Raw genomic sequence first — 72,089 nt, forward strand, 5'->3', positions numbered from 1 at the left:
TCACAAAGCAGAATTAGATGAATTCAAGCGCAGAAGTTACTGATTTATAGGCATTAGGATTTAGGTCACTTATACATCTGCAATTACACACTGACTAAAAAGCATGTTTAGATTGATCAATAGTTTAAATCGACATTGAAACACACTAATAGATCGATCTATCTACAATTATGATAAGGAAACTAGGAAACACGCTAATAGATCGATCTATAGTTATCATAAGGAAACCACGAGTTCAAATTAATTGTAGTAAGTTATAAGCGATTTAGGTCATTAATAGGTAGATCTACAACTAGATACATAAATAGTCAACATCATCTAAGTAGTAATAATAATATAATAATAATTTATAATATAACATTTTCGTCTGATTTTGTGACGCATGTGTTGTACCATGTGCTTCTGTAGTTTGTACCTTTCATTTGTTGATATTTGCTGCCATGTGCTTAAGTGTTGCCACGTGTTCCGCTCTCCCATACACATAATTTGTTTTCACTTTTCCAACACAATTCTTCAAAATCGGTTCCTCTCTCTTCCCACTGAATCTCTGGTACTGTCACGTCGTCTTCTACCTCCGAACATCTGGTACCACCATCTTCAACTTCACTATTGTGACGGTTGTCTTCTACTGTATGCACACCTACTATTGTCGGGTTCCATTTGGAAACCCCAGGTAGCGGTTGTGTGATGGCGGCAGTGTTTTGTGACGCCGAGGGTCCGGTGGTGCCATTTCCGTTTGATTTGGGGGACAGTCGGAAGAGGGTGGCGATTCCGGCGATGGTTTCATCGGATTTGGCCGAAGAACTGTGATGGATTTACACCTGAGTTCTTTTAACCTTTGTTTTTTTACATAGAAAAAGAGGCATAACGAGGTGTTGCCAATCGTCTATGGTGGCGGTAGAGTTGCAACGCGATGAGGCAAACAAGCAATGTTTACACGCGATGATAAGTTTGTTGTCTGAATGAATCTCATTTGTTTTATTCTTATTCTTATTTCCGTTAATCTGTTAATTTTTTTAGCTAGAAATATACTTTGGTTTTCGGTCTTTGATTTAAATGTTATATACAGGGCTATGATGACAAACTTGAATTTGTCTATGGGTGTTTTAGAATAAAATTATGATAATCTACATCTTGACTTGGGATGGCAGGTTGGATGGAAGGCAACAAGCCAACAACCTGTTATCATGTTGAAAACTCATCCAAACACTCTTTGGACCATCTTGGATTAATGCCATATTTTACCTTTTGGTAATGTATCCAAAGATGAGCTTCATATTCTTTTGTGTGTTTGCAATAACATTCAAATCAAAGAAACAATAAGCAAGCCAAAGACGCAACCAAAATGCACAAGCAAACTAATTTTCCCAGTCCAGCAATGACTGCAAAAACACAAGTATCAGAAACAAGAAGTTCGACTGCGCAAGCAAAGCCATCCACGTAGTCAGTTCTATTTGTTTATGGTGGGGTTTATCTGTTTCAAGATGTAAAACCTATGACATTTTGGTTAAAGGTTGAGCCCATAGTGAATCTTTATGACATGGGTTATGAAGTTGTCATGTGACTCATTATTACAACTGCTAATATTATAACTTAAATGCAATTCACATAATCCAACGCAACAATAAACTATTTTGAGCTTATGGTTTGTTTGGTTTGACCAAATTCGTGTCGTTTTGTCTTCACTAGATATTAACTTTTGCTGAATTGAAATGACATATTTAGATGAAAAAAGCAAAAGATGCAATGAACAAAATGGGCACATAAGCACCTTTGATGATGACACAACCGAAGAGAAATGCTCTTGGCAAGGCAAGGCCATAAATTTTTTGTAAAGTACCCTTGCTTCTTATAACTACGTGGTAGTCTAAAACCCAAGTACATCACAAACAACAACCTAGGTATTGGATGTAAAATCTTTTGTATATTGCCCAACAACTATCAACATGTATGTCTCAAACGTGAAGCATATAAAAGCAACTATTTTGTGTCCAAACGTCAGGTTGGTAGACCAACTACGCCGCAACGCGACCGGTAAAGCCGGCTAGTTAGAATACAATTTCATGAGCATTAAATTACACATACATGAGCAATAAATCTAGAACACACTTAACTGAAACGTATGCAAGTTCATATAGAATGATGAATAAACACACTAAAAGATCGATCTACAGTTATCATAAGGAAAGTACGAGTTCAAATTCAGTGCAGCAAGTTATAGGCGATTTAGGTCACTAATAGGTAGATCTACAACTAGATACATTTATGAATAATGAGTCAGCATCATCTAAGTAGTAGTAATAAGCATACAGCTTCATGGGTATTATATTACACATACATGAGCAATAGATCTAGAACACATTGAACTGAAACGTACGCAAGTTCATGTAAAATGATGAATAACACAACAAATTGGAATCGAATCGTACGTACCTAAGTGAGTGAGATTGATAAGAGCTAGCATTTTGAAACTTCAACCTGATGATGAGAATATAGAAGAACGAGATTATATTAGATTTTACTTGAGAAGAAGAAGTATGCACCGACCAAAGAGAGAATTGTGTGGAATGGAAATGGGAGAGAGTGGTTATGTCAAGGAGCAAATGATGATTATTATTATATTATTATTAAGTGAAATGATATTTGAGCCAACGCGGGAAAACAATACCCCCACCCCCCTAATACACACCACACACGAATTTAGTCGTTTTCAGTTACCCGTGTTATTCTCTTCTCTGGAGATGTTCTGAGTTACTCAAACGCACATCACTTGGTTACATACTCGTCTGCAAGAATCTGGAGATGGTGTGAATAATCTATTACTAAATTTCTTTTCGTTTTTAACACCGTTTATTTAGTTCTTGAAAATATAAAGAATGGATCACGCCGAATGCGTAGTGGCTTGTGTGGATGCTAACAAATCCACGGTACGTGTACTTCTCTATCTTTAACCAGGGGTCTCTTAGATAGTAATTGCCTATTTAAACGTTTCACTACCCGAGTGATGAGATGCTGGCTAATGTATTGACCACCTTTACACTTTTTAAAAGTCGGGTAGGGATCACTTCTTACATATCACACAACCAAAGTTTAGCTATAGATGTTTACAATGTACAATCACACCAACTCATTTCTTGAACCTCCTGCTCTTGATCTTTTTTGTTTTTTTTTGTTTTCATGATTGGATGACTTATTGAGAATCACTTAAACATAATACATGTTATTATTTTTGAAATTTCAAGAGGAGTAAGGTTGGTCGAGGGTTGACTATGCCGATACCAATGGGACTCTCATTGTCGATTCATGGTCAAATCGTGTTATCCGTATTAGTCAGTCGATTCTCAAATTTCACTTTGTCTTTTAAAAAATAACTTCTTTGTGTTAAGTTCAAAACCATCATGTAATCTTTTTAATAATACAATAAAATCTCTATAAATTAATACTCAATAAATTAATAACATCGATAAAATTAATAATTTGTTGAATCCCACTGGACCGGTGCATAATTGGACCTCAATCAATAAAATAATAAGATACTAACTTTTTTGGAACCCTAGTGTGTATATATTGGTCTCAATGAAACTAAAAATTAATAATTACTAAATGATTTTAAATTCGAAGATTGCCTAAAAAATAAACTTTTCTAGTTTAAGAGTTATACTCAAATATTCCCACTTTTAACCCTACGCGATTGGAAGTGTGGGCATCACCCTAATAGATCTACCAATATTTTGTGTCATTATTAATTCGGTTAATAGTTATTTAACCAATTTGACCCATCTCACTTTTAACACGGTTTGTAAACCATCTCACTTTTAACACGGTTTGTAAACTAAAATGCTTTTAGAAACTTTAATAAAATCAGTAAAAGAATATGTTTTTCCCCCAAAAATATTTATAATAACATTCCATTAAAAACAAGAGGACTTTGGAGAAACTCACATTTGTCTTTGCACAATTTACACATACTAGGTGATACACAACCAGTTGATTCAATATCTTAACAACAGTCATCCAATGATAACGGGATTCCTATGTTTAATACCAAGTATATTAACACATAAACATATATACAAATGGAATCTTATCCTAACTTAATTATTTATCCTCACATGTCTTATTTATGATAATTTTAATAACTAAATTACAAACTTTTATTGTTTAAGAGAAATTGTAATTGAATCGAACGTTTCGAAATATTCTATCGCGTTCGGATTTTAAAACAGGTTTTTAACGAACTTAAGCTCAGATTTAGGACAAACGAAGCTTATCATCGCGTTCGGAACGTCGAAAAATGGTTCCGGGTAGAAGACGGGCTTCGGCCGCCATCGGACCACTGCGTCGGACCACCACGGCCACCGCATACCACCGTCGGCCGCCGGCCACTTGGCCGGAATCCTCTAGCCTCTCTCTACTCTCTCTCTCTCTCTCTCTAAAAATGCATAAATGTGTAGAAGAATGAAAAATATGTTGGGGTTGTCCGCTTATATAGGCGCGTTTTAAACGTGTTTTGCGATCGCGTTTCGGTCTTTCACTTTAACGGACCCGCTACTACAAGTGACGTTATGTTTTCCAATTATATTTCGTCAAAATATTTATCTTTTTCCTGACTTAAAGTTTCTCGCTAGTTTAATATTTTTGTTAATGAATTTTTTACGATCCTTACCCGGTGTCGGTTCCGTGTTACTCCAAACTTAATAAAACTAGTGTAGTTGTTTTCCCAAAAACAACTCATTCAAACTTAGGGCATCTATTTGATTTATTTTATCTAAATAATAAACCTCAAATACGGAGAATCAGAGATAATAGCAACTTTTACAAACTCATCGGTACATGTGCTTTAACGACCGTGTTTGAAAATATTAATTTGCATTTTCCCTCTTCGTTGTAACTTAGAATTGAGCCACGTTTTCGCCTGCGTTCTCGGTTTTTGATTCTCTAAAATATTCAAATGGATTCACCCGTGGATACCTTCTCGAAAGTCGGGTTGAATATTCACACGTTTAACCGAATACGTTCATTTCTCCGTTATTAATCACCGAAATTTCTTTATTCCGTCTCACTTCTCACGTGTTTTACAATGTATATATTCTCTTCATTCTTAGCTTAAAATACTACATTTAACTTATGGGTCTTAGTCTTCACTTATGGATTATAAATTCACGAATTTTTGGGCCCTAGGTCTGCGGTCTCATAGGAAGAAACCACTACGCTAACGTTATGACATAAGTTTCGCGTACCAACTGAAAGTCACGTATTCTTTGAAATGTCTGCTTAAGTTTCAATCGGAAGCGAGTCTACAACTTCATGATTATTTCAAGTCATGTTTCTCGTAATTTTTCACCTATTTGGCTTGAAGTTTAGACGCATCTCAGCACAGATAGCAAGATACATATATAAACAGACGTTTTATAAACTCATGAAGCAACCTAGATAGTGAGATTACTATTAAAAGGGACTAAAGGCTCAATCTTTTTAAACATACAACAAAGTAGATATATGCCTAGCTAATTTCTGACATATGTCATGAAAACTTGTACCTATGTCGTGGCAGCAACCGAATAGCTTGCACTTACGTCTCATGAACTTGATAAGTTGCAAAACGGACTTGCATGATTGATACCATGATTTGTTTTAATTCATTTGTCTCTTATGTTTAGATGGATTTTTTTGATTGATTAACTCAAACGAACAAGAACAACACTAAATATTACAGAATCGTATTGAAAGGGTTACAAGAAGGAATTCAATCACACAAGGTCTCAGTTGAGCCTATTACATATTGCAAACAAGATTTGTAACACAATGATTCTGAGTCGAATGCTTGATTTTGTTGGTAGCAACCAAGATGTGAAGTAATTCTGTTTATTCTTCTGTGTCTTCACAATAACCAAGGGTGAACATTTTATATTAATGCTGTGAGACATGTCCAGCTCATAGATAGCAATCAACACTCTAAATGAAAAGCTAACGGCTAAAAGTTTCCATATGTTAAGAGAGTACTTTTACATAAGATGAAATTTCAACACACACTTTAACTTAACTCATCTGAGCATGTATATAGCGTAACACTAGGCTATATTGGATATATCACATAAAAATTTGATTGGCTTCGTTGTTTTGTGTTCTTCATTAGATCCAAATAATCGAATATGGGATTTTCGGCGTCATTGCAATATAGCATCATCCGGTACATATTACCATCTGTGTATGATCCAAATTAATATATAATACTAGTAACATAAACAGAACATATCTTCTTGTAATTCTAGAATATAGCTAATAACCTTAATAAAAAGCATTTACAAATCTATTTGCCAATTTAACAATATTTCCCACATCTATATTATATTAATAAAATATAAACGAGTTACTTGCACATTCTTTAAAAAAGAGTAAATTTAAATTCACACATCAGTTGACACAGGTGAAAAAAACTATTAACGGAAAAGTGTAGATGCTTATGTAAAATTACGGTTCGTGTCCTTTTTTTAGTTTTCTTGCAGGCGGTGTCTTTAAACATTTTTTCCTACACGTTACGTCCTTTACACTAACTGGGTTAGAAAAACACAGTTAAATGACAACATGTGCATGACATGTGAGGGCATTTTGGTCTTTTCAACGAAGTGTGTAAATATACACACACTCTCTCTCTCTTCTTGTATTCTTCTCTCTCTAAACCACCACCACCACTACCAACCTCCTTCTCTCAGCCGTGACCACCACCAAACCAACCCCCTTTCCCGTCGTTGTCTACTTAGATTGAAGGCACAACCTCAATCGTTAAATTTCGTGGTGGTTCGAGATCTGCCCGGAGCTCGCCGGAAAATCATTGGTGGTTCGAGATCTGCCCGAATCTTGCCGGAAACAACCACCACCACCGTTAACATGATCAGATATAACCAGATCTGTTAGGTTAAGTGGGCTAATCATAACATCTTACCCGAATCTTGCCCGGATCTCAGATCTGTTAGGTTAAGTGGGGGATTTGCAGAGGTGGCGGTGGCGGCGGCGGTGCTGTGTTACTGTGGTGGTGGCATCCCGAATCTCGCCCGGATCTCATATCTGTTTAGGGTTTAGTTGTATTTAGAGAGAGACAGAGAGGTTCAAGAGAGAGTGAGGGAGAGAGAGAGAGAGAAGGGGGGATTTGCAGAGGTGGCGGCGGCGGCGCTGTGTTACTGTGGCGGTGGTTTTCCGGTGTAGAGAAAGAAAGAATAGAGAGTGTATGTAGTTGAGGTTGTGGTTTTGATTTTGGTTCTGGTTCGATTATGGTAATGATACAGAGTCATGGTGAAGGTGAAGGTGAAGGTGAAGGGTAGGTGGATGGTTGGAGATGAAATGCAGAAGAGATGAGAGAATGTGTGTTTTTAGTATGTGTGTGTGTGAGAGAGAGAGTATAAACTTTTTTGCAAGTACAGATGAAAGACAAAAATGCCCTCACATGCGCCTCACTTGAGGGTATTTAACTGAGTTTTTCTAACCTAGTTAGCGTAAAGGACATAACGTGTAGGAAAAAAATGTTTAAAGGCACCGTCTGCAAAGAAACTTAGAAAATAACACGAACCGTAATTTAGCTTTTTTTAAAGGACAAAATTTGTAATTCTGTCAACTAAATTAGTAAACTAAATAAAGTATCGATGATTAAACATATGTTGCGTATGCTTAATTTTTTTCCTCGAAAAGTGTAGATGCTTATGAGACCTCCAAAAAGGTAAAAGAAGTAAAAACAAATACAAAGTAGAAATGTATATACAACCCTTCAAATAGCCAACTGTATTATATATACAAGCTAGCAAACAACTTAAAAAGGAGAACTGTAATTATAATTCGTTAACTTAGAAGAAAATAAAAATTCAGACTAATCCACGTACAAATTTCATATAGAATAATTGATTGATAATATATATTTAAACTAGAATACACATATATATATATAATTATATCGAGTACATCGGGTATATCATCGGGTAAACAGGTCATGTTATGGGGTAATCGGGTATAATAATACAAATCCCAAACCCATGAAAAATTTCAAAGCTAATCCCAAACTCGTCTCAAACCCTACCGGGTCGGGTATCACTCGTCCCAATTGTGTCGGGTTTCAGGTTTTTCCATCGGGTTCTGTGACATTCGTCAAATTTGAGTCTCGCTTTTATATTCGTTTTATATTCATTTTATAACATGTCAATTTTCACGTTTTATGTTAATGAATTATACTTCGTATTTGAGGTTAAACTTGTAAATCCGAACCGGTATTATAACTCTAGCGTGTGCGAGGTCTGTCAAAAGTCCGTTAGTTTTAGTTTATAAGTTTGGTTAAATAAACCTTAGGGGACTAAAGTGTGATTTTTCCTTAAAACTATTCAAGAATTGATTTACTTACAACTAAATATCAAACATTTATAACTTGAGGGGCTAAAGTTAAATATTTATAAACCATCATAAATAAACCAACAAACCCTAACCCTACCTTATTATCTCTTTCAGCCGTCACCCACCTCCAGCCGATTTCCGGCCGCCGCCGCCTCCGGCCACGAACTCCGGCGAGTCCCGACGCACCACCACTAAACCACCACCATCCACTACATCACCACCATCTCAGCTACCTCCTCAACCCGACACCACCACCCCTCGTTTTTCCGGCAGCCCGTAGCCCCCTCCCCCTCGCTGCTCGTTTTTCCGGTGACTGGAAAACCGGCCACCGGTGTACCACTGTCTCTCTCGTCTCTCTCTTCGGACTCTCTCTCTCTCTCACGGACTCTCTGTATCTCTCTAACTCTCTTTCGGCTCTCTATCTCTCTCTCACTCTCCCTCTCGGTCTCTCTCTATCTCTCTCCTCTCTCTCTGTTTTGTTTTCGTCTTCGGCTCGGTTTCTTTCTCGGTATAGAGCCACAACTCGTAAACATATAAAAGGTAAATAATTTGGGATTTGGTATTGTTAATTTTCATATATCGATTTGTAGGAATAAGATTGTTAATAATTGGTTTGGTAGTATCGGTTATGTTTTTGGTCAAATACTTTGAAACGAATCGGGTTTGCGTTGTTGGTATGAATTGGGTAAAAGATGAACACCCGGGAAATGGATATAATAAGTTCTTGAGTTTAATTATTTTGGTTCGGTTTGGTTGGTACGTTTATTAAATTAGAGGTCTCAGATTCGGGTCATCCTAGATCGGTTTTTGGTATTGTTTCTTGTTATACTTAATAAATTTATTATTACTATTAGTGTTAACATAAATACGTAAAGATTATTATTATTATCATTATTATTAACTAGATTATATTATTATTATCATTATTATTATTATTATTATTAACTAGATTGTCATTATTTTAATTATTATTATTATTAACAAGATAATTATTAGTATTATCATTATTATTATTAACAAGATTATTAATATTATTATTATTACTATTATCTTTTAACAAAACTATTATTATTATCATTATTATTATAAATATTAAAGTTGTTATTAATATTATTAAAGATCATATTATTATCATCTTCATATTATTATCATTAATTATTAGCAAAAATATCATTATAGTTATATTATGAATTCGTTTAGAAATCAAACCGACATCGAGTATAATATCATTATTTACTATCAATATTATTAATTATTATTATTATTTTTATCAACAACATTTTAATTAATACTAAGATCTTTATTCTTTAACTATTATTATTAGTATTATTAATAATAGTTACGGTTATTATTTTTACGTCATATCTTACATGTCTATATATATATATGAAACATTTCTTTTTAAAATTATCATTATCATTATTATTATCATCATAAATAATATTATTATAAGCTTCATTATAAATTCATTTTCATAAAAACCGAACTCTTGATTTAAACTCGTCTTGTTTATTTTAATATTGGTTTAGCTATTTAAAAGCCCAATATAATAATATTTTATTATTAATTATGTACGAGTCCCTAATCATTAACAAACTAACCGGCAACCCGATTAACAACCGAACCGTCTCGTCCAATGTTTCAAATGTAGTTTCAACTAAAGTTCAAGTTCATTAATATGTTTTATTTATCCGTTTTCAATTAGCTTTCAAGTCGGATTCGTTCGTTTCGTTTACAAGCTTCCTTTTATGTCAATCACTTATTAGTTTCTCAATTCATCAATCGAGGTGAGTACTTTCATACCCTTTTTTCCATCTTTCGTTTTGGGGTGACATTTCATACTTATCAAACTAAATGCTTTAATTACTTGCATCTTAAACCCACAAACGTGATTGTATACCTTACTTGAATAATTGCTCGATTTGGTGTTCTATGCTTATTTGTCTATGTGTTTATCGCTTTTGGATGGTGGAACTATAAATCCTAGACCATTTGGCAACCCCTCATGGCAAGGTGTAGTTAACGTAATACAATTAACGATAACTATAAAATCCTAGACTACTTGGCAACCCCTTGTAGCTAGGTGGCGCTAACGTAAAACTATTAGCGATTGTCAATTTATCCAAGTTTATAGCTTTTATTTATTGTTTTGTATACAAGTTTTGTGGCTTTTTTATTACTATATACTTATATGCTTAAACTTATGAATTGTTCACCAACCTTTGTGTTGACAAACTTTATTTTATGAAATGTTACAGGTTTGACTTTTGTTGACTCGAGTACTTGACGGAAAACGTTACCAAGACTATTAGGGTATTAGTAAAACGAACAATATGAATGCTATTTGTTTATATGAGCGAGATGTATTGTTATTGATTTGTTGAAATAAAATGAGTTGAATAAATATTGTCACTTTATATAGTGTCTTGTGTATTTGTCCAATCACGTTGCACCCCGGCATGTTCCGCCGCCTTTGGTCGGGGTGTTACAGGTTCGGATTTCATTGTCATCCCTGGCCACATGTAGCTTCTCCATTGCGATAATAAATAATAACGCATCGCCTTGACGGACCCCTAATCATTACAAAAGGTTGCACTAATATCTCAAAAAAGTCAATTTAACCAACTCAAAAGTGGTAATCTACTATTATAATAAACAAAAATGTTTGTTGAACCACAAACCCCTTAGTTGGCTTAATAGTTTGTCAAGTGGCACTTTCATGTATTAATATATAATTTCTAATTAAATTTATTAATTTAAAACTAAAATTTAATTAAGATTTAAAACATTTCTTATATAGACTTATCATTATCCCATCCATTTTTAATCTAGCCTTATTGTGAATTACAACTAAGGGAGTTTGATTCATATTATAAAGTCATGTTCATCGCACCACCCCTTTTATTGATTATGATTGTCCAAATGACTTATTTACTCTTCTCACAAACCTGAAGTATATTGACTCTTGGTTTATATTTTGTTCCAAGTTGCGTGCAATAAATCCCCTTGGTCAATGACAAATTTGGATGTTACCATGATAAAAACATGATCAGAAACATTAGCGAGTTGGGTAGAAACCAATTGATCAGATTATTCTAGGTTATTTTGACAAAAAAAAACCTTATTTACAAGATCAAAAACATAAGCGGGTTGGGTAAAAGGTCAAAGTGACTAATTTCGCATGGACCGGTTGGAAACGGAACACTCCTTGTCCAGTATTTTGATTAGCAATATGGGTGTCACATATGAACAAAAACCTTATTATTTTGAAATCGAGCTGAAATGAATTTAGTCAATCTTTCTTTCCTTTTTTTTCGCTCTCTTACGATCTATTTGACTGATTATGAATGTACAAATTGAACTGAATGAATGAGACAAGTATTGGGTATTAAATCTTGGTTAGTTTAGTTATTTTTTGTTGTGAATTGCATGTAATAGTAGAAGCAATAATTGAGCATCAGATGATCTCATCAATGGTTAGGAAAACTAGCAATTAGTTCAAATAAAAAAAATTGTATACGATTTGTATATGCTTTGTTGCTATACAAAATATGGTTTGTTAATGTTTTAGTAAAACTATAGCAATTTATTTGTATATATAAAACTTGCAATTTATTTGTAATTTTAGTGATTTATGGACTTTTCATTTTCATTATTATATGTAATACGTAAGTTTAATCATATAACTAATTTAAAAAGATTTATCAATTATACCGTTTTTATTATCCAACTCGTGTAATACACAGGTTCCTAACCTAGTTATATATATATATATATAGAAAAAAAAAGCAAAGCTTGGTGCCCCAAAGGTTTTTAAAGCTATTATTTTGGCATTTTATATAATTACTTTCAATCATCACCCAATCTACATATTTTAATGGCTTAGGTTAACTTAACCAACTCTCTTGTTCAAGCTTGCCCAACCTTAAGTCTCTTAATTAACAACTTAATTTTATTTTTTTTTAGTTATCCCTCAATGTGTGTTATAATAGGTTTTATTATTAGTTTTTTTTCATGTATGTTTTATTTCTTTTTCTTTTTTTAATGGAATATTGGATTTTAATAATCCATATTAAATGGTATTGGGTGATAATAATCCCTATTCATTTTATCGCCACTGTCGGTCTCAAATTCAAAAAAGTTGGCCCAAATGGTCCCCCGTTAAATATGACTTAACGGCGTTATAGGTTTTTCTGAATTTCAAACCAATGTTTTAGGGCTTTTGATCGTGAGGAGGATACGAGTCGATTGGTGTAAAACTTAGTTCGAAACAGTGCTTCAAAATGACGAAGCAATGCTTCAATTCGGGTGTTTGAAATTACAATCAACCAAAATCAAGTCGTTTGGATCATTGTTTGGAGCTAAGTTTGATATCATTTGACTCGTATCTTCCTTCTGATTAATAACCCTAAAAAGTTAGTTTGAAATTCGGAAAAAAGTATAACGTCGTTAAGTCCTTTTTAACGGGGGACCATTGCAGGCCAACTTTTTTGAATTTGGGACCACTAGTGGCGACTAAATGAATAGGGATTATTGATGTGCTCAAAACAGTTAATTAAATATTAACTAAATTAACAAGTAATAAAAACTAGACTTAAGACTCAACTACACAAAACACCGGCAAGTGAACCGGTCAATTGTACTAAAGCTAAGTAGTAGGTCCGGAATATCGAACCCACAGGACTCTATAAATTACGTTAATTAACTAATTAGACTCGACTTACGACACGACTATTTATTATTAATGTTTAAAGGGGGATTTTTAAACTAATATTAAACTAAGAAAGTAAATAAACAAGTAAACGAGAAAACAAGCAATTAATCACGAGATCGAAACCAATCAGAAAAGGAATCTACCTAGGTAAGAATCCCATGTATCAAAAATCATCAAGCAATGGACAAATAACATAACTATGGAAACTGATTTCTAAACATATTCATCTAACAAAACCCTAAGGACCTTTGACTGAATCAAATGAAATCCCAAAGAACAATTATTAGATTATTAAGCAATCAGTTGAATTGATTTTGGCAAAGTTATCAAATAGGGTTAATTAATAGTATCTAAAGCAAGCAATCTTACGAAACACAAAACTCTAGATAACTTGATATACCAACATGACATCATGAACAAGGATCAACGCACTAAGCAAGAATATTGTCACAATCTATCCTAGCATGCAATTGACCAAGACACACGAACAACTCCTCACCTCACAGCTATTAGAATTTAGCAAAGCATTCAAAATCCTAACCAACTATCAACAAGCTTCTATGATCTAATAGGCCTATTCAACCATAATAATCAAAACACCAAGTAAAGATTAAACATGAACCCTAAGATCTAAAGAACACAATCAATAGAAAACAAGATCCATGTGAACCTATAATTAACAATCAATCAAGATAATAAACATTCATATGCATCATGAAAACAAAATCAAGTCTTTTACTACTAAATTAACAAACCATAATCAAAACATAAGTCCAAAGCAAAAATCAAGTCTCAAACATGTTCATCAAACCTAGGTAGACATGAAGTCTAGCCTAGCATAGTTATAATCAAAGACAAATAACTAAAACCAATAACAAAGATAGACATCATAAAGATTAATGAACAAAGGCAATGAAAAAGAACGAAAGAACCCGTCTTAATCGACCCTCGAACACGTGTATAAAAGCTTGATGATCTTCTTTGATTCCTAGCCTCAAAAGTACCTTCAACACCTTGGTTTCCTCTCAAAATCGGCTGCTAAAAACCCTCTATTCGTTTAGGTTTGCATCCATTATATAATAAACGACCTGGGCCTTAAAACTTGCAAAACGTGCTGACCAGGAGGCCTAGGCGCCCGCGACGGCAAACTGCCTTTTGCCTAGGCGCGGCGCGGCGCCCCTTTGGGGTGAATTTTCGTTTTTTGCCATTATTTCTTGTTTATTCATGTTAGGTCCCTTTCTTGAACTCCAAGTAACGATGAGAAACTTCTAGAACTTCTTTTCCTTGACTCCAAAGCCACCATCTACATGAAAACAAATCGAAAATCTAAGTGAATTAATCATGTAGTCATTGACGAGTAAAACGAATAAAACACGAACTTAACCTTCACATGATATGATAGAAAGAATTAAAGCTTAACACTCAAGACACCAAAAGATATAAAAGATGAAACACATATAAACTGACTCAAAAACCTTAATTAATAAAAGACTAACAACACTCGAACTAAAACGAACTCAAAATATTAAATAAACATAACTTTAAAAGGGATTCGAGATGTATAAATAGACGTATATCAATTATTATCGGCCAATACCATTCAATAGGGATTATTAAAATCCAAAATTCCTTTTTTTTGCTTAAAAATATGTGATAATCTAATAAAAATATTGTTTAGGTTTGGTTCTCGTACCCATAATGAACCTAAAAGATACTAATGGAATTTGCATCGACTAGCCATTGTAACGCCCCGGTTTTTATTTTAAATATGTTATTTTGACGGAACTATTTTCTGGGTTTAGTTCCAAATCGTAACAAATATATCCGATACCGATCAAATTCGCATCGACTCGCCGTTGCAACGACCATGTAGACTGATCGAATAAATGTTGTTTTAAATATGTTTTAATTTTTGTATTATACGTTATAGAATCACTATTATTCTGAATGTACTAATTTGTGTTTTTTGTTTAATGTTTATACCGGTATGAATCTAACTGATAACAACCGAATTCGTTCCGGCTGCCACAACGTGGCGGTTTACCACCTAGTTTTATATAAATAACCATTACCACGAGTTCGTACAAATAAAAAACCGTATAAATCTATCTAAACGGCAACATCACCAGCGTCGTCGTCATCGCGTATGTCGTGGGTTATCAACCATTTTCACATTTTGGCCCCTAGACTTTGTTTAGTTGTTAAATGTTTAATCACAACTTCTTTTATTCTTTATTAACACAGTTTCTCTTTATAAACAAAATATAAACCTCATGTTAAGTCTTGTGGGTGTTTAACAAATTACTTCTTTTAAACAACTTACTTTAACTTTTTAAAATGGGTTATAATCTTGATTAATCCAAGAACCCTTCAAAATCAAGAATATAACAACATATGTATGTTCTCCGGCCATAGACACACTTATATTATTTTAATATATATCCCACAATTAGATGTTACAACAATGCTGTACGTGCTTAAATTGTTTTATGAGAAAAAAGGTTTTAGATAGAGGGATAAAAAAAATTAAGAAACTTAAATGTGAAATGTTTTTAGAAAGGAAAACAACTTGATTTTTTTATAGATATCGTAGAATTTCAATTGAAATTTGAATGAATTATATACGTTTGGTTAATTGTTTATTACTAATGTGTTATCACATATGTATGGGTAATAATAATGTTTTGGTGCTAGTTGAAGAAAATAGAGCTAGGGGGTAAAAGAAAGCTGGTTGCAGGTTTATAACTTGAAAATTCCTTAAATGACCCGAAAGAAGAAAGGAAAAAAAAATCATATTTCACTCAAGATTTCTAAAATAATCCAAAAATTTGTACTGAGACGACATCTTGGAGAAATAAACGATGGTATTTGTTAACCAAACAAAAGCTGACACGTGTAAAGATTCTGACACACCAGACGAGATTTTTAAAAATCTCGTCTGGTCCGACCATATTTTTAACTTAATTAACTTATTAAAAAACCGTCTCTCCAGACGATTTTTTTATATTACTCGTCTGATCAGTTCAAATTATTATTATCCCCGCCTTCTTCCACACTCATCTTCATCTCCAAAATCTCTTATCTCACCACACCAAAATCTTCATCTTCTTCATCTCGTCTGCACGTGAACGCCGCCGGCCACCCACCCTCTAATTTCCCAACCACCACCACCACTTCATCCCCACCAGCCACCATTTCCTTATCGCTTTATTCGTCCACACCACCCTATCTCCACCGTCTGATACAAACCTCGGACACGTGTCACTACCCATCTCCGCCCACTCCACCACCTCCCCACCGTCCACCACCGTCGTCTCCGTAACCCTCTCCACCGTCACAAACGACACTGTTTCTGCTCTCTCTGATAGTGTCACGTGACCATCACGTGATAATATATTCTCTTCCGGTGCCTCTGGCATTAACGACAGCGTCACCGCCGCAGGAAATAACTTTCTCCGATGAAGTTGAAGTTTGTGCTCTTCTATTATTATTATTATTATTATTATTATTATTATTTTGAGACTGTTTTAGCCTTTAAGGAACCTAATGATGCTTGAATGCTGTAATCAGTTGTGTTTGTCATTTACATGTTCTTTATCCTGGTTTTTAGGTCTAATGACGAGATGAAGAAGATGAAGATTTTGGTGTGGTGAGATTGGAGATTTTGGAGATGAAGATGAAGATGAAGATGAAGATGAAGATGAAGAAGATGAAGATGTGGAAGAAGGTAGGGATAATAATAATTTGAACGGACCAGACGAAAACATAAAAAACCGTCTGGAGAGACGGTTTTTTAAAACGTTAATTAAGTTTAAAATATGGTCGGACCAGACGAGATTTTTAAAAATCTCGTCTGGTGTGTCAGAATCTTTACATGTGTCAGCTTTTGTTTGGTTAACAAATACCGTCGTTTATTTCTCCAAGATGTCGACTCAGTACATATTATTTGGATTGTTTTGGGAATCTTGACTTAAATAGGATCTTTTTTTTTCTCTTTCTTTTTTAGGATCATTTAGGAAATTTTCCCTAATTTTAACCTAGCTAGCTTAGCTCGTATCAGGTTTATAACTTAATATAAATAAATTTCATAATTTCGATCGATCTGGTTTAAAATTTTAATTAATGGCAGATGAGCTATCGTTTGATGTGGTTGAGCAGATACTGTTAGGATTGGACGTGGAAGATCTTCTCCGATGCAAGAGTGTGTGCAAGTCATGGCAGTCTCTTATATCCTCTCCTCGTTTTGTTAAAGCTCACTTGAACCGGTCTTACATGAATGATCGCAACAACCCAGAACTTGGACATAGAAGGATTCTTATTGATTTCACTTACAGCAACTGCTCGCATCATGTGATTGGCTCTTGTAATGGTTTAGTATGTGTTTCTCCTTTAAATTGTAAAATCGTAGTAGCCAATACTTCCACGGTTCCACCGGAGAGTATAGTAAACTGCCAACGCCGCCCTGCAGTGTGTCAGTGTGCTTGATCTACACGAATCTTATGTGGCAAGAAAATATGTATGCTGGGGCTTTGGTTACGACTCGTTTGCAGATGATTACAAGGCTGTAGTAGGGCTTTACTCTATAAAGCGTGACCTCACACCTTTTTATGTCTTAACATTGAAGTCAAATATTTGGAAAGTTATCGGAGAAGTCAAGTATAAGTGTCTTGAGGGCATTGACGGTATCTTATGTGGCGGGGCGCTTCACTGGTTGATGGCTGATGTGAATAGCAAGGTAGTACTTATCTGTTTAGATTTATCTACGGATGAGTTTAAAGAAATCCCCCTACCAACAGCAGATGTAGAATTTGAATGGAATGAGAGACACCGACTCGGTGTTTTAGAAGAATGTCTATGCATGTATTCATCTTCCTTCCCATGGGCGTTTTTCCCTTTGTGTACTAAGAAATGGGTGATGAGAAAAAACAAGTGGGAACTATACAATGATAATCATTGTGAGACCAAGTATGATATTGCACACCACTTCAACGTTATGTGGGGGTCAATTGACTGGCACGGTGATGGTAAACCTGTACCCAGCAATGGGAACCATATTCGTATGAGTGTATTTGTCAAGAGCCTTGTGTCTCCCCATCCCCATGTTAATTATAAAAACAACAAAAGTTATGATGGGCAACAGATCGAGGAACGTCAAGGTTTGATGATCTAAATGTCTTTTCTTTTAATCTATGCATATTCTTCTAGCCTGCAAGTTGATACTAAGTTGTCTTATTTTTCTTTTGTATAACGAAAGCTGGGCGTGGAAGATAATATATAAGAGTGTTGAAAGCGGCGACATAAGAAAAAGGAAGAGAAAGAGGACGAGGAAGCATAAAAGGCAAATATAGTGGGGATTTATTGGATATGAATTTATTTATTTTAGTTTGGTTATATATATTTTATCATCCAATACTAATAAATTTGATAGAAATATGTTTTATGTTTATGAACAAATAACATTTACGCGTTTGTTATGAATTTTTGCTGGTCTACTACTATTTAGCTTTAACGGTTGTGTAACATCACGGTCATACTACTCTTGAGCAAAATGTAAGAGATTTATGAGTGATAGTTTGAATACTTATTTTGAATTTTGAGTATTGGACTATTGATGAATGATGATGGATTATAAACTAAAGGTCTTGTATTTTTGTTCAGAACTGCCACTTTTTTAGTTGCCATCTATTTACAACTATAGATACCAGCTTTAGCAATTTGCACACCATAGCTTTTATTTCCTTGTATTATGCAATATGTACAATTTAGTTTTCTGCAATCTGGAGTTTTTTTTATTTTTTTTAAATTCACAGGTTTAATTAATTTCTGCAATATGCAGAGTTTCAATTTTTCTTTTTCTTTTATTTCTGTTTTTCTTTATTTAAATATCCACTAAATCAAAGTGGCTTACGCCACTTATAGTTAGAAGTTCGGTTACATGTTCGGTTCGAGCACATGACCACATGCTATCATTTGATAACATTGCATACATCAAATCCTGTCATGTTTGTAATTAATACTTTCGGTCTGAGGATCTCCTTAATTAAGTTCCTAGGCAAACAACCGAATTATAATAGTTATGTTCAATCCACATCACATACACTTAACTTGTAGAACGCATTCTTCAATCAATCTTGACTCAACACGTTATGAAAATCCGAAATTGAGCAAGAAAAAGATAATATGTCATAAACAAGCTCTATATGATGAATGTTCATACCGAAATCGAAGACTGAACTGGGAATATAGTATATAAAGCATGATTACAATTATTTGAGGATCAGTATAGAAACAAAATAATGTAACAAACTATGAGATATACATAAGATATATGTGGCTATGTGCAACAATAAAAGCAACTAGTAAGGGTGCCAACCTTTATCAACATTCATCTCTTGAGTTCATAATTCATAAGTTGACAAAGCAACGAAGCACACAAACCTCTTACATAACTAAAATCATCTCTCTCAATATCAAATAAATAATATCTATATTTAATTGAAGTTTTAATGATTAATCAACTAAAAATTAAGCATTTGTTTGTATCATTTCACTTTATCCCAACGATGTCAATGTATCTATTATACTGATATTCTTGGATATCATATAAGTAATAAGATAAGTTACATTTCTTTAATACAACTAGCGCGGAACTAAAAAATATTCTCATGCACTCAAATATGTAAAAATATAGAATTTGAACCTTGAATCAACTAGATACCATAAGTAGCATTACGGATTCACGAGGTTAACCCTGCATACAACAAAAAATAAGGTTAATTTAAGATAGAATATATTATGATTTATGTAGAATCGGTCAATTTTTTTATATTCTTTTTAAGTAAAATCTTGAACATTATATATAAATTTAAACTTTGCTTTAGATCAATTATAAAAGACTAAAGGACTAGAACTGACCAAATTTTGGGCTGGGCCCAGGAGATCTTGGTGGATTTTCATGAATCCTGGTACCTTGGAGGATATTGCACTAAAAATTAGTGAACCACAAAGTTGCTTTTACCTTATGTTATTTCAGTAACTTTTACTTTTTGTAACAGATTCTTTCATGAGGACTGGTAAATTATGATTAATAACATATTGAAATATGTACAAAGATATAAGAACATATGTTTTCCCTTTTATTCCCATGGGTTAGTGTAAATAGGTAGCGGTGGATGTGTTGCTTTAATCACAACACTAATAATCGGTCCCAACACTACTAGATTCCTATTGATTTGAGTTTTCCTACCCCGAATCCGGCTCCAACCCACTTTGGTTTTTACCCAACTCAAAATCGATTCCAAACACGAACCAGTTCGAGAAATTACACGATTTATACATCATTAATACATTTACTATATTGTGATCAATGCGATTAACAAACGAATTACAAAGAACTTGAGTTATGAGTGTTCATTATTTGGGTCTATCAAATAAGTAATAACTCATCAAATCGAGTTCTTATTTAAATTTGGGTTTGTCTATTTTGAAATGGGCCAGGTGGCCATGCTTGATAACCCGAAAAAATTATTTTTTAAAAAACTTTGAAGTTAAGAGATCTTTTTCGTAAAATTTCCTTACACGAAGTAAAACATAAATATATGAAATTTTTCTTGAAAATGTAACTTTTATAAAGCGTGAAAATCTATAAATTATAACGCTAATGCTTCTTTAGTTTATTCCGTGTTTTTCTTTCAAATTTTGTTTTTCAAGTTATTTCTTCTACTTTTTTTAACAGTTAATTTTTTTCCGCATTTCATCTCATGTCTAGCATAGAACCTATAATCATTTGGTTGTTTGTAACTTTAAGTTATTTCTTCTATTTTCCACTTTTAATTTAGTTTTTTTTTTTCTTTTTTGTTCTATCTTTTATTTTTTTTCATTAATTTATAATATGTTATCTTTATATTCAATGTAATTTTTGTTTCTAGTTTTCTATTTCATTGCTTGAGCTTTTGTTAAATGAAATACAACCTTATATATATATATATATATATATTGTTGCAACCATTACATCCGTTACCACTTAAATTTCGTGAAAATCGACTCGCCCTCCACCACGAAGCGCGGGTGTAACACTATTTTAAATACAATATATAAAAAATAAAAATAAACTGAAGAAAAGGAAAAGTATAAATCTGAAACCACTATATTTTTTTAATTCACTAACTATAAAACTTGTTAAATGATCGTTACATCATATAATGCCATTACTGATTAATGAAAACCTATATAGAAACTACCATGCGCCTTTGGCAAGTTTCAATCCTAGGAAAAAAACATTGGTGGAACCGTGGTAGTGAAACATGGCTGAGACCGACGTGAAAACAGTGATAACGGATTGTTGGCAATTAAAAATTTAAAACACAATGTTTATTATTGATTAAGAGAGATGGCATGACTTGAAAAAGAAGGGTTAAGTTAGTCAAATGTCTTTATATCTTTATAAACGAAGGGATGAAAAGAATAAAAGTGTATCCCCTACCTTATCACTTATCAAAGCTGTCCGTAGGCAGATCACAACTATATAGCTTCTTTTTTAAGTTGCTATACTTAATTAATTTATTTTTATCTTTATTTTATGGTAATTAAAGAGAAATATAATTAAGTAATATATTTGAGATTGAAGATCTAAAAACTCGAATATAGTTCGAGCAAAATTAATGGGCTTGAGCATATACTTAATATCTCTCATTTAATAAACGAGCTCAGGCATTAGCTTTATATTAATTAAGTTTAATAAGACTAAGTACTAAAAATACATGCATGTCATTTATCTATTTTTTTATAGTTTGTTAAGTAATAATTATTATGTATGAAACTATTATAGATGTGTTATGGTATTTATAGAAAATAAATATATAAATACATATAAAAAAATAATTATTGTCTATGTAGTAAATAATATAATACTTTATATAATAAATGATGGAGTACAAAACAAAGTCGAATGCGAGTTTAAAAAGGTAGTTACTAGCCAACCTCAAATTTAATATAAAAAAAAAAGTTTAAAACTGGTTCAAATAAGTGAGCATGAATGTTTTAACTTTTAAGTGCTAAGAGTTTTCTCAAAATCACAAAATATAACTATTTATTTTTTTGGAAAGCAACTTTCATAAAAGTTAACTGCAAATAAATATCTATTAAATATAAAATGTCACGATCATTAAAAAATAAAAGATAAAAAGCAATTTCAACTCAAACATGGTACAAAGAAAATAAACATGATATGGGCATCTAAAAATTAATTAAATATATATAGATGTATAAACTATAAAAGCAGCGCGTTATCTTATTTATAATATATATTCCTTTTCTATACCTACTATAAGCTAATTTCCTAACACTTTTAATTATTTTCGAGAGCGACTTTCTGAATTTTGGAGATTGATTACATCATCAATCGGGCCTTCGGCCGACTGTTTTATTTTGAAATCGGAGACAGTGAGCTTGGCTACGCAACATTGTCTGAAATTGCAGTCTTCGGCCGACTAGTTTATTTTGAAATTGGAGACTGTGAGCTTGGCTACACAACATTGTCTGAGATTACAGTCGTATAAGACAGCCTTGTCATTGGGTTATCCAAATAACTGGATTTTATTTGTTGGTTGTTAAAAAAAACTGCAATTTTCTTTATATATTAACAGAAAAGATGAGTGTTCACTGGCTTAACATGTAACGAAATTTGAACTACAAAAATTTATCCTATATGTAACGAAATTTGACTTTATAAGTTATGGATAAATTTTTTTTTAGCAAAAGTGTCATGCTGAACAAAAGTATCAAGGCACAAAGAAAACAGTTTACTCGCTAAAATATTTTTACAAATGTTGTCTTTACTTTTTGTTACTTTTAAGAAAGTAAAATTAAAAATGTTATGCGAGGAATACCCATTGTGCCATAATAAAGAAGTAGTTTTATGTTTTTAACTAATTTGCTGCCCAGTTGTTAAATGATGTAATGACTGAGTTATGGAGTAAGCACTCAATTTACTTTGTTCATTACTGGTCAAATTAGCTCATATTCACACCTTTGTTTTGGCAAATTAAATAATATTTTACATATATTGAATGGTTGATGAGTTGATCACATACATACGCTTAGTCTCAGATGAGATTTTGTGCTTACGGTTTCTGTTGATGCTCATGATCTTTTTTTTTTTTAATTTTTTTTTTATTATTTTTTTTTTGTTTCCAGTAGAAGCGCAATACAAGAAACTCCAGTGAATAATTTCCTCAAATCACCTATTTGATGTTTAATTCGTAGGTATTTAAAATTCATTTTAAATTTTTAATCAGCTTGACTACTCATAAAAACAATACTTTTAATGTGACCCATCTAGAACGTATATACTTTTAAATTAAATTGTATACTGACTTTGGATATGGTATACTAACAGAAACGATACTTCATGTACCCAAACGACCCAGTGGCGGATCCAGGAATTTTTTTTAGGTGGTTCACTCTTAATTTATAAGGTGGTTCCTACGCGTCTTCTATATATCCGTACACTATTATTTCGAAACTCGGGTGGTTCCGGGGAACCACCCGTTTGTATGCTGGATCCGCCAATGCAAACGACAATCAAAATGAGCCGTAAGCAGAAAACAACAAATTAAAGGAAGAAAATGAGAGGCTGGGGTGGTTTGTAGCACTATTAATTAATTGCACTCCCGTTCACAATTTCACACTCCCAATGGTTTTTAAAATCAAGCGATCGATAATAATTAATTATCGTAAGAAAATGAGATGTTTGTTTGTACTTGGTGCATGTTTTTTTATTTGTTGGTATGACTTTGCTTTAGTTCACTAACTTAATTCGTATTAATTTGGATAATACTACGAAATGTTTTTCTAGAAACTATATAAAACCGCATTTAAATTTATTTTAATATCAATGAATATAAATCTGAGTGATAAGTGATAACTAAAGTATCATTGACAATGATCTTTCGTTTAAGTGAATGAGGTAAGATATACAAAGACTTAATTTAAAAATGCAAGGTTTTGGATTCAAGTTTGACATGTGATAAAATATAGTGGGTTTCAGGTTGGGCCATGAGGTTTTTCACCTATAGTGTGTTTCCTCATAAGGATGGTCTCCGGATCAAGACTAACGGGGCAGACTCATGTACGAGCTTCCCTAAATGAACGTGTCAGCCTAGCCCACGATTACATACTCGAGCAACGAAAATAATCAAGTAAGCTAGTGGTTACTGGTCAGTCAATGATCTAGTTAATGGAAGTTCACACTTAAAAACAAAAAAGCTGGAGTGTCATTCTACCGGTATAATAGGTGGATCGGTCTTAAAAACCAATTCACATTATATATAACTAGTTTTCTTACACAGCGCATTGCGTCGGGCAGCTGGCAAAACCCCAATGTTGAAACCCAGACGTTGGTAAAACCTGAGCATTACGATGGTGAAACGACACGAATTCAGATGATATCGGTTGTGTTCGTTATGGTATAGACACTGTTGATAAAATTTGAGCGTTAAAAGCAAAGATTAATTCGTCATATAACATATAAAAGGATTAACAAATTAAAAACTATATATACTTAAAAAGATGTTTATTTAATCGGCAAGCCCAGGTGGTGGTAAAATTCGAGCGTTGTCGATCCCGGCATTGAGGCGGTAACATAACACGAATTCGGTTGGTTTCGATCATGTTCTTTACGGTACCGGAGCTACAAAAAATATAAAATTTAAGGTCGATCAATGGCCAATTGGGGTGGGAGTCGGCCCGGGGGGGGGGGGGGGGGGTTATCAGTAACTTGTGTATAGGTAAAACCTGAGCGTTGAGGAAGCGAGTCTATGTGAATTCGGTCGGTTTCCGTCAACTTCGTTATGATACCGGAACTCAAACAAAAAAATTTAGCGTTTAATCGGTTTCCATTGCGTTCGTTTTAATAACTGAACTAAATACAAAAAACAAAATTCACGAACTAATACGGTGCCGCCAAGTGACTAACAGGGCACTTGCGGCAGCAAAGTTCATATTTATATATGACAGAATTACAAATTTTGTCCTTTAAAAAAAGCCAAAAACCGGTTCGTGTCCTTTTCTAAGTTTCCTTGCAGGCGGTGTACTTTAAACTTTTTTTTCCTACAACTTTTGTCCTTTACGCTAACTGGGTTAGAAAAAGTCAGTTAAATGCCCTCACGTGAGACGCATGTGAGGGCATTTTTGTCTTTTCGCCTGTACCTGCAAAAAGTTTATCATCTTCTTTTTGGCCACCTGAACCATCTCCTCCGAAATTCCGGCCACCTGAACCACCACCTCCGAAATTCCGGCCACCTGAATCATGTGCAGACATCACTGTAGAATGAGAAAATGATATCGGTATTTCTTCACATAATCAAAACAATAAAAACAGAAAATAAATCATTAACCGAAAGCGTACTTATAACAGGAATGTTTTTGCAGACTTGATGCTCCATGATCAAGGTGAGAAGGGCAAAACCGGAAATCGATGGCAACTCGACTTCGGTCAATATAAGGTCAATGTTATGTGATCTTCCTTTTAACACCTCCCATGCCTTTAACCCTCAGAAACAGCAGCAACTACTTCCAATCAAATGATAAACACTAATTAGCCCAGATTCAAATCTTGATTATTAATTCCCCCTAAATCAACTAAAAATATCAAAACTTGGTGATGAAGATTTCTCAGCAAGCCTTGATTACAAAAACCCACCAACAATTTCTTAAATTAAACACTAATTAACCTTCAATTAGTTGATAACTCATCCACCACCACCAAACCCACCATCAACTCGCCGGAGCTTCCATCACAACTTGCCGGAGCTTCCATTTTCTCACAATCAGAGCATAATAATAACTCAATCCACCCACAAACCCACCAACACAATGGTCAACAACAAACGCAAACCCCGGCGACAATCCAAACGCGTTTTAACATCAAATTAAAGGACCGTAACACCTATCTTCATTAACGGTAGGCCATATCTTGTCGTCTAAACCCACTCCTAACCTCTGATTACTCTAAAACTCCCTCTGGATATCGTGATTCTTAACCTAAGAACCGTTTTCCGGCGAGTCCGTTCGCCGTCATCCCAACACATTTTCAGGTAATTTGTATATGATTTTTGATCGTCATTAACCAATAATCAAAACCCCTAAGTCAATTTCAACGAACAAGGAACCGATTTGTGGAATTCATTTTCGTCGGGGTTTGCGTTTGTTGTTGACCATTGTGTTGGTGGGTTTGTGGGTGGATTGAGTTATTATTATGCTCTGATTGTGAGAAAATGGAAGCTCCGGCGAGTTGTGATGGAAGCTCCGGCGAGTTGACGGAATTGGAAGCTCCGGATTGAGTTATTATTATGATCCGGTGATGGAATTGGGGTTTTTGGTTTGGTCTGGAAGATGTAATTGGGTTTGGGAGGGGAGGTTGGTGGGTTTGGTGGTGGTTGCTGGAGGTTGAATGGTGGGGTGAAGGTTGCTGGAGGTTGTCTGTGGCTTCTGCAGAAACGGTGTCAAATAGAAACGGTGTACTGCAAATGGGTTGTTGGTGGGTTTGGTGGTGGTTGCAAAATGAAGAAGAAGAAGATGATAAACTTTTTGCAGGTACAGGCGAAAAGACAAAAATGCCCTCACATGCGTCTCACGTGAGGGCATTTAACTGACTTTTTCTAACCCAGTTAGCGTAAAGGACAAAAGTTGTAGGAAAAAAAAGTTTAAAGTACACCGCCTGCAAGGAAACTTAGAAAAGGACACGAACCGGTTTTTGGCTTTTTTTAAAGGACAAAATTTGTAATTCTGTCTTTATATATAGTATATTAGTAATAATTTAAAGTGTTGAAAACCAAATATATAACAAATATGACTGTAACAATAAAACATGACGTACGTAAATGGTTCTGAAAATGATTCTTTTGTTGAGAATTATTTAATGGTTCTCATTTTCGCTAGAGCAACCCCCTTTTGAGCTACTAGTCTTAATTGATGATTCATGATTTTTTTTTTATGTATGTTTCAGTCCATCAACCAGAATTTGTTTGTCCACTGCCCATTCCAACATCAACTAATTATTTACTTATTTTCAAGTACATTACTATTTTACATTTAACTATATATTTAAGTTAAAAAATGAGTTACACAAAATATAAACTATTATAAACAACTAAATAGCTCGAATTTGGTTTGCAATTTGAAATGATAATTAATCTATTTAATAAACAACGATTGACAATGATTATCATTTAAAATTCTAGATATTGGAATAGAAATTACACGCTAAAAATTGTATTCAACGTATCTGCTTTAAAGAAATAGACAATCATCGATCCAAACTGGCCTTTTTCATATAATTAGCCAAACACTACGTAGTGTAACTTTACAAATTGGCAACACTAAGCTTTTCACAAAACCTTCAATTCTCGAAAATATTCAACTAAATACAAACTTAAAATCACCATATATATTCAACTAAATAACGCTTTAATGCACGCACGTACGTAGTTACAATTTAACTTAATGAAATATTAAGCTTAATCTATGTAGTTAATACTTAATAACGGTCGGTCACGTTATTATTGCATGGCCATGCAGACGATAATAACTATTTCGGGGACTGCGAGTCGAGTATCCCTTGATGTAAGTCCCATAACTTCTGCCTGAGCATCACTGATTCGGACCGAAGGCGTTCGTTTTCCTGCCCGAAAAGTTGTGCATGGTTGAGTGTAAACCGTAGCCGGTTCATTATTTCTCGGTTCTCAGACTTATGCCGGTTCACAAAACTTATAAGGTTCTCCAAGTGTTGTTGTTTTCTCTTGCGAGATCGGCGGGCAGACTCCCGGTTTGATATCATTCGTCTCTTCTTTCGTTCATCCATTTCGTCTATTACCACGGGACGTCTGTCATCGGAGCCAGAACTTGAGCTATTGGTTAGTTTTGGTGTGGAGTTGTCGACTTCAGAACCAGAAAATGACAAGACTGGTTCACTGGGTTCGGAAACCAATGGATTTTCATTGGTTTCCGAATCCTGAGGAACAAACGTTGTTCCAGAAAGGCCGTCGGACGCCTGGAAAACGGTTGGGAACATTGTGGGAGGGTTTTATAATATGGGTGAAGAAGGTTGGAGGGGGAAAGGGAAGGAACGATGGGAAGGAAGTCGGTATTTATCGGGAAAACATCAAGTTGCTGGTAGGGTCCACCCCCTTATCAAAACACCTTTTTTTTATTAACGTAAGTTTTTTAATTGGGCGTGACATATAAACAAAAAGTAAAGGTTAATTAACTTTAGTTAAATTGTTAATTAATATTATTACTATTATTATACAGAAAACCAACTAAGAGCATCCACAACGACATACAAATCGTCACCATGTCATATTTCAGTTTTCTATTTAAATACTCCACTTTCTTTCACAACAACAAACTCTTACATAACTCTATTAAAAAATATTAAATATGTATACATTTGTGTTTATTATATAATGTGGTGTGTATTAGGGGTGAGCAATAACCGAATCGGTAACCGAAACCGAACCGAAAACCGACGAACCGAACCGATATAACCGAAAACCGAAATTAACCGAACCGAACCGAACTCTTCATTTTTTAATATTTTCAAGCATTGTTTCCTCTATTTCATGTATTATATATATTAATAGTTTAACACTATCATTTTCATGTATTTATATCTCCATTTCATGTTTTAATATCTCAATTTTATATATTTATACCTTCATTTCATGTAGTTATGCATTCATTTCATGTATTTAAACATTCATTTCATGTAGTTTTAAGCAAAATTTTAGCCCAAATTTGATACCGGTTATTAACCGAATCAAACCGATAACCGATCGGTTAGGTTGGGTTAATGCTAATAACCGAACCGAACCGTACACGCCCCTAGTGTGTTTGAGAGAAGGGGGGACCTATACTACAAGTCTGCCGCAGCCCGCAAGTTTGTAATAACAAACCTGTAACAATCCAATGCTCTACAACCATGAAGTTTGGTTCGCTCCAAGTATGCAGACTGCCATTGGACTTTGAGGCATGTAGCCCGATGGGATGCTGTAATTTAAATAACAATACAATGCTTTAGTATGTTAAATTGTTAATTATCTATACTATATATAATACACCAAATAAGGGTAAATTAAGACACCCATTTTTAAGTAATTTACATATTTTTAATGGCTAATGTACATCTTATGTAGCATGCAAGATAAGGACAAACTTGTCCATTACAAAATATGCCTTAAAATGGTTACAATATAGCTCCCTCAACTTTACTCAATGTAACATTCTAAAATTTATAATGTTAAATAAAGAAAGTTGCGTAGTGATTTCGCTTTGTTAGTTAATGTCGAGTAAAGAACGGATCATGGACTTAGATTAATTAAGATGAGTTAAATGAGAATGGACCTTAGGTCCATGGGCTTTAAGGGATATAAATATCCCCTAAACCAACCTAAAACCCTAAACCCTCATTTCATTTCCATCTTATTCTCTAGCACACACCCAAAACACACGACCCGAACCAAGATCCGGAGGCGAAAACCCGAGCTTGTTGGTGCTGGAACGTCGTGACGGACCAAAACAACATCAAGGCTTAACCGGGTACGTAGTTCGACTCGTTCAAGGTACGTTTATAGTTAGAAATCGTTCATATAGGTTCGGTTTGATTTGGGAAATCATAGATCTGTGTTAGTTTGTTATAAACGAACCTAAAACAACAAATATTACTGGAATTGATTAGCATTTGATAGGTTAATTGTTAACCTAAAAGAACCCGTAACCTATATGCCTAAATCGCACCCCTTAAACATCGATGTTAGGCCGATTTGATGGTTGGGGTTTGTAGGCGCTGGTCAGACGATTACGAGGATACCTAAATCGAGTTATTTGGTTAAGAAACGAAGGATTTAAGGACGAACAGTAGCTGCAGCCGACAACTTCGCCTGCAAGCTAAGTTCGCCTGATGACAACTTCGCCTAAAAGCTAAGTTCGCCTGATGACAACTTCGCCTAAAAGCTAAGTTCGCCTAAGGGTTAACTTCGCCTAAAGCTAAGTTCGCCTAAGGGTTAACTTCGCCTAAAGCTAAGTTCGCCTAAGGTTTAACTTCGCCTAAAGTCAAGTTCGATTAGAAAATAAATTAAAAACGATAAGTAAAAGTAAGCTAATACTAGGCCACCAGATTAAATCAGGCGAGTATTGATACGTGTAACTTATACAGTCAGCCGAGCTCAGTTAAAGAAGGGATTTACAACTATCGGAGGAAGAAGCAGAGTTCAGGTGAGTTTCTAGCCCCCATTCCTTGTTATGTTTTCGGGGCTGTGTGCATACTCGATGTGTTGTTAATACATTTATCCTAAGTGATAAGTGTATGCCATATGTGATATATGTGATGGATATGAATGATTGCTTGTCGGTACGCGAACGATCTTCGGATATTGCGCGTACTGTCAGGTTAAAAAAAATAAAGGTACGAATATTATATATCGAAGATGTATGAACATTACAAATGAATACTTGTCGGGGCGTGAACGATCTTCGGCTATTGCACGTATCGACAAGGGGTTTGGTTGTTAAATGAATGATGTAAAGAACGCCTAGAGTGTTCTTATGCTATAATGTAATTATTGTATATGTGAAGTATGTGTATACAGGTACACGAATGGTATGTGAGTTCTACGTTCGATATAGTAAGTTAGGATGGCAAATCCCTCTAGCTTCTGTCGGACATAGACTCGGCTGGTGGTGGCGTAGTTAAGGACTGCGGGCCTTATACGTAACGTAGATGATAGATGTAAACGTAGATAGGGACGGTGGGCCTTATACGTGTTACAGATAATAGACGACAACGTAGTTAAGGACTGCGGACCTTATACGTGTTATAGATAGGCATCAGCATAGGAAAGGACTGTGGACCTTATACGTGCTGTATTTGTAGCATAGGGGGGGATTGCGGACCTCGTACGTGCTTTGAATTAGGTTGCAACATAGGGAAGGACTGTGGACCTTGTACGTGTTGTGGATGTAGGATGGTATAGGGAAGGACTGCGGACCTTGCACGTGCCATGAATGGTGAACATAGGTAAGGACTGCGGACCTTTTACGTGTTCACGACCTTGAGTACAGGTATAGACGGCGGACTATGAACGTACTCTCGGTTGACTGAGGTTAGGGATTGTAGATATGTATGTATGGTAGTAAGTATGTATGTAGAACAGAAAGGTAACTAGTTAAGTATGGATATGTATCTTCGGATATGTATGTATGTGTATGTATTGTATGGCGTCCGATTAACTAGAACTCACTCAGCGTAGCTGACTTTTAGTATGCACGCAGGTGATCAGACCAAAGAACTAGCATGAGGATGGCACATGGCATGGATTGAACGGCTGGCATCTTAAGATGAAAGAAAAGATGTTTTAAATATAATGATTTGTTTTATAATATCAAAGAAGAGATTGAATGTTTTGTAACGAATGCTTCAAGTAAACGTTTCCGCGAAAGTTTTAATGAACTCTGATTTGTAAGAACTGTGTTTATGATTAAATCCGACGCTAAAGTAAGGCTACCGGGTTCGGGGCCTTACACTCAACTTTTGTATGTTTTAAGAAATAGTTGCTAATTTGGACGTTTATCTTTACACATACATTCCTTTTAATTTTAATTGTAAATAACTTCCCACTAAAGATTTTCTAACGACCATAACTTTTTCATACGTTAATATTTTTTATAAAAAAATGCACCATAAAAATGAGCATTTTATTGTCTTTAATTTGGGTATGGTTTTGCTATAATTTTTCATATAAAAAAAATTAACATACTACGTATGGGTATTCACAATTTGGTTTTAACGGTTTTAAAGTTATACCGTGAGCTAAACCGTTGGTTTGATTTTTTGTTATTAAAAACCGAAACTGAACCCTTGAAACTTTAAACTGAATCGTTACTAATGGTTTGGTTTCACTTATTGAACTTCAATAATAAACTTACCTTCTGATCCGGTTTTATATGGTCAATTTTCTGTATAAACCATAAACCAAATCCTTTGCTATGGTTTGAACATTCGGAAACCGACTGACCAAAAATGATGATTGGTTCAAACGTTTTCAAGGATTCAAACGAACCTTGAACATCCACAATTGTTACATGATTACTACAATTTTGTTTCCCACCGCATCGCGCGGGCACCCGTTTAGTATTATTATTATACGGAAGACCAACTAATTTTAGTTTAAGGTTAATTAATGCTTTTGAGTCATGCGGCACTAAAGGCGGGGCAACCGTGTCTTTAAAAAAGAGAGTGACATCAGCAATGTGGGTCCTAGAATGTTGACGTTTATGGCTTAGTAACGAAGGAACAAAACAGTAGACAACCATTGTTGGACATGTGTCACTTCCCCATGGGCAAATTGATGGAAGCCAATAGTATATGGAGTAGCTTACGTGGGTACACGTAGGTGGCACGGCTTTGAGTCGAAACACCAAGCCAACTAAGAGCATTCTCGACTCATTCTTTAAAATTGTCAAACCCATATAATTTAAGGTAAATTTAAAAAAAAAAATCATAAAAATCATCTCTCAAATCCATTCCCTATTATATGACAACTAAAGGAAATCCCTAAATATAGGGACTTATTTTTTATCCGTACCATATAAGAGCATTCACATCTCATTCCATATATTTTCCCTATAATTTAGCTAAAAAATACCCTTCTATAAATTTATCTATCATTTTTCAAAATTCTTTCACATTTTATTCCATATTCATATCCATAAATTAATTCTTTATTATTTTTTTCTCTTTTGTCTTATATAGGGTGATTGGGAGATATGTGATATATTATATGGTATGGATAAAAAATGAGTCCCCATATTTAGGGATTTACTTTAGTTGCCATATAACTCATCCATATAATAGGGAATGGATTGGAGAGGTGGATTTTGATGGTTTTATTAGAATTTACCCTAAATTATATTGGTTTTGACAACTTTAGAGAATGGGTTGAGAATGCTCTAATATATCACATATCTCCTAATCATCATTTACTATATAATAAGACAAAAGAGAAAAAAATAATAAAAAATTAATTTATGGATATGATTAGAGAATAGAATGTGGAAGAATTTTGAAAAATGATATATAAATTTATGAAATAATGTTTTTTAGCTAAATTATAGGAAAAATATATGGAATGGGATGTGAATGCTCTAACACGGCTTAACTTATTACCAATACCACACCACCATTCATAGTTACTTCACATCACCGGGACGTAGACAGTTTTTGAGGAACAGCTTCGGCCGAAAACTCGTACAAATTTCTTTTTAATGTTATATATTCATGTATAATGACATTCGAAAAAATTATCAAACCTAAAATTAAGTGAGAGAATTGACCGTCTATCCATCGAAATTTTCCGAACCTATAGGAAAAAAATTTATTGGCTATGCCACCACACACCACCATCAATAAGAGCTATATGTACCTTCAAATCTTGCTCGTTCACGGTCATTGACCACCCTTGTTCCTCTTCCTTTTGGACTTTGGTGACAAGGTACAACAGCCAACAAACCACGTCACTGTGAACCACACCTACGTATACATCACCTCCATGGTCAATGATCCATCTACCTAGGGCCGTCTTTGAGGCATGGCAGGGTAGTCGACGGTCCGCTAGGCCCGAAATTTTTTTTTTTCAAAAAAAAATTATATGTATTTTTATCAAAAACATGTGTATAACCAATGTTTCAAGCACAGTTACATAACCACTAGCTTGGTCTAATGGTAAAGGAGTATGACATCTAACCAAAAGGTTGTGGGTTCTAGTCTTATTTGAGACAATTTTAAGCTTATTGTTATACAAAAGGTTTTTACACAACTTAAATCATAATCAAATAAGCCCATTTATAATTAAATTGTTTAAACTCAACAAAATATTTTTTTTACTTAAGGCAAAAAAAAAATTCGTCTGGCCCAAAAAAATTTTCTTCTTTTCGGAACCAGCCTGCATCTACCATCAAAATTTACTTATGTACAGCCGTTGATTTTGATTCACATGATTGAATATTTTATATGTAGGAATTACATACTAAAGTTTCTACATGTATTACATTGTTTTCTACAGCAGTACAAGTTTATATCCCCAGTATGCCCTAGGAAACGTTGTCATGAGCAAAAAAAATTGTTTAATTAAAATCTTGTCAAACACGGGTCTCAACTTTCTACTTCTATATACTCATTCTTCGCATTATTGTTACGACACTGGCTAGTAATCGTGTTGTAAGTTCTTACATGCTATATTAATTCTTTTTCATTTGTTATTATACTTTATTTTAAAATTGTGAACGTTGTCCTTACAATATTTCTTTTTCCTATATATAACGTTACTGCATACAAAGGCGTACATGCATGTCAATCTTTAATATTTTTAAATAATGAAGTAACATGATAATAGTTACCAAATAATGTATTAATATTTGTAAAGAATGAAACACTATTCTTGGAAGCATGAGGCCGACAACAAGTAAAAGATAGATAAAGTTACAAAGTTGTTGTTTTCCATCGGTCGTCTGTGTATGATCGGAGTAATTTACTTAATAATGCATGATAAAGAAACTGAATTTGTTTTAGAAGGTAGTTAAGTAAGTTATCCAATAAATAATTAAATAAATAAATAAAGTATACACACGGTGGCGTATCTAGCAAAAACTTTGCACTGACACATACCAAATATATATATTTGCATTACTAGCAATTGGTTAATTATGAAATGCATTCATTTGTAGTTATGTAATTAGTTGTTATATATATATATATATATATATATATATATATATATATATAAACAGGGTATATAGCGGTTAGCGGTTTGGTGGAATTGGTTCTTTAATTGTCGAAGCTTATAACTAATGATAACGTACTAAATTTATGTAAAAGAAGAAGATGCGATTGCTTTCCAAAAGCAGATTTCCTAGCTAGGTAAAACCCTACACAAAAAAGCTTGTTGTTAGTGGAAGACCCGGAAACGTTTTTCTTCATGGTCGAAAATTGTTTAGGCATGAATATTTATAGTTATACATGTATAAAAAAATTCAGGTCGTGTCATGTCACTATGTCAGGACAGGCACAAGATAAATTAAACCAACTTCAAACTGCATAAGCATCACAAAAATGCGTCAATCGTCATTGAAAACACATAATAAAAATAAAATATTCCTACAATTGTCGACGGATTTTCATTTTTTGAACCCTATCGATTACATCATCTAAGGAAACATTCAAAGGCGTCTCATATTCAATATAATAAATACAACTATAGTTCAAATCCTCGTCACTAATCCGATTACATAAATCAGACTTCAAATAGTTAATTAATTGCGGGAAAATATCTTTCAATACTTGCGGTTGTGATGACTAAAACGATGGCTAACTTCAATTATTGGTACACCAAAGTAAGTGAAAGATGTTTCTTTGTTTCACCGTTAAATCATACAAAACTATATAACCCATCACTAGTATCGGTTGTCCTTGCCTAAGCAAGTCTTCACATCTTTGAAGCACTTGTTATGTAACAACTCGGGTTTTCCTAATTCATATTTTTATTAAATACTCGACTCGTTTCGATGTTCGAATTATTTTATCAAAAGTCGTGTTTAATGAGAAGACTAATTATTAATATATTATTATTAATTATTTATATTTATAATATTATCTTATCTTTCTTATATTAGCATGTTCAACCCAAACCTGAACTATTAACCTCATTCGTGCCCATCCTCAAACCTCAAGGACTAAAAGGAAAATTTCATTATAACCCATTTTCATTACTTGGATATCAACAACCCAAACCCGTATCCATTTTGCTTTCTTGAACCCGAATACAAAATCGGTTAACTTGGGCCACAATGTTCGTTTATTAGTTGTAATTGATCTTGTGTATCAAATAATCAAGTTATATTCGGCCTAAAGATCACTCTAATCATGTCAATTGTATCATATATGATCGGTTTTCCTTAATAGCCTAACCGACAACCCAATAAGCTTGTTATACACGAAATAGATCATATTATTTCAATTAAATTGACAGATTTCTTTCTTAAACCCTATACAACGATAACCCCTTATTCAGTTTGATTATTTTGGCTGTTAACTACACGTTCATACCCTATTTGCGCCGGCCCCTGTGATGCCCGATTAATCTTACCTCCGTTCACTGATCAAGGTAATTAATCACTTGGTTCTGATCGAAATCCCTTATTCTACATAAACCCTATGATTAATTTGATCGATTTAACAGTTAGGATCAAATCAATTTCTAGGGCTTATATGATTAATTTGTTATTAACAGCTCATGTTTATATTTAAAAGAAACGAGTTAATAACGCATGTCAGTGGCAGACCAGTTGGTTGAGAACCATGTGTTTCGCGGTGGAGGTCGCGGGTTCGACTCCCCGCACCCCGACATTTTTGGGTTTTTTTTTATTAATTCTTTTTAAGGTTTTAACAATTTTATTAATAATAATGACTTATGAAGTTTATTTTAATAAAAACCGACTTTATATTACTTATTTTCTCACGTTCTCGTTTGTGTATATATATATGTTAACATGAACAACAATATTTTTATATAAATATATATCAAGTAAACTATTAATACGTTTATAAAACTAATAATAATATAGTTAAGATGTGTTTTATCTATACTCATATATTTGGCAAATTAATTAGTTATAAAAGAAGTGTCTTACTTTTACACAAATATTTCTATATAATAAAATACTATATTAATTAAATGATAATTTTTAAAAGATGTATTTTACTAGTATAATATTTTTACATAATAAAATATTTTAATACACTTATATAGTTCACGAATTAATTAATTTCGAAGGTGGTATTTTATTTATACAAACATTACTACGTCATAAAACATGATTAAGGGGCTAAATAGATTTATAAACTAAGTTTAAATAGAATATGTACCTTAATAAATATTATAATTATCGAGCTTTCTTAATCGATCTAGTTCATTAACTTATCGTATCCATATTCTATTTTCCTCATTATGCTTTCCACGAATCGTCATTCTCATTGTTATCTTGATAATATTTTGTTCGTCTTTGAGGTGAGTACCACATTCCCCTATTTTACTTGTTTTCCACGTTTTGGGGACATATGCGTAAACATATTTCTTATTATATACTTATATTCAAAACTGCAATTTTGTCTTATGTGTTAATAACTTATACCTTACTTGTTTATGTGCTTATTTGCTTTGTATGCTTTCGCATTCGGAGAGGTTCAACATAATCTCAGTCTAGTATGATCATACGCCAAAAATGTCGTCATTCTCATTGTTATCTTGATAATCTTTTGTTCGTCTTTGAGGTGAGTACCACATTCCCCTATTTTACTTGTTTTCCACGTTTTGGGGACATATGCGTAAACATATTTCTTATTATATACTTATATTCAAAACTGCAACTTTGTCTTATGTGTTAACAACTTATACCTTACTTGTTTATGTGCTTATTTGCTTTGTATGCTTTCGCATTCGGAGAGGTTCAACATAATCTCAGTCTAGTATGATCATACGCCAGTCATTAGCCTTTGTGCATCTCGACATCTCAGTTATACTTTCTTATTTGGTTAATTTGTTATTTTCATATGACTTGTTGCAGCTACATATTTTTGTTATATATACTATATGTACAACTAAACTGGTGTGTTACTTACTCAACATGTGTTGTTGACAAAATTCTATTTTATACGCATATGCAGGTTATCGATTGAATTAGTTGCAAAACTTTGTGAAGATTTAGTGAAGAATTATGTTAGAAAAGATAAAATCAAGAATTAAATTTGTGTTTATTGTTTGTTTAATGAGTTGTATTTTGTATTTGATTTATTTGGAAATTGAATAAAATTAATAGATATTGTCATATAAACATTGCATGATACTACCTTGAGAGCTGTGGCAATCAGTTCGCGCCCCGACATTTCCGCCGTAGGTTGGGGTGTGATATGTTATGTGTATAAAAGCTCACCCTAACGACGTTCTAATTTGCTTAGTTTATTCCAGCCATCAAACCCTTCCATAACCAACACGTATTTGTGATTTCCTATGTAGTTATTAAACAAGAAGCAACACAAGCCATATTCATAATCCGTTTTTTTATTAACTAAATAACAAATTCTTCTAATTTCTAAACCATTCAGGATTAAAGCGTCTTAAAATAACCTATTGGTTGGTCTTTGAAGTAGGTATGCTCTTTTAATTTTATATTGTTGATTTGGGTGATAAGTGAAAATTGGCTTTTGATCAGCAGGATCCGATGGGAGATTATCTAAATCAACAAATGATTTGTGAGCTTTTCTTTTAGAAAAAACCGGTATGATCACATTCATGTTTCCTGTTAAAAATTTACAAATAATCAAACAAGAAAAGAAAAGAATAATGTTCGATTCATTCGATATAATATCAAATACTGAAATCCAGAACTCAGGAAAACAAAAATACGTTACTATTCAAACAAGCCAAGCAGCAAACAAAAACGAACTGAAGCATATTCAATGTCCACTTCTTTTAACTTGGGTATAAGTTATAATTTATGGATTTGAGAATTGGGCTTTTTTTTGGTATTGGGCTATTGTCCATATTGGGTCTGTGTCCAATTTCATTTTATTTTAAATCCAAGTTAATTACTATAGCCTATTATGTTGGATGTAATTTCAGACATCAAGTCGTAAGTCCGTGAACTTGAATGACTAATGTTGACAAACAGGTCATTGTGATTATGTTTTCTAATCGCATTGTAATTATCTATACTATATATAATACATCAAACAAGGGCAAATTAAGACACTCATTTTTAAGTAATTTACAACACTTAAAGCATGAGGTACATATGCTACTAAGGGTAAACATGTCTTTTAAACACAATCCATTTAACTTACAAGTTTGGTCCCTCGTCTTTAACCGTATTATGTTTTTAATTTTACTCCAATAATTTTTAAACGACTTTAGCATTTTCATACGTTAATATTTTTATAAACAAATTGCACCATAAAAACAAGCATTTTATTCTCTTTAATTTGGATATAATATTGTTGTAATTTTTTTTTTCATTTTAAATAAATTAATATGTTACATAGGGGTGTTCAGTGTCGGTTTTGATGGTTTTTAAGTTAAACTTGTGAGTTCAACTGTTAATACTGATATTTTGTCGTCCAAAACCAAACTCAACCATTGAAAGTTGAAACCAAATCGTTATTAACGGCCTGATTCCAGTTTGGTTTCACAGTTTAAACTTTTATAATAAATTTGGTTTAAAATAATTAATAATTTAAATGTATCATCAATTTTAACTAAAAACTAACATAATATGATACTTGAGATGATCATATATATAAAAATGATAATTTTAGCCACATAAATGGTAAATATTAATGGAAGATCTAGGACGTGAAATAATAACAATAAATATTACAAAATGAATCATATTGCAATTAGGTTAAGTTACAGTCTTTCTAGTTTCATATGGCCGGTTGCCGATATGAACCGCGAACCAACCATTCAATACGTTTTGAAAATTTTGAAACCGACCAACAAACCGGAAGAAAAAAAGAAAAAGAAAAAAGAAGTCAAACCAATGACCGATTTAAATGATTTCAAGGTTTTAACCGAACCGTAAACCATATATTTGTATGTGATTAACAGGTCCAAACACCCGCTGCATCGCGCGGGCACCTGTCTAGTAATTGGTAATGTCTTGGCTAGCAAGTTAGGCTAGTCTATATAAATCAAGTTATGATTTGACATTATAGTTTGTGGTGTAAGATGCAATCGAAGCCTGGTTCATCTTGAGACACACACGAGATGTAACCGAGTTAGGGTTCATCTAGATGCAACCGAGTTAGGGTTCATCAAGAGTCAAATCGAGTTAGGGTTTGATAGATTGTAATTAGTTTTTAGAGTTAGATTTTCTAATTAATAAACAAGAGTTATTTGTTTACATTGTGTTTGATTATCGATCCAGGACTTGATATAGCCCTATAGGTTTAAATCATTTTTTTTTCTTTCGTTTCAGTTGCTCAGTGTCAGAATTTATTTGGGGTCGTTATTAAAATTCAATGGGGGCTGGTTTTGAAAATATATAGGCCCGATATAAAATTTTCTTAGGATGCAACCATAAGTTGTATTAATACTAAAAATAATTCACATGGGATACGAGCGACCCATATTCCTTGGCATTGGGTCCATCCCCAGTGGCGGAGCCACATGTTGACCACTGGGTTTAACCGAACACGATTTTTTTCGGTTTTATACATAACCTATAGTATCGAATTAACAAACAAACTCATTCTTTTTCAGCGAACGAACCCAGTGTCATTACATAATAAAACGTTGGAACCCATGGATTATAACAAATTTAGTGATTTTTTTATAAATGAATATATATTTTTTTATAAAATATATAAAGCTTTGAAAGACTTTAAAAACTACTCACAAACATCATAAATGGACAATTAATAACTCGTATCTAAATTATATAAAAAAAACTCAAAGTTATTCACAGAATGGGTCAATAATCCCAACTCAATTAACATTCTTCAACATAACACCAATAAAAACTAAACATGAATGATGCGTAATCGGATGGGTGACGATTATATGGATGATGCTTTTATTTGTTACATTGAAAATAAGTTCTTTTTAAAGTCACGATTGAATATGTTATGAATCGTTTTCAAAAAACGAAAACATATATGGAATGATTATAATATGATATATATATATATATATATATATATATATATTTAATATGACTTTGTATTTTATTAAATGTCGACGATATACTTTTGCTATAATAATGATATTGGATTTTATTTAATTAACCGAAAGATTGACATGACCTGAGCCGAACCGATACATCCGGGTCCGAAAACTTTGACGTCTGAAAAAATCGAGCACCGAAAAATCTCGAACCAATAGGATAAAATTACTGGCTCCGCCATTGTTCATCCCTGCTATGTGAAATTATTTTCCTTTCCAAGCGGCTGAGTTTCTGTTTCTTTACTAAACAAATGTTTAAATTTGTAAGTAGATTTATAGGCTATTTGTGAATCAGAACGCTAAAAATACAACTAAATAATACCCTACAGTACACTTCATCTACTTGTAATCGGTGATCAATAATATCTTTAACTAAATTAAAAATATAGTTCTCAAATGATTGCCACTCTATAATGGTATGATAAATAATACGACATATGGTTTCTAAACTGGATCCTACAAACAAGTTCGAACATTTTACAACCCTTAAAGTATTGAGTCGCTGAACAATGACAAATGTATCCTCTTGCGATGACATAAGTTTGGGATGTCATGACGACATGTCGTTGCTATAGGGTAAAAAAAGCCTATGGCGATGATTTTGCCGTAATTGTCGGCTCCAAAGGATCGTAAGTATAGGTTTTTCTTGTCTCCATAAGCGTCTTCACCATAGACACATTTTAGCGATGATAAGTCGCCGCCATAAACAAATAAAAATAAGTTATTTATTTAAACATAATTATACCTATTGTGATGACATGTTATTTTTATGAATAAATAACAATTTATTTATTTAATAAAGATATTAAGAATCAAAGACAAAAAAAAATGACTTTTCATCATGCTCTATTTATGGCTTAATTCCCAGGTGATATTTAAATCGACAGTTGTTCAATCGAGATAACCATATGGATATGTATCGGAGGACATATATAGGTAACCCGTTAAAAAACTTCTTTATAACCATGTTTAGTGGATAGCTTCACTAGCAAGCTATTAAGAAGAATATGTATGAAACTTTTAGCTATGTATTCTAGAATGGGAATAGGCACCCGACCTAAACAGCCCATGTGTGTGGACAATATTCGTTCATATAATTTCTTTATGTTGTTATAATTTTGAGTCAACTCTGACTTTGACCATTTCTGTCGTTTTCTTCCTGGGTTGGTGAGGATCCTTCAAATCAATTCAGGCACGGGTCTATGACCACTTCCATTAACACCTGTGGCTCTATATCTCCATCTCAACATTAAAACTTTATTTTTATTTTAACCTTAATACTATACAATTGTAAACCAAAACTTATGAATCTAATAAAACAATTACTAAATGAATCTCCGTTTAGAAATTGTAAAATGACGACTTTGTTTAATAAACTATAACTATGGTTCCTAAAACGTTTAATTTATGGGGAACTTACGAATGCGTTCAATTCAACATGTATAATATTTCTTTACACGGGTTTAAAGCTTTACCTAATATGTTTCTAGGTTCACACATAGTCACATAGATAGCTACATGAATAATAACTTCACCAGTTTATCCTAACGGGGATTCGGCAACGTCATTGGATTATTCCTTCGGCCGCACAACCACCTCACGCTACAAACTTGAAGGTCCTTTGAATGGACTGAGAGGTGAGCAGGGCCGGTTCAACCTTTTTCATAAGCCTAAAGCGAATTTATAAATCGAAATCCTTTAAAAGAAATTAAAATATGCTTATGATTTTAACACATGAGAATATGATAATGCATATTCATGTTTCCAATAATCTTAATGAGCATTTAGTGTTAGTAATAGCGTTAACTAAATCAACAACTGATGTTATTAGATTAACTATTTCATGAGAAAATCTACTGAATTTTTTTTTTTACCACCAAGATGAAAGCAATATCTCTTGTAACAAATATATCCAGGAAAGTTAAATGCAAAGCCCAAATCAACATATGTATAAAAAGAAAGTTAAAATTGAAAGGCCTTCAGAAAGGGAGGCCTGAAGCAAAGGTGGTGTGAGCACATACGACCACGTGTTATGGGCCTTATGGTGGTGTGAACTGTGAAGTGGACGTAAACTGCAATACAGTGGCACTAGTACCATTGAACTTCGCCACAGACAAGCGCAAGGGTGTGAAGCGAGGTTGAAAATTTGTTTTCTTAATATTAAGTTATATTTAACCCAATAATAATTAATATATCCTCACCTCACACCACAACCACATTTCACATTTCAAACCCACATGTTTTTGGATGTTATATGCAAAACAATGTCTGCATGTCGCTTACGATGCGAACTCACATCTCACAGTTTCGTTTCACATATAACAACCATGAAAGGCAACCCACCAAACCACCATGCTTGAAAGTCATGAGCACATGCTAGCACGGGAGCAACAGAATAAGCGCGAATTATATTAAAATAGTTACCAAAGTGTACTAAAATCATTAAATAAATCATGCAGCGCCATTCACTATGTATAACCCATGGTGAGTGAAATTCTCCCGTGCTAAAGCAACGCCTACAGGACGGTGCTCACTAGTAATAACACATGCGCTTACATATAAAAAAAAATATATGAAGGAAATTCGTACATCAACTTTGTTTTATATAGATCAATCAAGACTTCATTATGATTACCATTTACCAATGAACAATCATAATATTCTGTCAATGTTATTAAAACTTATTAACTCATAACCACTAGAGATACAAAAGAAAAGTCTTCATGTATTTAATAACAATACAGAATATATTCGTTTCAACACATTTTTTTATCATCCACAAACCTCCAACTTGCACATTCCATGATAGCCGTATGACCGACATGTTAAATACTTAAATCACACGGCCAACGCGGTTTTTAACTTCTTTATGGATTTCAAAATATGAATAATCAACCTTAAAAAGATTTAACAACTCACTTTACATAAACCGACCCAATATTAATGGATGATTACCAAAATTTCCCATGCACACCACTTATCACTACAATAGTTGGAATTAGATGCACACCACATGTTTTGACAAAATGCCATAACCACCGAATTTTGGCCAAACTTATTAATAACTTGCAACAACCAACCACTAACATATGCCATTGGGTTGACCATAATCAGAGCACCACGGGTGAACCACAAGCCTTCACGGGTGGACCTTTGCAGGTTAATCAATTTGCCTACAGGCCAAATTTTTGGCTGACCTGCAGGTCATATTCCATGTCTTGTTTATTCCTTTAATCATATCATTTCACATCCATCTTTTTAAAAACATTTAATCATTTCTAGATTCGGCTTTACATCATTATAATATCTTCATTCTCAAGTCTTCCTTTCACACCAAACTTATTGATTTCTATAAATTCATATCTTCCAACATCATTCCATGTACACTAATAACCTTAACAACCATGTCTAGACCAACCATCACCCACTTGCTCATACTAGCCCTCATCCTCTGCTCTAACCCGTCCGATGCCACCCGCCCTGTCGCCACCACCGTTACAAAACAACAAAATAAGGTAACATTGAAATCATGTGATCATGTATCCATCAACATTGACTTCATTTTCTTTTAAAATTGACTAAATGTTATTATTTTTTTTGTAGGATGGTGTAGAAACTATTGAAGAATCGTGTCAAGGGATCGATGAAGACGAGTGCTTGATGAGAAGAACACTAGTTGCTCATATAGACTATATCTATACACAAAAGAAAAACCCATGAAAAACATTGAATCTTTATTTATGTATATTGTTATTTCCGCGATTTTTTTAACTCTTATAACTATGACATTTGACAACAACATATGTACATAAACACAAAACAAGACATATGCGACTAGACTCGTATCAAACTCCATGGTCCACTTAAGATGTGCAAATACAACGAAATCCATACGGTCATAACGATCAAAGATTTAGCATTAACATACTTGTAAGCTTCAAGAAACCTTGTTTTCATACGCCCGGATAACTGATTTAACATAAATCCTACCGTTGCAAGTGTCACCCTTCCGGTTAAATCAAGCACAAATCTCATATTCCCATGAATATTACTCGGTTTCAACTTACTCAACATAAGTTCTTGTCGATCCAAAACCTTACTAATAGTAGACGAACCTTTCCGTATCAAATAAGCAGACGTCGCATTCGAAATTGAATTTGCATTTGAATTTGAATTTGAAACCGAACCACCATTAGATTTCGAATTCGTTAACACTTGATGCGAAGTCCTAACAAAAGTCTCAACCGCACGGTTACAAATCAACACCATCAAGTTTCTCACTTGTTGTTCATGTTTCGGGTTAGTCAGACCGGATATTATCTCGTCATACGTGTTTACATCAATCGTCTTGTCAAGATACACAGTCACCATAGTGGCCACAAACTGTTGAATACAATCCCCAATTAACTTCCTAAACTTATCATCCGTGATCACATCAACCCATTTCTCAACCGAATTACCCGAACCAGACCCAATCACTCTCTCAGCGCATATCGCCATAACCATATTCCTTGAAAAGCTACCAACCACAACCGAAACAAAACCCGCACCCGCGGGTGAAAACAACTTATCCAAAGCCCGATCAGGAAAACCCGAACCCGAATCGGGTTCAATTCGAAACCCACGAGAAATCCCAATCGTTAAGGCCCTTGAAGCCTTAACAATTGTGTCCGAAACCTCATCGGATTTTGTAATCTTGAACACTTGTTTCAAACTACATGGGATTTGATCAGAATCCGATTGTATGAAATCTTTCAAGTCGTTTGTAATTACGCTTAACGTTTCGGCTGAGTCACCGACAAATTGGGCTATTGAAGCTAAGGCGGATAAGATCTTGATTGTTGTGCGTCTGGTTTTAACAATTGAAGGTGAATTGTAAACTTTGTACGCGGTGTAAGATGAAAAGCCTAAGGCACCGAGAAGAAGAATCAATTTCTTTCGTTTGAGGGTGTAATTGAAGCCTTTGTTCATGGTTTTTAAATCCATAGGACGTGTGATTTGGGGTTTCTAGAAAAAACTAGGGTTTGTATCGTAATCATGGGTGAAGAGATTGAGATAAATTGATAAAATCGATGAACACGTAGATAACGATCATTGACATGTTGGTGATATGTTCGTCTGACTCTCCATTACCATAAATGATTATGATAGTACGTTTGTCGTTCATTGTGTCGTCACGAGATAAATGATAAATCATTCATGCCAATCGTGATATCGAATTTAATTGTCAATCACCATTTGACGATAAATATATATATTAATGAACTTTCAAATGATTTTCTTGAAGTTGATAGGTGTGCATAAACAGGTTTAAAACTCAAAATCGGTTTAGGTTGAAAAGGATTTAGTTTGGTCGACAAAAGTCAAAACTGGCTATAATCGGTTTCAGTTCGGGATGAAACCGGTTTCTTGATCAGGTTACGATTGGTTTCAGTTCGGGTTTTAACCGCTTTTTGCCCGGTATTGCCCGGTTTCGGTTTGGTTAGCCGCAGAGAAAGCTCGGAGGGTGTGCGAACGACACCATTGGTCGGGGCATAAGTTTCGGGGGCACAAACTTTTTTATACATATTACATATATATGTTTTTCGGTGTTAAAAATAAGGTTATTTGCAATGGTTTATGAGATAATTACATGCTCAGAATGGTTTCTAATTTTAATAAATCGTCGATAAAAGTTTTATCCATGTATATTAGCGAATAAAAAAAATTCGTTAAGACCTACGAGCCTTTTTATTTTGGCTCGGCTGAGGTATTAAATTCTCGAGGACGGACTTAGCCGGTTTCGGCAGAGAGAATTACAAACCGGTTCCGAACCTACGATTTCAATCGGTTCCAAACCAGTTTCTACATAATCAGTTTCAGACTGGTTCTATTTTCAGTTCGATTTTCGAGTTAATTCGGTTAACTGGTTTATTTGCCCACCTCTACTAGTAGCAACCAGTAGGTAAGCCAGGTCGCTTGCCCGAGATGGATCAACACCAATATTATGTACGCTTTGTCATTCAATAACAATAATGTATTAACATCCAATACTCTCTTATTAATTAGCCTCAACACACATGGGCGGACCAGACCTATACTTATGGTAAATGGATCAACGGTACCCTATACTTATAGTAAACGGATCAACGGTACCCTGCAAAAATATATTTTTTAGAAATTATGTGTTAAAATCTCGACCACCACTATGAAATTTTGACAACAGCTTTATCCAACCCTGTATAAAAATTTACTTGATCTGTCATTGTGAAAACACACTAGTTTATTCTCACGGTCATGCTTGATTACGGCATATCCCTCCTGTAACAAGGTTAACGACATCTTCTTTGTCTTGCAGGTTTCTAGATCTCGAAGGTCAGGCTTCACTCTCATTGATACTTCACCACTTCCTGACTCCCATAGGAAGTCATATCGGCAATAGATATAAAAGATTGGCTAGCACTGGATTATATTTGTGATAACATTTTGGATGTAGTGTAGTGTTGGCTTTTTAGGTGGTGATTTGAAATGGTTTTCTTTTTGCCCTTGCATTTCAATCTTCCTTCTATTACTAGTTGTTTTCATCGTCTTTTGTCAAATAAGATAATTTTATTGATTCAATGGTTCAAGAAACAGAGAACAAGAAAATCGACTAACTTAGTCGGGTGATAAAATACTTGGATAATTTCTAATCCAATGATTACAAGAAAATAGAAGAATGAGATTTGTAATACTCGCTTGTGTATTGCAACAAACTCTGGCCTGCTTAAATAATTGACATAAGGTAGCATGGAATGGGTAAGTAATCAATCTCCACAAATAAATTCCAATAATCAAGGGATCTTCAATCAATTCCACAATGACAGCTAACAGGAGCGTCTTCTAGTAACTTTGGGAGGAAGCAAATAATATGCAGTAAATGGGCCTGAGTCTGGAACTGAAAGTGGGCTGGACAAACTTGAGGTGTTCAACTTGAGTACCCCAGGAACAATGAGAGAAGCCCACAAAAGTACATGGAACAAACAAAAATAAAACCATGACATTAGATAAGATTTGATATTACATTGAGAGAATCATATATTTTTAACACCCCCCCTCAATTTAATATCCAAATATATCAAATAAATTAAGCGAGTTGCACATGCTTTTATGATGGTTTACCAAGAGTCCTTTGGTAAACATATCTGCTAACTGATTTTCTGATTCGGTTTTGAAGACTTTAATAAAACCAGAAGATATTTTTTCTCTTGAAAATAAGTCAATTTCGAAGTGTTTAGTTCTATCATGAAAAACCGGATTAGCTGAAATAGAAATTGCAGCAGAATTATCACAAAATAAAGAGATTGGCAATGTTGTCTGAACATTTAATTCTTTTAGTAGATTCACCAACCATATGATTTCATCTGTAGCTGAACACATTGCACGGTACTCAGCTTCAGCAGAAGACCGAGAAACCGTACTTTGTTTTTTACTTTTCCATGATATTAAGGATTTCCCTAAAAAAATACAAAAACCGGTTACTGACCTTCTTGAGTCCAAGCAATTTGCCCAGTCTGAATCAGCATATGCAGTCAAATCAAATGAGGTCCCTTTCTCAAACAGAATTCCTTTTCCTGGAGAGCTTTTTAGGTACCTTAAAAGTCTTAAAGCAATTTGAAGATGCCCTTTAGAGGGTTTATGCATGAATTGACTAAGAAATTGAACAGAGTAAGATATATCTGGTCTAGTGTGAGATAAATAAATGAGTTTCCCTATTAGTTTCTGATAACCAGTTATATCTACTAGAAACTCATTGTTTTGTTTACATAAAGACGTGACCGAATAGTTTTGTTCAATGGGGGTGTTGACTGGTTTGGAAGCAGTAAGACCAAATTCGGCTAAAAGTTCTAGACAATACTTTCTTTGTGAAAGGCAGATGCCTCTTGAGGATCTAATTACCTCAATTCCAAGAAAATATTTTAATAGACCCAAGTCTTTAATTAAAAATTTTGATTGAAGTAGCTTCTTAACTTTATTAATTTCAGAAACATCATTACCAGTCAAGACTATATCATCCACATAAACCAAGAGAACAAGGAATGTGGAATCTGTAGATTTAATGAATAAAGAATAATCACACTTACTTTGTGTAAAACCAAAATCAAGAAGAACACTTACAAGTTTCTCATTCCACATTCGAGGAGCTTGTTTTAGCCCATATAAAGATTTAACAAGTTTGCATGCTTTAGCTTCATCTTTTGAAAAATACCCTTCTGGTAGACTCATATAGATTTCTTCTTTTAAGTCACCATGTAGAAATGCATTATTGATGTCTAACTGATAAAGGGGCCAATTTTTTTCTACGGCCAAACTTATTACACACCTTACCGTGATCATTTTTACTACAAGAGTAAAGGTTTCCTCAAAGTCTATACCTTCCTTCTGACTGTAGCTCTTGGCTACAAGTCTGGCTTTATACCTTTGTATCTCACCATTAGCCCCATATTTGATTTTATAAACTCATTTACATCCTATAGTTTTTCTCCCTTCGGGTAAATTGACTAATTGCCACGTGTTGTTTCTATTAAGGGCCTCCATCTCTTCATTCATAGCCCGAACCCAATTAGGATCACTAGCAGCCTCTCTATATGAACTAGATTCGACACTTTTATTCAAAACGGAGGTGAAGCACAAATTTTCAGGAGACAAGTTTGAGTAGTTTAAAACTTTCGAGACCATATTTAACTTTGCCTTCTATTATGAAATCTTGAAGTTTTTTTGGAAAATTAGTGTTTCTAGTGGACTTCCTTAAAGGAGGTTCACTAGTTCCCTCAGGAGGTCTTATGTTATCAGAATTCCTACCGGTAGTGTCTGCCTCGCCAAAACTACTACTTTCACTTCTAGGCTGCTCATCATTAGCCTCGCCTATAGTTTCATTAGTAGTCGGCTGCTGATCATTACTAGTGGACTCAGTTTGTAACCTTCCTTCATCATTGGTTCGGTTTCATCAAAAAGATCAAAAAAGTTTACATGATTTATAGAATTATCAAGTTTTAGCACATGCTCATAAAGAGTTTTATTATGTTTAAAAGGAAAAACATTTTCATAAAATCTGACATCTCTAGAAAAAATAACTTGTTTTTTATCAAAGCTCCATAATTTATATCCTTTTTTTATTTGAGTAGCCTAAGAAGGTACATTTTTCTGCATGACTCCCAAATTTATCTGAATTAGATAAAACCGTACTAAAACAAAGACAACCGAAGTTACGAAGATGCTTAAGGAAGGGTTTAAAACCATGAACTAGTTCATACGGAGATTTGCCATTCAGAATGGAAGATGGAGTCCTGTTAACAAGATATGAATCAGTTAAAACAATTCAGACCAGAAACTAAGAGGTAGACCCCCTTGATATAGGAGAGACCTAGCAATATTCAAAAGATGTCTATGCTTTCTTTCAACAATTCCATTTTGTTGTGGGGTATATGGGCAAGACGTTTGATGAATAATACCATTTTTTAAAATATAGTTATTCATTTGAGAGTTTACAAATTCAGTGTCATTATCACTTCTAAAAACTTTAATGGGTTTTTCAAATTGGGTTTTAATCATGTTGTAAAAACTTCTAATGTTGTCAAAAACTTCATTTTTGTTTTTCATTAAGTAAACCCACACAGCTCTAGTGTAATCATTCACAATGGACAAAAAATACTTATACCCTTCTTTACTTTTAATCCTATAGGGCCCCCACACATCAAGATGAATAAGTTCACCTAAGGAAGAGGATGTGTGATCACTTAAAGGGAAAGGAGCCCTATGTTGTTTTGCTCTATGACAAACTTCACATGGAAAATTACACGTTAGATTTCTTAGATTTAAGTCATCTTTTAAGACATTTAGTACTTGGTCAGAAGGGTGCCCTAGTCTAGAGTGCCATAAATTTAAAGTATCATGACTATTAAAACACACCTTCATTGTCTTTGGTGTATCTCCACAAAAATATAAACCATCAACTTGATTACCAGTCACCAGGATGTTCTTTGTGAGAGAGTCCTGAATATAACAGTTATTCTCATCAAACAACACCTTTAGTTTATTATCTTTGGCAAGTTTATAAACGGACAAAATATTTACATAGTATTCTGGTACTACAAACACGTCCGACAGAATCACATTATCACTTAATTTATAGCTTCCAATTTTTGTGACGGTAGCGTGAGAACCATTTGGGTGTTTGACTTTAATATTAAATTCAGAAACATCAATTTTGTTAAAAATACCATTCTCTGTCATGACCATGTGCTGGTTAGCACCAGAATCTACTACCCAATTTATACTACTAGTATTAGAAATATTACTTGAAAAACTAAAGACACGTTTGAAGTAACTATTTGAACAAAAAGTATCAAGAATATTACCTCCCATGTTGGCATTTTGTGAGCTTTCACCTGTTCTTTCATTTAAGAGACCCAACAGTCTAGAAACTTGATCAGCGGTTAGAGTGGGAATGGATGGATCAGGATTATTTAAAGCAGAATTATTGGAGGTGACAGATCTGGTTCCATAATTACCGACCTGATTCCCTCTTGATTTACTATACTGTGGATAACCAACAATTTCGTAACATTTTTCCACAGTATGTCCCAACTTGTTGCAGTGTGTACACTTCAGGTTAGGATTAGGACTTCTAAACTTTTTCTTGTTTTCGGAAAATTGATTAGTTTTTGAGATGAACCCAACATGTTGGGTTTGACTTTTTGAAATATTTTTAGAATTTAAGTGCGACTCTTCCCTAGAGATGATTGAATAAGCGGTTTTAACCGAGGGAAGAGGATCACTTGTTAATAAATTTGTCTTGACCGGTTGGTACACATCATCAAGACCCATAAGAAATTGCATTAATTTTATCATATGGCTAAAATCATTAAAATCTTTTGAAGCTTGACAAGTACAGGATGGAAGTTGAACCATTTGATCAAATTGTTTCCACATAGTATTAAGTTTATGATAGTATTCAGACACAGAGATTCCGTTTTGACTTAAGGAGTTAATTTTTTGATGTAGACCAAAAATCACAGAACCGTCTATTTTATCATAAGTTTCTTTCAGATCGTCCCATACTTCATAAGCAAATTTTGAAAAAACTTGACCCATATATAATTCATCAGATATAGAGTTAAGAATCCATGTAATTACAACCGAGTTACATCGTTCCCACTGGTTTGCCAAAACATTATTAGTGGTAGATTTTTTACATGTGCCATCAATAAAACCAATTTTATTTTTTACTTGAAGGGCTAATTTCATAGCATTTGACCAAACGGTGTAATTCTTAGATCCTTTTAACTTGATGCTAATGACTATTAGATTACTAAAGTCACTAGCGTGAAGAAATAACGGGTCACTAGCATCAAGTTTACTTATCAAAGTTTCATTACCAACGGGAGTGCCCATAATGTGAAAAAACCAAAAATATATGGAAAAAAAACCGTTTTAAAGGCGGAACTTACAGAATTATACTATATATAAAAAAAAACTTACAGTGGATTAGACAATGGTTTACTAGAGTTTCAGCTAGAAAAAAGAAACGATTTACCAAAGTTGCAGCGGAAGAGATAGAAACGTGAGACAGTGCTTTAACTGATTTCAGCAACCAGGGCTTCAATAGACATCCAAAATCAGTATTTGAGCGGTCACTAAATGAATTGATTTCACCATAAACAATAGCGATTGGCGTCCCCCAATTTGTTTAGACCCGAATTAAAAATAGAGGTCAATTTGACCAGGCTCTGATACCATGTCAAAAACAATAAGATAATTTTATTGATTCAATGGTTCAAGAAACAGAGAACAAGAAAACCGACTAACTTAGTCGGGTGATAAAATACTTGGATAATTTCTAATCCAATGATTACAAGAAAATAGAAGAATGAGATTTGTAATACTCGCTTGTGTATTGCAACAAACTCTGGCCTGCTTAAATAATTGACATAAGGTAGCATGGAATGGGAAAGTAATCAATCTCCACAAATAAATTCCAATAATCAAGGGATCTTCAATCAATTCCACAATGACAGCTAACATGAGCGTCTTCTAGTAACTTTGGGAGGAAGCAAATAATATGCAGTAAATGGGCCTGAGTCTGGAACTGAAAGTGGGCTGGACAAACGTGAGGTGTTCAACTTGAGTACCCCAGGAACAATGAGAGAAGCCCACAAAAGTACATGGAACAAACAAAAATAAAACCATGTCATTAGATAAGAATTTAATATTAAATTGAGAGAATCATATATTTTTAACACCTTTGCTTCAATGAGTCTATGCTTTACCACTTGCAACTTCGGGTATTCATTCTTCACGCGACACCGTTCATGACAACTAGAACCAAAATGCATCTGGTTTTGAATTAAGTGCTTGAGTGATTGTCTTGCCACACATGAAGCAAACGATACGCTTAACTTGGACATTAAACTATGTTTCTTCCCTAGTTATGTAGTACGTTGAATCCAGTTTGAAACGGCTGAGATGATGGGAAGAAGGCGACTCATCGAGAACGGCTTCAAACCGAACTGGTTAGGGCCAAACCGATTTTGACTACTATTTATTCAATCCAAACGATTTCAAAACCAATAAGGTTTGCCCAAAATCCAGTTTGAGCACCTCTACAATACATCGAATGCATCAAGTGAACCCAAATAAGTTGTGTTTTCAGACTCTATTCTCCATGCTCCATGGGCTTCTGAAAGATTAATAAAGATAGCTTTCCCTAAGCCCAACGAGGTGCACAAATTGGTTAACCGGTTAACCTATAACCGGTTATTTTCCTAACCGTTTTTTTTTGGCGGGCAATAACCGGTTTTACCGGTTTTTCGGTTAGGGTAGTAACCGGTTTTGTACGGCTGGAGAAGCGGCTTTGACCGGTTTGGCCGGACTGGTTAACCGGTTAATAACCGGTTTTTTTATAAAATAATACTTAAAAAAAATCGGTTAACCGGTTCGGTTAATAGGTTAATAACCGGTTTTGAAATCAAATATACAAACCGGTTACTAACCGACGGTTAGGATCGGTTAGTAACCGGTTAGGACTGGACCGGTTACAAAATCGGTTAGAAACCGGTTAACCGGTTATGATGCCCAAGGCTGCTTTCTCTTTTCCATCTTAGGCCCAGATGGCCAAGGTCCTTAAGTATCCGGCCCAAATGAAGAATGTTCTTCATAGCTCATAACTCTCTTAAGTTTTAACTATCAAAACAAAGTTCGACTATATCAAGACAGTGATAAATTAATTAGTTAAGGTATGCAATATAAGGATATTGTATGTTTTCTTTATTTTGTAGTTTACTTACAAATATTGTGTCACATAATGAAAGTGAGATAAATTTAAATAAAACTAAAAAGATAATGAATGAAAGTCGTTGGTAAAGCAAAGAAGTGGGAGGTGACATTTCACATGAAGTGTTTAAGGAATGGTCGACAAGCTGGCCTCCCTCTCCTACTGGATGACAAGTGTGGTCTCATTCTGAGTGTGACTTGGTAAATTGCATCATTTTATTTCCCTATTCTTAAATTATTTGGTTGTTAATAATATCTATTATATAGTTATATATCATATTCTATTAAATAAAAATTGTTATATACATATAAATTATACGCATGTTTAGCCTTGCGAGTTTAATTAAACTCGGTATGTTATGTTCAGGTTCGAGGTAAACGAGCTCTAACTTAGACTCGAGTTCGTTTATTATATAAGCTCTAACCTAGGCTCTGATTCATTCAAACTCAAAGCAATCTGAGTCTTTCTAATGAGTCAATCTCTGGTAAATTACAAGGGGCTCGTCTCATTTACTCCTAGTTTCAGAATTGAATCTGGGATGATAGTACTAAAAAACGTTTGTTGCTACATAACCCAAAATCATAGAAAGATAGTTAATAGAGCTCTCTCTCTTTGTCTCTCCTCTCACTCGAATTATCCATGGAGGACCTTGCACACGGACCTTGGCCACATAAACCAACATTGTTTTCGCCCAATGTATCCCACATACGCCTCCTCTTATCCACGTCGACGTCGTTGGGACCCATTGAGTGTGACAAGTTTTGACTCAATCAAATTAGACTAAGGGGGTGTTTGGTAGAGAGAAAAGAGGGTGGAGAATTGGATTTCCATTGTTTGGGAGAATTAGGTAGAGAATTGGGGGGAGAATTGGATTTCTCTGGGAATTGGGTGTAGGCAAAAAATTGAGAAATCCAATTCTCTCCATTTTGAAGAGAAATGGAATTCTCTGTGAGCCACCATCGCTTCTCTGCTCTACTCATCTGTCTTCTCGGTGTAGGCAAAAAGTGTGTATGGTATTATTTCCATTGCTCCGACCGGCGATGATGTCCGGCACGGCGGAACCCTACTCCGTCGCGTTGCAACTAGCAACTCCGGCGATGATGTAGGCAAAAACATCCGTTCGTGTCCTACTCCGACTGGCGGAACCCTACTCCGTAGCGTCCTACTCCGACCGGCGTCCGTCCGTTCGCAACTAGCAACCCTAAATCGCGGCGGAGTGGTTGGCGGCAGCTGTGGTTTTAGTGGTTGGTGGCCGTGGTGGATTAGAAGAAGATAGAGGAGGAAGAACGGTCGCCGGAGAGAGAGAGGAGAAGGTGGAGTTGGTGGCAGCTGGAAGAGTTAGGTTGAGAGAAGGAGAATGATTTTCACTTCTTTTCTCTATTCTACCAAACAAAGGAAATGATTTTCAATTCTCCACCTATTTCCATTTCTTTCCAATTCCATTTCTCTCCTATTTCCATTTCCATTTCTTCTCATTTTTTTTCTCTGTACCAAACACCCCCTAAGGGGTGTGGGGCTCTAGTGGGGGCTCCAGCAGAGCCAAGAACCAATAATATTATGACGTGTGGCAGAGAGAGAAACTGGATTAGGGGGGTGCTGGCGCCCCGCGCTAGCGCCCCTGGTGTGGGTAGCGCCCCGCTAGCGCCCCACATCCTCTCTCTCTTCTCCCGCTACCATGCTCGCGGTGGTGTTGGAGCCCCCTCTAACGCCCCCTCTAGCACCCCCTTGGTGTGGTACTAGCGCCTGGGGACGCGAGCGGAGGGGCTCTAGCTCCCCCTTTGAAGCCCCCACACCCCTCAGTCTTATAGTTAAAGGCTCTATCAAGTATCAACTATCTTTTGATTTTTGAAGACATCATTGGTCTAAAGTATTGAGTCTTTTTTCAAAACACAATGGCCCTCTTCCTTCACCAAACTTTGACTCCCATCAATCAAACACAGTAAATTTAGTCATACACACACATGCCACTATCATTCACTAAACTTGGAGTACCCAACAATCAAACACACATATTACCACAATGCTCAAGAACTTTAAATCAATTTCAATAGTTACCAAAGAAATATATTTATATTCCAAAATTTAAAACTGAAATGTAAAAGATAACAAAAAAGATAATTTTTTACCCATGGTAATAATCCCACAAAGGCAACTATATACAATCACTCTTCAAGCTTTCACCTGATGGTTCTTGTTAACTTGCATTTAGATATAAAGATCGAATCCGTATAATTCAAACTGCAGAGCTTCAACAGCTCAGCCGACCGCTGTTTCAGCAACGGATCACACCCGCTTTGAATAACAAGCAAAAGCTTTGCAGCCAGACCCACATCAACAGCAACCGACGAATACTCTTCAGGCGAAAGCTTGCAAATTGACCACAAAATCGACAAAGCAAGCTGCGTACACGTTTCCGATATCCTCATCAAGATCCTAACCATATTCGGTATCGTATTCGAACACCCGCTCAATGCGATTTTACCTTCTTTCACATCCGAAACCGCATCCAAAACAAACAATGCTAGTTCCAAACACTCGGGATTCATCCCGGGCAGTAATTCAACCAATTGAGGAACCGCGCCTATACTAACAATCAACGTTATCGCGTGTCTATCCTTAACCGAGCATATGGATTTAAGCAGCTTTAAACCGGGCAAATTCCCACTCGGGTGTCGTTTATCTTTAACCAACCGCATTAACGCGACTAACAAACTATGACTCGAAACAATTAACTGGAAATCATCTTCTTCCATTAAACTTTGCAACAAGTTGGTACAATTAATCTTTGTTTCAATACACCCTTCATTCAACATATCAACCAATAACGAGACTTTCGCAGGCTGCATAAGGTTCAACCTCGAACCCGAATCAAGGCTTAAATTCACAAGAATTGACACGACCTCAGACCCAATTGCGTGTGAAGTGTAAGGACCTAATAAGGCTAACAAAACACCCACCCCACCTTTACTAACAACCGCGGTCCTCGCAGTCGCGTGTTCGGTCACGACCCGCCTCAGGTCTTTCAACGACCGAACACGCGCTTGACCCTTAACCCGTTTAAGGGTGTCCAAGATATCCGAAGCCGTACCCGCTACGTCTTCGGATTTCTTCTTCATTTGCAAATATTTTTGTGAAAACCAAGTGTATATTAACTGATGCAGGGTATTATTTGGTGTGACTGAGTCATCCCAAAGCTCTTGCATAGTAGTGGGACAAGTGAAGTGACCCAAACTGAACCATTTCAAGATATTGGATCGTTCGTACGTTTGACCCGTACAAAGGGTAACCGGGTCTTGCATTGGTTCAAGTGAAATTGGACAAATGAATACAGATGGGACATCTGGTAGATCCAATTGTTCAATCATCTTGTTAAGATCCAGTTTCTGGTCAAACCCGGATCCGAACCCGAGTCCACCGCCTAATACAACGTCTTTGACAGCAGTGTGTAGATCTAGAACCTGGCCGTTAACCCCATCTGGGGGTGAATTACACACGCGCATTATGACGAACACTTGGTGGGCAAATTGGTTTCAGGCACATTGCATTGTGGTTGAGTTTGGTGATATGGGTTGGGTCAAAAAGAGTGATGAAAACGAAGTGTTTTGATGTCGTATTCAAGGTGTATAAAAGGTTTGAATGATGAAACCAAACCAATAGTAGAATAGAACAGTCAATGGGGAAATAATGAGATCTAGATGCTTTTTATAAAGTATGAGGTTAATAATAATAATAATGGAATTGAAAGAGACCCAAGAGTGAGAGTGTGGATGGATCAGTAATAATAATAATAATAAAGAAGAGGTCCTGTGCTTTTTGGGGCAATCGTTCAACGCAGAGGAAAGCTAAGCAATAATAATAATAATAAAGAGATTGGATTCTTTTTTTATTTATTTTTATTGAAATTTGGTAAACCGGAAAGGATGATGAATTGAATGGGGCCGGTTAATAAGCCAGTTGGACCGCTCCACACGTGCTAGTGTTACCACGCGTGACTTGATGTTTCTAGTTTTTAAATTTTATAAATTTTTATACATAGATAATTCACGTATACACACAAACCTGATTTTCACTTTTATTCTTTTTAATATTAAACATATAATAACGACGATTATTTTTAAATTGTAATACGTTGTGTGATACACCGGTGTGGTTATTTATTTAGATGGTGAAGTTATGTCATTTTACATGATGTGGGTTTGTGTGAACAAACTTATACGTTGTGGATGTATATGCATATCTAAAATGGTTTTTGATTACACTAAACATGTTATGCTATCCTATTTTACCATGACATGTTTACTTGTGCTAGAAGCCTAGTTGCATAAATGGACATAAATACATCTAGTTCATATTACTTGTAAAGACACTTGTGTCATATATATTGAAATGGTTAAATGTGAAATATTCATCTTATAAAATCGTACTTTAGGTTTGATCATAATTTTGTCATTTTCATCCAAATAGGTAAAGGAACATAACGTTAACAAACTAACAAGGTTAATGAAATGGATGAAAAGGGCAATATTTGAAAACCTCAATGGTATAGTTACAAAAAAGATAACAATAAAAAAATATACTAAAGTTACGTAGCTGGCCAAACTTCAGTAACAAAATGAGCCTATATTCTTATTTTTTCTTTGTATAACAAATACATTCGTACGTTATCTAATAGTAAATAAGTTTTTAAAGCATTCCGCTAATATTGTTTAAACTTATTTGTTTATTTAAAGTCACACAACTTTTATTAGTTGTTACAGTAGTATGAGGTTTTTTATAAATGTGAAAACCTTTTAAATTAAGTGACTTAAATAAAAGATATAATTGTTTTAACTTCAAAGCATAGACATTGTTTAAAATTAGTCACAAACCTTCTAATGATATACCAACAAGAATGTTGTAATAAATTTATGAAACTATACATATACATGAATGATCAAAGTTTAAAAAATTAAGATGATTTATTAGTCACATAGAATTAATATAAACTTGTTTATTTTTCACTTAATGGGTAAATTAGTAATAGCACGTGGGAAGCCGGTCAATGTGTCAACAATAACGCCGCACGAGGACGCTAGCCGCACGAACCAAGACAATTAAAAAAAGTGAGAATATCTCGGAATAGTCGAAACATAACACCCTTCCAGATAACACAAAGGTAAAAAATGCTTGGGCATTAAACTTTCACTTTGACCCCTTTAACTTTAACTCTTTTGCAAACAAAGCGGTCCCCTAACTTTACAAGATATGAAAATCAAACATGTACCACACAATTCATGACTTTGTTGCTTTCCTTTTGTTGAGAATGAAAGGTGATGAGAGGTTAAAGTTCATAGCGTTAAGAAACTGTATGGTCACTATTCACTAATTATATACCCAGCATTAATACGAGTTAGAATACGATTAAAGTACAAAGTTTTTCGCATGGAACAAAACACGGTCCCTTAATAAGTTATTATTGTTGTCACGTTGACAATCTTATAATAAACGGAAAAAACTAGTGAAATGTAAGTTTTATCTTATGTTGCGGTGACAGAATGATGTACACAAATATTAGAGGCGACAGTCGTGTAGGGTTGGTGGGTTAACGAGTTGATGAGTTTCGGGTTGGCGGGTTGAGATTCATCAACCCTAACTCAACCCATATTTTTATTCGTGTAGGTTGTGTCGACCCATTTAAATTTGTGTCGTGTTCGGGTTGTGTTTCAGGTCAACCCGTTTTACGTTTATATACGAATATGAGTAATATCCATTGACTTAGTATTAAATTAAACAATTAATTACTCTTATTCATATAAAAAACTTGTTAATAATTTGTGATAAATCAAATTATTTTTGTGTGTGTGTATATATATATATCATTCTCAATTAACAAACTTAGGTTCTCATTTTTAGCTCAAGATAAGAACAAACGAACGAAATAACTAGAGAATATACAATTAGAAATAATAAAATAAAACTATTATAAGTAAAAAATAGATAAAAGTAATGCAAAAAGAAATTAATTTTACCTTTAAAAGTTAATTAATACATGAAAAATTACAAACTAGGTATTTAACTTTAAAATTTAAAACATCTTATCTCTAAAATAAAAATATTAACTTCTCTAAAATTGTTAAACAAGTTAACAGGTTAACCCACTTTTTAATAGGTCGGGTTTGGGTTGACCTGTTTTTTAAACGTGCCGGGTTCGGGTTGACCTGGTGAAGAAAACGGGTTGTGTCAGCCAACCCAAAATCTATGTTTTTTGTGTCGGGTTTTGGATCGTGTCAGGAATTAACAACCCTAACAAATATTTGACTGGACGTTTAGGGCATGATATTCATATTTATTTGTTGTATATGTACCCGACAATCAAGTGATACCTATTTATCGAACAATTTTAAAGGACAAGACTAGTAACATAAAATTCTTGTGTGCACCATGTCACTATGTATAAATAAATGATATTTTAGTACACAAACTTTATCCTATGGTATATTCATTGTTGTAATTTGTAATTGAAACGAATCTAAAAACTCAAAAATAATTTAAAATTCTAGAATGATTTTATTCCTTTTTCTTGGTTGAATCAATGATTATCGTTCCATGAGCAACTCACACACCAAATACATGCTACATTTTTTAAATCATCCTTACAATTATGAGAACTTAGAAAGATGAAATTTAAAAATGGATTGTATAACACCATCGTTGTGTGGAGACGTCGTGTGTGTGGGAGGGGGGAGGTCATCATTGACAACCCCCTCACCCCCCACACACACACCAGCGCTATCACGGTAACGCCCTTGAGTGGTTAAAAGTTAGGCCACCCCCATTAAAAACCAATAACAAATTGGAAAAAAAATTATCGTGTTAATCCATAAGCGTTTGTAAAAACGAGTCAATTAAAAACCGTTGTCTACATAACAATTACATGACACTAATAGGTCACCATAACTAACATTTTAAATCACAACACCACCATAAGAGAATCACCATATGACAAAATGACATAAACGGACATTTTTCGTAATTTGAACCATATCTATCAAGCTTTGCTAAAACTTACACGGCAATATTGAAAAGACCAGCCAAGTCTTCTTTCGTGTTACGACTTCGTCCAAAACTAAGTTTTTAAGATTTATTTTCTTTTTCTTTTACACGTGTCATATTATGATTAATTTGTATGTATATACTTTGGTATTACTTCTATTTAAGTAGAAGAAAAATAAATTTTTTGGAGAATTTATCGAAATGGTCATATTATTATATGATAATAAAAGTTGGAAGTGGTGTGTCGTGTGGGTCAGGGTTAGTGTTCTTTTTGGGCAAATAATAAAAATAAAATCTAAAAAAGAGGGAAACAGCTTGACCATGTCAGTGTGTTGGTTTGACTGTCATATCTGGTCTTTTGTTTGACCGAAAGTTTTATGCCCCACTTTCATCTATGTATTTTATTTTTCTGACACGTTAGGCTGAGGGGTGTGGGGGGCGCGAGAGGGGGCGCGAGTGGGGGCGCCATCCAATAATATTGTGACGTGTGGCAGAGAGAGAAACTTGATAAGATGGGTGTTGGTAGTGGTGATAGCGCCCCGGGGCATGGTGTGGAGGGGCGCGAGAGGGGGCGCGAGCGGTTTATTTTTTTATTTTTTTATAAATGTATTAAAAAAACGTATTATTAAAAAAACAAGAAATTATTTAAAAAAAACACACATTAATTAAAAAAACACATTAATATATAAAAAAAAATTAAAGTACTAAAGAAAAACATTATTCTTATTCTTCGGCTTCGTCTTCTTCGATCAACCTCTTCCGGATTAATTACTAATTACTACTTGGTAATAAACTAATAATTAATTACTATTCCTGTCAATAATAATATATCAAATATTAAACGACAAGGCGTGTAAACAGATAGCATTGAGCCACCAGGTCACCTTCCCCTGTACTTCTTCTTCTTCTTCTTCTTCATACTTTATTACCAAATCACAGTCAAAATTATAACCCTGCCACCCAAAATCAGACCCACCATTATTATTATATATACATCTTAATTATATTCATAACCCAACGGCTCTATTTACCCTTCCCAAGGCCGCTCACGAGCGCTACCTCCCTTGCGCCTGCCTCGTTTTCCGCTCTCGCGCCCCTCTCGCGCCCCTCTCGCGCCCCGGTGGTGTGGCTCTCGCGCCCCGGGGCGCGAGCGAACGTCCTCTCGCGCCCTGACTAGCGCTCCGCACCCCTCAGCCTTACCTTGTTTCCTCCCAACGTAATTAAAGTATAATTTAATTTAATTAAACAACTCCTCAAATTTAAAAATATCTAACATAAGATCATTAGGGGACAGAATGAAATTTATATATTTCAAATACATGTCGAGAAATAAAAAGCTAGACATATTTAAAAAAATCATTATTTCTTGAACATGTGGGACAAATTGTTTCTTTTACTTTTCTTAGATTAGTTATAAAGCCTCACCCCTAAGCGTTATGCGTCACGTGGCACATATGACTTTTTACAAAAAACAAGTGTAGTCATAACTCTCCATAACTTTGTTAATTTGTTTTTTTTTTAATTCTTAAAGGTAAAAAGTAAAGACTCTTTTTTGATTTTGGTGTCATTATCGGACGTTATGTGTATAACTTGCAAAAAGAAAAAAACCTCATAACTTAGAGGGGGCGGTGTTTTCCAGAGTTATGGGCCATAAAGCTACCCCATAACTCTCCACTACAGATGGTCTTACGTCCATATTTAAGTGTCATGGTTTAAAAACATAAAATTTAAGGTAGATTTAATGATTACTTTTTTTGTTTACCAAATGACAATAATGCATTTGGAAATTGGGTTCATCAATATTGCTTATTAATTGCTAGTTGTGTGTTTAAGGATAAACTTATAAATTAGTTAATAAATTTTGAAAGTGAACATTATTAATGGAACAAATAAAAAAATATAAACACTTGTAATAGGACTGAGAGAGTATAATCTACCGTTGTTTCAATACAAATATGCTGTTTATGTGTTGAATAAGTAAAAGAAGTAAGAGAAACAAAAATATATTCAGTTTAGCCACCTAGTTGAGTTTCTTTAAATAATGTGGTTATAGGTTCAAATACATAGTTTTCTTAAACTAATTACTCGTACGAAAGATATCAAACGAACTTTGAGTAAACTCAAACTAGCGCCATTGAAACCGTCTTGTCGAACTCTACGATATTAGATTTTGGGTTTTTGCTTTCCAATTCTAGCTTTTAGATTTTAGAAATTTTGTTCAAATAATCGTGCCTATTTTTCAACATTGTGTTTTTTTGTTAATTTTAATTATTGTGTCATTTTTTCTCGACGTTATGTTATGTTTTGCTTGAAATCATGCTATATTTTGTGATTCATTGTATCTTTATACTCCTATATTTAATAGACTCCGTAGGATAACTTAACCAATTAGGGTAAAAATTAACAAATATTAATATAGTTATATTTATAGTACATCTTATAATTTAGCTACGGACTTTCTACAAGTACATCTATAGAATCACTTTACACTAGGGCTGTTACTTTTACCCGAAACCCAACCAGAGAAAACACGTACTCAAACCCGAACTAACCCGACACGAAAAACCCGAACCCGAGAAAAGACTAACCCGAACCCGAACCGAAGTAATTTGGGTTGGTTCTCGGGTTTGATTTATAAGTTTCAGGTCAACCCGAATAACCCGAACAAACTTTTAGTTTTGAAATTAAATATATATTTAGGTATAATATGCTTACTAAAGTTATCAAAATCTAGTCATAATCGATTGTTGTCATTACAACTATTATGAATCGATTGTTTATTGTTAATTTATGTTTTCCGTTTATTACTAATAGCAAACGTAATCAAACAACTAAATCACGCCCGATTGAAAGCGATTATTGTTCGAGTTAGTTTTACTCTTCTTTTGGATTGTTTTATCAAGTTATGTTGATTTATTCTTTGATTATTTGTTTACGAGCAAATAATAATATGTTATTTAATTTTAGCATTGTAGTTTTTAAATTTTTTTGTTTTTTTGTTTTTTTCTAGGATACTCGAAGCCCGATTAACCCAACCCGAATTACCCGAACCCGAAAAACCCGTTAGAGATTCGGGTTGGGTTTCGGGTCAACATTTAAAACTTTGAAACCCGAAGAACCCGACCCGATTAACCCGAAACCCGAAAAACAAACCCGGAGAACACCCCTACTTTACACTAACAAGTAAATGTTAGGTGAATTTTATATTATAGTTAACTAGTTTTTATCCCCCCGTATTATGGGGGTCGTTTAAATTTTCCGTTTCTAATATTGTGAATATATTTTTTTTTGGATTTTAGTTTATTTATTGTAAGAAGTTAATAATATAATTGAACATATTCTGATTATTTATGTTTGGTTATGTTTATTTTTTAATGAAACGTTGAATGAATTATATACTTAATTTTATATTTATTTGTTTATGTTCATCTTTTATAATTTTGATATTATTTTGTGAAACTTTTCATTTAAGTTAAACTTAAAAGAAAAAATAATCGTGTAACTAAATCCATATTGAAAAATTAAATTAGGTTTGACTACATGGTTTGTTTTATATTTTATGTTTTTAGTATTTATATATTTATTTTGTACTTTAATTTAATTTATTATAAGAAAATTAATAATATACTTATGGTTTGATAATGAAAGAGTTTTACAAATAAATGAGATGTTATAACTTGTTTAAAAGCTATATGGTTTGTTGAGACCCATTATTCATTTATTTTTTTTACTATAAAATTGTTTCATAGTAAATAATATACTTTTATAAAAAAATCGGATATTAATTTTTATTATGTCCCTATTTTATTGAATTTTCATTTCAAATATTTGGCGGGATTAATTTTTAATATAATGAGATGTTATAACCCGTTTAATGACTATCTGGGTTTGGTGAGACTCATACTCATGAATTCGGGTCAAATGCATGAGAACCCACCATTTACAAATAAAGCAATCTGGTGACTTGAGAGAAAATAGAGAGGTTTCGTTTATATATATTTAAGATTATAAACGAAAGTAATCGCTAGCCCTCAGGCTGTCGTGTACATTTGTTTGTATCCTTACATATGTGGTAAAAAGTCGGTGGGCACACCGCACCACACTTGGTCATGACCTCCGCCACGATGGGCCGGACTAAAGTTACGTCTGAGTGAGACTGACCATGTGTATACGTATGGTACCTAAGTAATGTCGAACGATGCGGTGTTTGGTGGGGTGTCTTGTGTGAGACTTAGTTTATAATCGTGTTTGTTTTAAAAAGCTTGATTATTCCTAAGCTACGATGGGTCGGACCTAAGTTATGTCTCGAGGGGTTATCAAGTAAAAGAAATTATTTTCGCGTCAGCATGTGTTGCTCACGTATTTTCTAAACATTTTGCGGGTAATCAAGAATAGGAGCTTGCGATGAATAAGTGCTTAAGATATCCGATGACTCAGATTATTTTGTAAAACTTTAAAAATATAAATGGTTGTTTGTAAAGATAACTATATTTTGTAAACAAGTAATACTTTAAACGAGTATTTTATAAATCCAGTCTTTTGACTTATAAATATTATTTTAATCCACATATATATGGCTTCCGCTTTAATACCCGCTACTCTGATTTAATTACAAATGTAGTACCAACATATGTGTTATATGCCACACCCCCATCTAAGGTCTAGGAGTATGACCAATAGTTGGTATCATAATAGTAAATAAATCAGAGTTACGTTTGTAAGCGGAAGTCTTATAAAACTTTAAGGATCAAAATGTATATATATATGTATATATCACAAAAGACGGAATTATAAAAATACCCGTTTAAGTTGTTTACAAAACATTACTTGTTAGAATAACAAACCACCATTTTAATATGTTAAGTTATTACAAAATAAATCCGAGCCATCGGATTAAAGTATAGCACTTCGACGTTCCAAGCGCTAATCTTGTTCACATGCAAAATGTAAGAAAATACGTCAGCAACGAATGCTGGTGAACTAAAACAAAGACGCAAAAATATTTTCTTTTTCTTTATTACCCCTCGAGACTACGCCTGCCTCGGCCCAACGTGGCTTAGGAATAACAAAGTCAAACAACACATTATAAACTCGAGCCTCTACTCTAGGTCACCTCAGCAAACACCGCAGCGTTCGACTTAGTTAAGTACCCGTAAATATACACAAAAGGTCGTACTCCCTACAGGAGAGCGTCCTACGACCAAGGGTGGTGCGGTGTGCCCACCGCGTAGTACCACCTATGTAAGGATCCAGACACACGTATACCACAGCCTGAGGGATAGGTTTATACCCTTATTTATAACGTTTTTAGGAACACATAGTTCCTTGTAAACAATTTTCATATAACATGTTTGACTTATTTTAAAATAAGTTATAAAAGTTTGGGGGCGTATTCACCTTATCGCTTTGGGATCGGCTTCAACACCGTCCGAGAGTCTTTCCCTTGCTATCTCGCACCTATAGAACGAGTATAACCATTTGTTAGTCGGATATACAAGGTGGGGAGGATGTAACATCGTGAAAGTTTCGGGTCAATATTACCAAGTTTCAAAAGATAAATGATCAAAAATGTCAAATTCTAAACTCAAGGGTTTAAATTGAAAATTTTGTTTTCCTGACCCATCGGGATACGCGATGGGTTATCTGACAGGCAAGACACGTGGCCTGCCACATGTCCACACATGGCACAATGTCTGCCACGTGGCGTCACGTCCGCCACGTGACAAGCCTATATGGCAGCTCAACAGTCTACGTCGCGATACGCGACTGGCTGATCAAGGGGCCATCGCGTATCACGATGGGATCCCTGATCAGCCTATAAATAGAGGCCATGGGCTCTCTTGTAAGGCCCCGTTACCGGTAACCCTACTTACGTGTTGGATTTACTCATAAACACAGTTCTAAATATCAGAGTTAATTAAAACATTTACGCGAAATATAAAACTTTCATAAAACTTTACATAATTCATAACTTGTCTCAAAACATTTATTGTCTTTCACATTAAAGCATTAAAATTAACACATCATAGGTCTTCAGATGCCAGATTCTTGTTCAGTGCCATGTGTCTCCTCAAGCGAGCTGCCTCATCCTACTCACCTGCGTGCATACTAAAAGTCAGCTACGCTGAGTGAGTTCTAGATAATCACATAATCATACCATTCACATAACATTATATTCTTTCATTCATACTTTTATACTTTCATACTTTCTTACATTCATACTTTCTTACTTTCATACTTTCATACTTTCTTACATTCATACTTTCTTACTTTCATACTTTCATACTTTCATATCTTATGTTATAAAGAGCATTACGCCCTACATTCCTCGAGTATTATTAGGGCTCGGTACCCTCTTTCCTCGAGTATTATTAGGGCTCGGTACCCTCTTTCCTCGAGTATTATTAGGGCTCGGTACCCCCTTTCCTCGAGTATTATTAGGGCTCGGTACCCCCTTTCCTCGAGTATTATTAGGGCTCGGTACCCTTCTTCCTCGAATATTAGTAGGGTTCGGTTCCCTAGTTCTCGAATATTAGTAGGGTTCGATTCCCTCTTCGTTACCATACAACCATACATCATACCTCGAGTATTATTAGGGCTCGGTACCCTTTTCGTAACCATACAACCATACATTATCATTTCTTTCTTCTATTATCTCTATCATGTTCATACACATAAACATACATAACATACTTACCTTTTACATAGCGTTACAACCTGACAGTACGTGCAATATCCGAAGATCGTTCACGTACCATCAAGCAATCATTCATACATTTCACATTATCCACATAAGGCATACACTTATCTCTTAGGATAAGTGTATTAACAAACATGTTGAGTATGCACACAGCCCCGAAAACATAACACATAAATGGGGCTAGAAACTCACCTGAACACGGTTACGTTCTCCGTTGATCGTAATCCCTTTCTTCAGTTGTGCACGGCTGACTGTATAACAAGTATACATATCAATTTAACTATCACTACTTATAACATCTTTCTAGTCTTAATTACTACCCACAACGAACGGGGGTCCGGGGGCAGCGCCCCTGGCAGCGGGGTCTAGGGGCGGCAGCCCCTAGCAGGGTCCAAGGGGCAGAGCCCCTGGCTGGGGTCGAGCTGCCAGGTCAGCTTGGAAAAATTTTATTTCCATTAACTGTCTTAACACATTTTCCATTAGGTTTTTAATTTATTTTCTAAACGAACTTCACTTTAGGCGAAGTTAAACCTCGGGCGAACTTGGCTTCAGGCGAAGTTAAACCTTAGGCGAACTTGGCTTCAGGCGAAGTTAAACCTTAGGCGAACTTGGCTTCAGGCGAAGTTATCCTTAGGCGAACTTGGCTTCAGGCGAAGTTATCCTTAGGCGAACTTGGCCGTAGGCGAAGTTATCCTTAGGCGAAGTTACGCTTGAAGGCGAAGTTACGCTTGAAGGCGAAGTTCATCAGGCGAACTTAATCTTGCAGGCGAAGTTATCGCGCTGCAGATCTGTTTGCCCATAAATCCTTCGTTTCTTAGCCAAATAACTCGATTTTGGTACCCACGGAATCGTATGATCGGCGCCTACAAATCCCAACCATCAAATCGGCCTAAAATCGACGTTTTAGGGGTCCGATTTGGGCAGTTTGGGTTTCGGGTCCGGTTAACCCATCCAATCCTAGCCATTTTCAGTAATATTAGCTTTGTTGGATTTGTTCTTACCTCACCAACTCAGATCTATCAACAAAATCTCGGGTCTCGGCTTCGAATCTTGATCGGTTAGAATGTGTGTGTTTTGAGTGTGTGAAGAAATAGATGTAAATGAAGATATTTTTGGGATTTTGGGGGTATTTATATCCCTGAAATCCCATTCTTATTTAACCCATCTCAATTAATCCACGTCCAAGACCCGCTCCCTACCCGATACTAATTAATTACACGAAATCACTAAACATAACTTCCTTTATTCATCATTAAAATTTTTAGGATGTTACAAGTCTTCCCCCCTTAAAAAGGTTTCGTCCCCGAAACCTAACTATTTCATAAACAAACTAGGGTAAAACTTGCGCATCTCATCCTCCGCTTCCCAAGTAGCATCCGATCCTTTGCGGTGTTTCCATAACACTTTTACCAAAGATATAATCTTGTGACGAAGCTGTTTTTCCTTGCGATCAACGATCTCTATCGGTTGCTCGATGTAGTTCAATTGTTCATCAACCTCAATATCCATCAATGGCACGTGAGACGTGTCATCAGCTAGACACTTCCTCAGATGAGAAACATGGAAGGTTGAATGAATTCCTTCTAACTCATCGGGTAAATCCAGTTTATAAGCTACTTCACCCACACGTTTTACAATCTTGAACGGTCCAATGTACCTCGGACTCAACTTTCCTCTTTTCCTAAAACGGATAATCCCCTTCCAAGGCGAGACTTTGAGCATCACATAGTCACCCACGTTAAACTCAATTGGTCGTCGCCGCTTATCTGCATAATACTTTTGTCTGTCTTGAGCGGCTTTCATTCTTGCTTTGATCTGATCGAACTTTGAAGACGTTTCTTGAACCACTTCTATGCTTCCCATTTCCTTCTGACCAATCTCACCCCAACACACCGGGGTTCTACATCGTCTACCGTACAGCATCTCAAACGGTGGCATACCAATACTTGAATGGTAACTGTTGTTATAGGAGAACTCTGCCAGATGCAGATGATCATCCCAACTTCCACCAAAATCTAAAACACAAGCACGTAGCATATCCTCAAGGGTTTGGATCGTCCGTTCGGACTGTCCATCGGTTTGAGGATGATACGCCGTACCGATGTTCAACCTCGTCCCCATAGCTTCATGAAATTTCTTCCAGAACCTCGAAGTAAACCGTGTATCCCTATCAGACACGATCGATAACGGTACTCCATGCTTGGTTACCACTTCCTTGATGAACAAGCTTGCTAACGTTTCTGACGAGATGGCCTCTCGTATGGGCAGAAAGTGAGCACTCTTGGTCAAACGGTCCACAATCACCCAGATGGTATCATGTTGCTTAGCTGTACGAGGTAGCTTAGTTATGAAATCCATGGTGATGTGTTCCCATTTCCACTCAGGTATCTCTAGCGGTTGCATCTTCCCATAAGGCTTTTGGTGCTCGGCCTTGACTTGTAAGCAAGTTAAGCACTTACTAACATAGTCCACTACATCATTCTTCATTCTTGGCCACCAGTAATCTCTTTTCAAGTCTTGGTACATCTTTGTAGCTCCAGGATGGATTGAGTACCTTGACTTATGAGCTTCATCTAAGATTCGACTTCTAAGATCACCATGGCGTGGAATCCACATACGGTCAAATCTAGTTTTAACTCCATGAGTGTTTTCCATCAACTCATCTTGCTGGCCATAAATCCTTTCTTTCTTTACTAACCCTTCGTCTACTAACACTTCTGACTGCACTTTGATGATTTCTTCAAAAAGACTTGAGTTCATGATCAACTTGTATGACTTCACGGTTGCAAGGACTTCCTCATTCTTACGACTTAGCGCATCAGCGACCACGTTAGCTTTACCGGGGTAATACTTAATCTCACAGTCGTAATCCTTTATCAATTCTAACCATCTTCTCTGCCTCATGTTCAATTCTTTCTGCTCGAAGAAGTACTTTAAACTCTTATGATCTGTATAGATAGTGCACTTAGTACCGTACAGATAATTCCTCCATATCTTAAGAGCATGCACTACAGCTGCTAACTCCAAATCATGCGTCGGATAAGTACTCTCATGGACCTTCAACTGTCTAGACGCGTAGGCTATCACCTTCCCTCGTTGCATCAACACGCAACCTAACCCTTGATGCGAGGCATCAGCACAAACAACAAAATCCTCATCACCATCGGGTAAAGTAAGGATTGGAGCTTGCGTGAGTCTCTTCTTCAATTCTTCAAAGGCTTCCTCCTGAAACTTTCCCCAATTGAATACTATCGTCTTTCGGGTCATACCGGTCAGCGGTGCGGCTATCTTGGAGAAACCTTCGATGAATCTCCTATAGTAGCCAGCTAACCCTAGGAAACTTCGTATATCAGTCGGATTCTGCGGAGTCTTCCAATTCGTTATCGCTTCAATCTTAGCTGGGTCCACGGTAATCCCTTCAGGATTAATCACGTGACCTAAAAATTGCACTTCTCTTAACCAGAACGCGCACTTCGAAAACTTGGCATACAACTTCTCTTTCTTCAGAGTCTCAAGTACCTCTCTCAGATGCTCAGCATGTTCAGACTCGCTCTTTGAATAAACCAATATATCATCGATGAAGACGATAACCGACTTATCCAACATCGGTCGACACACCCTATTCATCATGTCCATAAATGCTGCAGGAGCATTGGTTAGACCGAATGACATTACGAGGAACTCGTAGTGTCCAAACCGCGTTCGGAACGCTGTCTTAGGGATGTCTGCCTCTTTCACCTTCAGCTGATGGTAGCCTGATCTGAGATCTATTCGTGAGAACCAACTTGAACCTTGCAGTTGGTCAAACAGATCATCAATCCTTGGCAACGGATATCTATTCTTTACCGTAAGCTTATTCAACTCACTATAGTCTATGCACATTCTCATACTTCCATCCTTCTTTTTCACAAACAAAACCGGTGCGCCCCACGGAGAAACACTCGGTCTGATAAAACCCTTGTCTAGGAGTTCTTGCAATTGGGACATCAATTCTCTCATCTCAGACGGTGCTAGACGGTAAGGCGCTTTCGCGACAGGTTGGGCTCCTGGTATTAAATCTATCTGAAATTCTATTTCTCGCTCCGGTGGCAACCCCGGAAGATCCTCAGGGAATACTTCTGGGTAGTCGCGCACAATAGGAACATCTTTCAT

General features: G+C 34.9%; 1 protein-coding gene and 3 pseudogenes across 2 annotated transcripts; 2 read left to right on the top strand and 2 right to left on the bottom strand.

Moving 5' to 3' along the window:
* Positions 1-17,209: 17,209 nt before the first annotated feature.
* On the top strand, positions 17,210-19,542 carry LOC143548856 (F-box protein CPR1-like; annotated as a pseudogene).
* A 24,627-nt stretch (positions 19,543-44,169) lies between these two features.
* LOC143548871 (phytosulfokines 3-like) lies at positions 44,170-44,685 on the top strand. The gene is made up of 2 exons (XM_077039925.1): positions 44,170-44,429; positions 44,518-44,685. The coding sequence occupies exons 1-2, from the start codon at positions 44,319-44,321 to the stop codon at positions 44,632-44,634; spliced, it is 228 nt and encodes a 75-aa protein (XP_076896040.1). The 5' UTR covers positions 44,170-44,318; the 3' UTR covers positions 44,635-44,685.
* On the bottom strand, positions 44,625-46,217 carry LOC143548870 (protein PHLOEM PROTEIN 2-LIKE A10 pseudogene; annotated as a pseudogene).
* A 9,819-nt stretch (positions 46,218-56,036) lies between these two features.
* Positions 56,037-58,226, bottom strand: LOC143548872 (U-box domain-containing protein 30 pseudogene; annotated as a pseudogene). Its single transcript, XR_013138028.1, has 2 exons — positions 56,225-58,226; positions 56,037-56,182 (listed from the first exon to the last, which is right to left on the bottom strand). The product of XR_013138028.1 is annotated as a U-box domain-containing protein 30 pseudogene (transcript).
* Between the last annotated feature and the right edge of the window lie 13,863 nt (positions 58,227-72,089).

Source organism: Bidens hawaiensis, unplaced genomic scaffold (assembly GCF_021521415.1).
Source record: "Bidens hawaiensis isolate Kalapana, Puna unplaced genomic scaffold, B.hawaiensis_p1.1 tig00015291_1, whole genome shotgun sequence".
Lineage (NCBI taxonomy): Eukaryota > Viridiplantae > Streptophyta > Magnoliopsida > Asterales > Asteraceae > Bidens > Bidens hawaiensis.

What these genes read in the sequence shown, in the direction of transcription:
- LOC143548871 (XM_077039925.1), top strand. Translation starts at nt 44,319, where the DNA reads ATGTCTAGACCAACCATCACCCACTTGCTCATACTAGCCCTCATCCTC. An exon ending in TTACAAAACAACAAAATAAG is followed by an intron (nt 44,430 to 44,517) that starts GTAACATTGAAA and finishes TTTTTTTTGTAG; the next exon opens with GATGGTGTAGAAACTATTGA.